The following is a 71,823-nucleotide window of genomic DNA, read 5'->3' on the forward strand; positions in this document are numbered from 1 at the left end:
TATTTTATTATCAAATTAGTTTACATATATTTAAATTTTTGTTTGTGTTATTGATAATTATTAAATAATTGTAATAATTTTTATACAATTTTATAAATATTTTTTAAAATATTATTTGAGCATTAATTATAAATATTTTTATATTATAAAATTTTTATATTTTTATTTTTCTCAATTTAATCTTACAAATTTATTAAATATTTTATTATTTTTTATGATAATTATATTTTGTTCGTATAAAGACATCTTATATTCAATAAATAAAATCACAGTAAACACATAAAATTTATAACAAAAAATAAAACTTACAAAATTTATTAAATCAGCTAAAAAAATTATTATATTTTAAAAAGTAAATAAATATCGTCATTATAAAAATTGTAAATAAAAAATATTTATATTATAAAATTCATAGATGCAGAAAAATAACATATGAACATAGAAAGAATTATTAAAATTTATATTTAAATTAAAATAACTTATATTTCTAAATTTTTATCTTAATTTAAAATAAGTGATAAAACTTAATAAAAAATTTAAACTTAAAGTACTATATATATATATATATGTGTGTGTATACATATATATATATATATATATATATATATAATGACAATAATAATAACTATTAAATTAAAAAAATAATTACAAAATAATTAAATTTATTTGTTTCATTAATTTGTTATTTTAAATTAACAAATAAATGTAAAATTAACTACACTATAACATTAATGAAATATATAAATTATTATTGATACAATAAATTAAAACACATACTTATATATTATATATAAATTGATAAATTAACTAATAATTTAATTAAAATACGTGCAAGTTACAAAAATATATATTATTATATAATTTATTTATAATTATATTATTTATATTATTTGCTTCATGATCTGATTATATATATATATATATATAAATATATATTATAATAAGTTTTTTATTTTATTTTGTTATCATTTTTTTATAATTTTTTTCTTTCAAATAAAATATAATTCAGATTTAAGTAATTTTTATTAATTATAAAAAAAAATTATAACATAATATATTAATATAGTAATTAAATAATTAAATTAATAATAATAAAATTAAGAGTATAAAAAATATGTTAATATAATTTTATTATTTTATTTTTAAATTTTATTTCATTTAATTTTGATTATGTCTTATTCCTGTCAAAGACTTAACTATTCTTTAAATTGTTTAAATTTAATAAATGTAATAATTTATTGTTAAATAAATTTATTATTTAAAAAGTGTAATCATGTATAAATATTTTTAATTTTTAATAGAATATAATTTCTGTTTATTATAATTATAAATAAATAAAATTATAACATAATATATTAATTTGATAATAACAGAATTAAGAATATAAAAAATATATTATTAAATAACTTAATTATTTTAATATATTTTGACAACTCTATTTTTAAATTATTATATATATATATATATATATATATATATTTATATTTATACAAGCCGCTCTGTCAGACTTAATAGGCTTTATAAACAGCTCAGGCTTGACTTATTTACTTAAACAGACCTTTAAAAAAGCTTAAGCCTGGTTTGTTTATTAAAAAGGTTAGGCCAAGTCAGGCCTAAACCAGGCCAGGCCACAGGCCCCTCAGGCAGCCTGACCTATTTCCATCCTTAGTCACTACCATTCCCTCTTCCCCGAGGTATTTCTACCGTTCTCATCTTCCACACCCCCAATGTATTGCTGAACCATTCACAACACATTATAATAGTGCTAACACGCCCATTCACACATATTCCATTCACGCATGCAATGATCATGCCTACATACAGCACACAACTCACATTGCATTCAAATACATGGCACTAGGCTCATATTCAGTTCATCTTACACGGCACATAGCCAATATTCATTTAAATTACATGGCCCTCTGGCTCACATTTATTTACAATATTCATTCTATCATGTAACATCTGGCATACAATTCACATTCATCCATTTCGAGTAAACACACATAATATTCACATCTAACGGCACATGACCCTCATCACATTTCTCAATTAACTTTCATTCTCTACACGTTTTTTGCCTTCTAACTTAGCCACAACTCCATATTCAATCAATTACACATAAAAAGAGTAGGGTAAAGTCTTCCCTTACCTTGAATTGAAAACCCACACGCTAAATCTACCAAGAGGTGTTCCCCCTCACGGATTTCATCCTAAACACATGGAGAAACTCCATGAGAACTCAGGGAAACCGTAAAAACAAAGAAAGAGAATGAAAACGGAAAACCTAATCATTAAACTCATCTCCAAGCGTTCTTCACATGAATTCAATCTTCAATCAAGCTCCTGAACGACTTTGGAGGCAATGTAATCGGTGAGATAGGGTTTTGGGTCGAGAAGATTGAAAAGACTTGGGAAGGAATTTGAGAAATGAATCTCAAATCTCTAAACCCTTTTAAAACCCCTCAGATCGCGACACTCTCGCTACAGCGACGCCTTCTGTCGCCACAACGAAAATCTCAGACGAAACTGTACCCTGATTTCTACAGAATCTCGCTATAGCATGACCCTATCGCTACAGCGAGACTGCACCCAGAAATGCACTTCAAACTGTCGTTCTATCGCTACAGCGAGAAGGCGATGGTTTCAGTCCGTCCTTCTAGGACCCTCTCGCTACAGTGAGAACAACCAAAAATTACACCCTGCACTTAGCCTATTTTCAGTCCAACCAGTCCAATTCAATCAATCATACTTCCACACACACATATAAATAACAATAATTACTATTACAAAATTTGAGCGTTACATCCATTTTTATCCTTATGCTAAACTAACCAAAACATTCATTTCGTAAATTGGAATAATATCTTCTATGAAATTTACAAAAAAAAAATATATAATAGATAAGTTATGAAATAGTACACTTTAAATCAATGTCACCGTCTACAATATATACCTTTCTTTCTACGTCCTCTAATAAATCATAAATCCTAAGTGTAATTATCATGAGGCCCTCTTATAATCTCAATACTCACTTCTACAATTGAATTACTTTTGCACAATTGATAATATTACAAAGTAAGAAATTTTTAACGTCAGTCCACTTACTAAACAATGCTCTCTATTTTGATTACTCCAACTAAAATAATTTAGTTGGAATTTTGTTACATACGAAATAACATGGAATCTTTATTTCTTACTTTGATTTTTTTGTCTTTCAATATTTACATTTTAATCAAATTGTTTGGACACTTGTAATAAAAATTATTGGGATTAGTTTCTTTATTTACCAAAATAGGGTAATAACACCCTAACATATGTTTTTATCTCTAAAAACTTACTGTTATTGATGTTATTACATATCTCTTAGTATAGTTGCAAATAAATTATATACTAACCTATGGATTAAAATTAGATACTTCAATAAAAGACAAAGGTATTTTCATTAATGTCAATTAGTTTTGTTTAATGTTCATTGTTCCATGTGACACACAATTAATGATATAACTTTTCTTAAAAAATTGTACTTGGACACTACATGCAAGTAATAGTTGTACAGAAGATTAATTGTGTATTTGGACGAGAAATAAATCAAAGAAAAATAGAAAATTTAAAATAGATTAGAAATTAAACGTGTTGTTAAATTAAATTAAGATAAAAAAATATAAAAATAATTAAATTATATTATAAATGATTATGAAAAATTAAATTAAATTTTTTATTATATAATTATTATATAAAATTTTAAATAAATAAAATAAAAGGTAGTCTTGTCCTCGTACCTCCCAAATTGGGAAAAATTTACTTTTTAGATGAGTTTTATTGGTATCTCACTTTACTGTCTCTATCTTCCAAACTCACTTTTACTTAGTATTTTTCTTTCTTCAATTTTCAAAATATTTTTTTTAAATAAGGTCTAAATATATTAAAGATTGTGTTTTATAGACACTTAAAATATATTAAAATTTGTATTGTTAGCATTTATCCAAATGACTTATATAAGATATTTCTTTAAAAATTATATTTCTCACAAATAAGTTATTATCGAACACATGTTTAGTACACTAAACTTTTTAAGTATTATAATCATTTAATTTTGTTCTCCAGAAAATGCTAAATTACTATAGCAATTTTTGTTTTACTATTTGCTAAACTTTATTGTTATTTATAAAATTATACGTGAGATTTGTATAATTTCGTAACTTTTATTAAAATTTAAATAATAATAAAGAAAAATATATAATTATATAATTTCAAATGTGATATTAAAATGTAAATAAAATAAAAATAGTAACATAAACTTTTAAATATTTAAAGATAATAAAATATTACTAATAGATGGATTAATTGAAGTAAATTATTTTATTTTAATTTATAAAATTAAGTTTGAGTCTTGAAAATTATTAATGATAAAATTTTATTATTTCATTAATTTTAATACAAAAAATTGAATTTAATCATTTAAAAATATTAAATTTTATGAAAAATAATTATTTGTAAAATTTAAATTTGAATTCAATAATTTAAAAATAATATTTACCATACATTTACGAATAATAGTAAAATATTTATTATATGTTTATAACTTTAAAATAATAATTGTATTTTTTAATAAAAAATATTTTAAATAATTAAAGCTTAATTTTAAAAATAAAGATTAAAAAAAATCCTTAAACTAACTTTAAGAGTAAAATGTGGAGAGCATTAATTGAAGGGTGACTAAAGAGTGTAAGAGTTTTTGAATTGATAAAAAATGGTAAAAATAATTTAACATTAAGACAAAGTCCCATTCAGTCAATACATGTCAAAACCAAAACCATGTAAGGTTACTGCTCGCCACTCACTACCATTCCTTCCTTCATTCCCTTTTCCCCCATTTCACTTCTTCGTTTTCTTTTTCTCTCAATTCTGAACCCTAATTTCTTCATTTCATTCCCCAATTCCCCCTTCTCACTTGCTCCTCCCTCGCTTCCAGGGTTCCTCTTCCCCTCTCGATTTCTCCGAATTCGCTCTTCTCCGTTTCGTTCTGCTTATTTGTTTGAATTGAAGCTTTTCCATAGCTCTCTAGGGTTCGAATTTTGATTATTGTGTGAAGATGAGCTCGCAGAAGAAGAGAGCTTTCCAGATAGAAGCGTTCAAGCACCGCGTGGTGGTGGATCCCAAGTACGCTGAGAAGACGTGGAAGGTTCTAGAACATGCTATTCACGAGATATATAACCATAATGCCAGTGGTCTTAGCTTTGAAGAGCTTTACAGGTTGTTTCATTCGTTTGACTAACACTTCATCGATTTCAATATTTTAACCTTGTTCTAAATTGTGTAATATGTTATTTAATTCCTTGTGTTTTTATTAATACTACTGATAATTTATTAGTGTGAATTTGTTGTGTTTTGTGTGATTTGGTGCGTCGTTTTTCTTTTTTTGAAGTTAATACGTGCTCTCAGTTAATTATAGTGAAATGTACTTTTGTTGTATTTTGTGTGGATTAAGAATTGTTGACGGATTATGTAACTAAATGTTGTGTTTTGGTTATGTGGAGCTGTTTGTCTGCAAATTTTGAAGGGTGAATTTAGGGGTTTCACTAATTGTACGAGCTCTCCTTTGGTTACTTGTTTCAGTTGCCTACCTGGAATGAATCCTCTAATATTACTTTTTTCACGTAACGTGTGATGAGAGATAGACACCACGTGACGCGAAGCTGAATAGGGCCAAATTTTCATAGGACCCCACGGGTGTAGTGTTGTATGTGTCTATCTCTTATAGTTCTGTTGTGAAAAACTAACACGACCGGATTTGTTTTTACCATTTTTGTTTTATCTTTTCCCATTTGAGTCTTCACTGAAATTATATGTTGAATTCAATCCATTTTTTTGTGAAGCATGTATCACGTGTCTAAATATTTTGGTGTTATTTTTTATTGGCTTATTCTTTCCCTTCAGTTGCCACTTGCCAATGATGATTTTCAACAATTATCTTTTAAGGTCAATGATCTTTCATGATGTCGTCATAGAATTACTTTTCAGTTTGTGAATTTTTGAGGAGTTTGAAGGTTTTTACCCTTAACATCAAATGGAGTTTAAGCCTATTTAGAAGAGCTTATGAATAGTTTATAGAAGAAGTGTATGACTTATTTCAATAAGTTTCATGGTATAGCTTATTAGGATAAGTAAACAACTTATTCTAATAATTTTATGGTTAAACTTATGACATAAGCTATCATTTAAAAAGTGAATTAGCACCTAATTAAGCTGTGTATCCAAGCACACCCTTAATGTTAGTTATGTATCCTGGGCCATTCATATGTTACAATGTGTGAATGTTCTTGTGTACAAGTTACACTGGCTGCTTCAGGTTGTTTTATTTTTAGGATGTCATTTGCTCTTATCCTGTTTTGGTTGGCTTGGGGGTTGCAACTTGTAAATGTTAGCTGGAATTTTCTTATGGAACACATGATATTGAAGCATTCACTGTGATGCCATTTTGCTGTCTTAGATTATCACTAGCTTTTGTTTATTCTTATTCAGATGGCCAAGAAAATTAAGACTTTTCCTAGCTTAGTTCATGACATTTAGTGTGAAGAAAAAGATCATGTTTCTAAGATATCAGTCTGTCTTTTCTCAAATGATGTCACAGAACTTGCCATTTATTTATAATTTAACATAAATCAGGAGTTTCATATGGTTAATAATTCAATTTTGTGCAAAAGGCCTGTAGTTTAGTTTCTTTAAATTAACTAAACTGCCCAAGCTTACTTTATGAATAATAACTACTATAGATCCAGCTACTAATCTTCATGTCTGGATATATATTTCTGCAATTTCTGATCATCATGATCTGCCTATTCAGGAATGCTTATAATATGGTGTTACACAAATTTGGGGAGAAACTTTACTCTGGACTTGTGACAACCATGACTTCTCATCTTAGAGAAATTTCTCAATCAATTGAATCTGCTCAAGGAGAAATTTTCTTGGAAGAGCTCAACAGGAAGTGGGTAGATCATAACAAGGCTTTGCAAATGATCCGAGACATACTAATGTACATGGATCGAACTTTTATACCAAGCAACCATAAAACTCCTGTTCATGAGCTTGGATTGAATCTTTGGAGAGATGTTGTGATCCATTCCAGCAAAACCCAGGCTAGGCTTCTAGATACACTTCTTGACCTTGTTCTTAGAGAAAGGAATGGTGAAGTAATAAACAGAGGCTTGATGAGAAATATAATTAAGATGCTAATGGATTTGGGTTTGCTTGTTTACCAGCAGGACTTTGAGAAGCATTTTCTGGATGTTTCAGCAAATTTTTACCGTCTTGAGTCTCAGAAATTCATTGAATCTTGTGATTGTGGAGATTATCTGAAGAAAGCCGAGAGACGTTTAAATGAAGAAATGGAGAGAGTATCTCACTACTTGGATCCTAGAAGCGAGTCAAAGATAACTAATGTGGTGGAGAAAGAGATGATTGAAAGTCATATGAACACTCTAGTTCATATGGAGAACTCAGGCCTAGTTAATATGCTTGTGGATGACAAATATGAGGACTTGGGAAGAATGTATAACTTGTTTCGCAGGGTGCCTGCTGGGCTTTCAATTGTTAAAGAAGTCATGACTTCTTTTATACGGGATACTGGTAAGCAGCTAATCATGGATCCTGAAAGGTTGAAAGATCCTGTGGATTTTGTGCAACGTCTCTTGGATTTGAAGGATAAATATGATAGGGTTATTACTATGGCATTTAACAATGACAAGACATTTCAGAATGCCTTGAATTCCTCTTTTGAATATTTCATCAATTTGAATGCCCGGTCTCCGGAGTTCATTTCATTGTTTGTCGATGACAAACTTCGCAGAGAATTGAAAGGGGTTGGTGAGGAGGATGTGGAGGTTGTACTAGACAAAGTCATGATGCTTTTCCGGTATCTACAAGAGAAGGATGTGTTTGAAAAGTATTACAAGCAACACTTGGCAAAAAGGCTTCTTTCGGGGAAGACTATATCTGATGATGCTGAAAGAAGTTTGATTGTTAAGCTCAAAACAGAGTGTGGATATCAATTCACTTCTAAGTTAGAGGGTATGTTTACCGATATGAAGACTTCTTATGATACGATGCAGGGTTTCTATGCATGCCATGGTGCTGAATTGGGGGATAGCCCTACCCTATCTGTCCAGGTGCTTACAACAGGATCATGGCCAACTCAACCTAGTCCTCAGTGCAATCTTCCATCAGAAATCCTGAGTGTATGTGATAAGTTTCGGACTTATTATCTTGGCACCCACAATGGTAGGAGATTGTCCTGGCAAACTAATATGGGGACAGCTGATTTAAAAGCAATATTTGGTAAGGGGCAGAAGCATGAGCTGAATGTTTCCACTTACCAGATGTGTGTACTCATGCTTTTCAACAATGCTGATAAGTTGAGTTGTAAGGAGATAGAGCAGGCAACAGCAATACCCATGTCAGATTTGAGGAGGTGCCTTCAGTCTCTGGCCTGTGTCAAAGGAAAGAATGTTCTACAAAAAGTTCCAATGAGCAAGGACATAGCTGAGGATGATGCATTCTTAGTTAATGACAAATTCACAAGCAAATTCTTCAAGGTAAAGATAGGGACTGTTGTTGCACAGAGGGAGTCTGAACCCGAAAATCTAGAAACTCGGCAAAGAGTGGAAGAAGATAGAAAGCCACAGATTGAAGCAGCAATTGTGAGGATAATGAAATCTAGGCGAACTCTAGATCATAATAATATCGTTGCTGAGGTCACAAAGCAGCTACAGTCACGATTTTTGCCTAATCCTGTTGTTATTAAAAAACGGATTGAATCCCTTATAGAGCGTGAGTTTTTGGAGAGGGATAAAGTGGACAGAAAACTGTACCGCTATCTTGCTTGAACAGTATGTGCTTTTGTCTTTTGTCTTGCTCTGTCAAAATGCTTTTGGCATGGCACCTATGTGATTCTGTCTGTCATAAGTTGTGCTCATCCCAAATTGCAGAAAGTAGTGTATCTCTTCATTTCATACTCAACACAAACTTAGGCTTGTTAGATCGCTTGAATCAACTTCTTTTAGGCTGCAAAACTTAGAATATCATTTTTAGCTTCTTACTTTTCTCGACAACAATAAACCGAATATCCTTTTTAGCATATTTCTCTCAAAAGTAATATACTTTTCAATCATTTTGGATGTGGAATTATTTCATCAACCACACTGCCTGAGGAAGAAAATTCATACAAAGGGGAAGCTCTTTTAATTTGGAAACTGTAAAGAAATTATTCTGATTTGCTGTTTATTATAATGGAGCATGGGATATATGGGTGATTGGGTCACAGTATGCTTATTAGTGGGTTAGAGATTTGTTTGAAACCAAAATGATTTGAGATCTATGCAGGATCTCGTGTTGCCTACTGGCTGAGTGTGATATGTTTTCTTGAGTGTATTTGACATTTTTTGAGCTACACTCTTGAGTGTTTATTTTTTTTTTTTTTAGGTTTTCTTTCTCTCCAATCTGGTAATAGGTTTTTTTTCCCCTCTTTACGATTGGTTCTAACTCTATGTTTTGGGTTTTATTTTCTTTCTTAAAAAGGGAGGTTGTTAAATGAAATTTTAAGGGAAATAACTTTTTAAATAATGATACATTAAAAATCAACTTCTGAAAAAAGCTAAGTTATGCATTATTTTTTACTAGAAATTTTTTGGTGTACTGAGCATTTATTGTTAAGTTAAAATGCATTTTTTTGAATAAAAATGTATTTTACCTTATGGTGAAAAAATCAAAATTATTTTTTCTTGAAGTGTGTTTTAGTTTATAGGATATTTATCATCTTACGTAAAATTTATTTCACATGCTCATGTGTCATGTAATTTGTGAAGTTAGTTGATAAATTAGTTAATTTGATACTTTTGTCTAAAGATTTCTTTCACTCATTCTTTATATATATTTTTTAGACTTTTAATTCTATATTGTTAACATGTCTCGTAATTTGTTTTTTTTTCCCTTTTTATCAATTTTTTTTTAAACAAACAAATTTAAGATATATGATATAATTATTTTAAATTAAAATATTTTTATTATTGATAATAAATATTTTATTATAACTAAATTTATCATTAATCTTTTTAATGTGTCTAAAAATACATAATAAAAAAATAATAAATAGTCTAAAATCTATAATATTTAATATTATTGTGATTTATAATACATTAAATTTTGTATCTTTTATATTATATATCTTTACAATGTGTTTTTTTAAAAATTTGTAAACACATAATATAAAAACTATAATTTGTAGCATTGAAATAAATGTGAATTCATAGACATTCAAATGTAAATATTTAAAAACAAATATGCTATAAATTACATATTAAAAGAAATAGATTTATAATATATAATTTTTATATGTTAAATAAATTATAATAAATAAATAATAAATAATACATAACATGATAAAAATAATTTTTTAAAATAATCTTATTTAATTTCATTAAAATACTCTTATCTAAAAAATAACTCAATACTATATATAGAAAAAAAAAATAAAAAATAGAAGAGCTATGCTATAACATATGATATGAAAAGAAGAAACCAATAAATTACACCTCCATTTGTGACGCTGACCAAGGTCTGAGGGAGCGGCCGAAGCGAGATCCTGCGCGGCCTCCTCCCTTCCAAAATCTCTCTTGAAAACCCAAAAAACCAACTCTATCTGTCTCACATTTCAGCAAACATGTCGTCGGCGAAGTGGCGCGCCCTCCAGCACCGCCACCGCTACACCTACACCGCCGTGGTCTTCCCCCCTTCCTTCCTCGACTCCCTCGGCCAACTCCTCTCCCACCCCCTCCTCTCTCCCTTCCACTCTTCCCTCCTCCACCTCACTTCCCTCTCCTCCACCTTCTCCCAACTCTCCCACACCAAACACCTCTCTTCCACCTTCTCCCTGCTCTTCTCCCTCCCCGAACCTCCCTCCCAACCTCAGCTTCGTCTCGCTTCCTCCCTTTATCTCGAACTTCTCTTCCTCGATAACTCCCTTCCCTTACACCGAACCCTACTCTCTTCACTCGCCAAAACCCGCGCGTTTCATTCCACCGTCGCCGCTTCCTTCAAAACCCTCTGTCAAGACTACACGCGCAAGGGGAAGCCCTTTGCTGTGTCACGCGCCGCGCTCTCCGTTCTCGGCTTTCCCAAGCTCGGCTTCCTCGTTGACGTTGTTGAAGATTGCGCCGTTTTGGTGGCTTGTGATGCGGTTCACGGTTTAAACGGCGTCGTTTCGGAAACCGGTGAATTGGCTCGTCCTTCTCCTATTGTGATGGAACAGAGCCAGGAGGCGTTGTCTTGTTTGTATTACTTGCTTCAGAAGTTTCCTTCGAAGTTTGGTTCAGAGAACGGTGCGGGTTGTTCGAGTGTTATGGAAGGGGTTGTGATTGTCGTTTTGAGCGTTTTGAGTTCGTATGCATTTTCTAGGGATTGTTTTGTGGCTGCTGGTGTGGCTTTCTGTGCGGCTCTTCAGGTTTGTCTCAGTTTGGAAGAGCTTGGGCTGGTTTTGATTCGCGGCCTGTTTGATTTGAATTCGGGTGGTGATTGTTGTGATAGTGAGTTTAGGAATGCAATTCGGAAGGTTCCTTGTGAAGGGGATGTGTATGAAGGGATATGTGGTCTTTCTGTGTTGAGTAGGCTTTGTCTTATTAGAGGGATTCTTACTGCGGTTTCTAGAGACTTGTTGAACACTCGTTTTGGTGATGTTAACGGCTGTGATGTTCCAAGAGTCGGTGGAAGTATGAGTTTTAAGACTGTGTTGTATGATGGGATTTTGCCTGAGCTGTGCAAGTACTGTGAAAATCCTGTTGATGGCCATTTCAATTTTCATGCGTTGACTGTGATGCAAATTTGTTTGCAGCAGATAAAGACGTCGTTATTGTCAAATCTGACTGATACGTCAGGAGGATATGATCCTCTTCCTGAGGAAATGGGAATGCGGATACTTAGGATTATTTGGAATAACTTGGAGGATCCATTGAGTCAGACGGTGAAACAAGTTCACCTCATTTTTGATCTTTTCTTGGATATTCAGTCTTCTCTCTGTTGGTCAGAGGGTGGTGAGAAAATAAACAAGTTTTTACAGAAGATTGGGTTGGATCTACTTTCCCTGGGGTCACGATGTAAGGGGAGATATGTTCCTCTAGCGTTGCTGACCAAGAGGTTGGGAGCAAAAAAAATGTTAGATATGAGGCCAGACCTGTTATTTGAGACAATACAGGCATATGTTGATGACGATGTCTGCTGTGCAGCCACATCATTTCTAAAGTGCTTCCTTGAGTATTTGCGTGATGAGTGCTGGGAGACTGATGGAATTGAAGGTGGGTACTCTCTGTACAGACGGCATTGTCTTCCCCCAATTCTGTATGGGCTAGCTTCTGGATTCTCAAAACTTCGCACTAATTTAAATACTTATGCTCTTCCAGTTTTACTGGAAATTGATGTGGATAGTATATTTCCCATGCTTAGTTTCATTTCAGTTGGGCCAAATGGGGATGAAAATGGACTGCATTATCCAGAACTTGTTAATGCAAACATGGAGGTGAATCTTGAACAGAGAATTGCAATTCTAGTTTCATTGCTAAAAGTATCTCGGTCACTTGCTTTGGTTGAAGGAGACATTGATTGGTCTGAAAATCCTTCAGCAAATGGAAAAGAGCCTGGTCTGGGAATAGAAAGCCATGCTCTTGTTTGCATAAAGGGAATAAATGTTAAGATCTGTGTTCAGTGGCTAGTAAATGCATTGACTCATGTGGACGAGTCACTACGTGTAGATGCTGCTGAGTCTCTTTTCTTAAACCCCAAGACATCTAGTCTGCCTTCTCATTTAGAGCTCACTCTAATGAAGGAAGCCGTGCCTCTGAATATGAGATGTTGCTCCTCAGCTTTCCAGATGAAGTGGTGCAGCTTGTTCCGTAAGTTCTTTTCTAGGGTTCGAACAGCCCTGGAGAGACAATTCAAGCAAGGAAGCTGGAACCCTCTCGAGAATAATAAAGGTAATGAAGTGTATCATTCAAAAGGGAATAGTGAATTGACAATTGAAAGGGCAGATGATCTTTTTCATTTTATGAGGTGGTTGAGTGGCTTTTTATTTTTTTCATGCTATCCTTCTGCTCCTTACAAAAGAAAAATAATGGCAATGGGTCTCATCTTGATTATGATAAATGTGTGGTCTATTAAGTCATCAAGTAGTGAGGAGTTTAATAGTTCTTTATCAGGAAATAATCTCTATCCTTACAGTAAGGGAATGACTTCATCTGATTCAACTCTATTGTTAGTTGGTTCAATTATTGATAGTTGGGACAGGTTGAGAGAGAGTTCATTTCACATATTACTCCATTTTCCAACCCCACTACCTGGTATTTCAAGTGAAGACACGCTAAAGAAGCTAATTGCTTCAGCTATGAAATTAGTTTGCAGTCCACGTGTAAGGGAAAGTGATGCTGGAGCTCTAACTTTACGGCTTATATTTAGAAAGTATGTTTTGGAGCTAGGTTGGTTGATTGAAGATTCTTTCAATGCTGTTCATTTAAGCTCAAAGTCTGAATTGGTAAATGAAGCTTATCAGTCTAGGAAATTCAGGAATCCTGTGATACTGTATTTGAAATCGATGATTGATTGGTTGGATGCTGCTGTGAGAGATGGAGAACAAGATCTTTCTAAAGCATGCAAGAACAGCTTTGTCCATGGTGTCTTACTTGCTTTACGTTATACTTTTGAGGAATTAGATTGGAATTCTGTTGTCATATCTTCTGGCATCTCAGAGCTGAGGTATTTGTTGGGAAGACTTTTAGAGCTTGTAGTGAGGATAACTTCATTGGCACTATGGGTGGTTTCTGCTGATGCTTGGTGTCTGCCTGAAGACATGGATGAGATGCTTGATGAGGATAATCTTTTGCTGGAGATACCTGATCATGAGCATATACCTTCATCTGAATATGAGAATAATAATTCAAAGCCTTCCCATGATGTCAGATCATCAGAGCAGATTGTCATGGTTGGTTGCTGGCTGGCTATGAAAGAGGTACTTAACTGAAACAATGTGTAAGAACTGTTAATTGTATTGGACTATAGTACAGTATTAAGCTTAGCTTTTTGAAAGGGGAAAACAGAAAGAATATATATGATTAATTATTTCTTTGATGATAATAATATTTTCCTTAAACTTGCTTATATTTATAAAAATGATACCAAGAAGAGATAATTACAATTATAGCTTATTGTTTGTTTATATCAAAAATTGAGTAAAAGTTGTTCAGAGTGTGATGTATAAGTGTGGATTTTCCCCCTAGTTGCTATTGTTTTTTCACTGTGTTTTCTTCTTCAGGTGAGCCTTCTTTTGGGTACTATTATAAGAAAGGTACCATTGCCAAGTAATGCTTCTTCAGATTTATCTGAGTTAGATGGGCCTTCTGTTGACACTGCTGGCTTCTCATCAGACTCTGTGCTTGATTTGGAACAACTTGAAACAATTGGGAATCACTTTTTAGAAGTCCTCTTGAAGATGAAGCATAATGGTGCAATTGATAAGACAAGGGCTGGGTTCACTGCTCTTTGCAATCGTTTACTTTGCTCAAATGACCTGAAGTATGAATTTTGTTAATTTTTTTTTCTATGCAATGCTTTATTGATTTTACATGTTAAGATAGTTTTTTATTGTTGAAATTATTGGGTGTAGTAGGATGAAGAGAGAGGAAAGGAATGCTCACTAAGAAGATTATGTAGATGTAGTGTGTAGTTATGTGATACAAATATACAATTACAAATTCAAAGCACTTACCCAGATGTAGCTGTGGGTGTGCCAGAAAATTCCAGGCTTCGCTGGAATGATGCTGGCAAGCTGTGGCACATAGGGTCAGATGTCAGAGTTCAAAACAGAGGTCAAGTTTTTGGTGTGAATGATTGAGGAAGAAGGGTTTCCAACCCTAAATTGTGTGAGAATTTAATTAATGATTGGAATTTGGAATTGGAAAATTTGTGGTGGTGTTAAAGATGGTTTTAACCTTGTTCATTGCAGCAATCTCAACTTTGCAGCCCAAAAGCACGACAAGAATGAACACCAGTAGTGGCCACCTGGCACGATGTAATGCTGTGTTATTACGTGCTATTGACTGCCTTGACTTGTACCATACTCCTAATCCTAATCAAATAAACTAACGAAACAAATCAGGAAACTTGAAGTAAATATTAGTATGGTTCTCTATGTTTGTGGTAATGTGCAATCTATGTTGCACTTTGCTGCAGTTGGAGTGTAACTCTTGTACAAAGAAGATTTCATTGGATCCACTCTTGACTGCATGCTAAGTCTAAGTTGTCGAAGTTTCCATGCTTGTGCTTTCAAAAGTGTTGTCAAATAGCAACTATTGTATTGCATTTTTGCGGAGCAGATTTTGAACTTGCCGCCATACAATGGTTATTGTGTTGCGTGTTTTGCCATTTCCAAAATGGTGGACGCAATTCATGTGGCGGATACTGTATATGAAGTGGAAATAGTGGATTGGATAGTTTTAGGGTTGTTTTTGTTTTTTTTTTTTTTTTAAATAAAGGAATAGTCACTACTTACTCCAGTGACTAATTTTGAAGAGGAACAGTCTCTCTGCCCTCCATTCACCTTCTATGTCTGCTGAAACGAAAAACAGAGCATAACATGAGCACAATATAGGCAATCATTTCTTACCACCCACTCAGTGCATGTCCTCTGCGTGTTATCTCTGGCAACCACTGTTGCTTTCAGTTAGTCTCTGGTGAGTACTGTTGTCTCCGGCTAGTTTCTCTTTCCTCATTAAGCTCCTCTGTTTAGAAAAACGAAAATAGAGTACAACATAGACACTTTTTTCTCATCACCTATGCAGTGCACCTCCTCCAGCAATCATTTCCAGCAACCACTGTTGCCTCCAGCCAGTCCCCAAGAAGCACTGTTGTCTCCTGCGAGTCATGTACTGCAGTTTTCTGCTGTTTTTTTTCCCCTTCTTTATTCTCCTCTTTGATCTTTCTCAGTTTCACTTCTCCCTTTTTTTTGTTACCTTTTGTTTCTTTCTTCATGTGTATCATCTTCGGACCTTCACTTTTATTTTTTAACACTCATCTCTCTTTTCCTCCTCTATTTCAACTTTATCCTCTTCAAGTTGAACTTTTGACTTGAGTAAATCCTATGTCACCTTTTTTATATAGCTTTTTTTTAATGTAGCTTATTTTATTCATATACTGCTTAATTTTTTATACATGTAACTTGCATATTTTAACCGTCATGTGATGTTTGCTATTTGCCCACCACACTATCCGCTGTATGACATTGCTGTATTTTGGTTTTTCACGATTTTCTGCAATCTGCTATTGACAATGCTATTTCAAATAGTAATTACTCAAGTAGGTGGTTTTCATTGCTTTTTTAGTATCTTTGCTTTGCTGATAAATATTAAAGCAATTAGGTTTTTAGATTCCAGTTTTCTTTGCTTATACCATACAATAAAAACTCTAATGCAAATGTATGTGATAAATGTGTTGTAAAAGTCTTATTTACGATCTTGTCAGACAATGCATTTGCAGCTGTAATGAAGATTCTTGACCTATGTCATGTACCCTCATATACATAATGAAAAGAGAATTATGTTTGTCTGACTTAAAATAAGGAAGGATATGTCATTATGATCAAATCATCATACCAGAAGTCTTTTGTTTTGCCACTTCTTAGTTGTGTATCTTCATTTTCAGACTTCATAGATTGACAGAGTCCTGGATGGAACAACTTATGCAAAGAACTGTCGCAAAAGGACAGGTAGTGGATGACTTGCTGAGAAGAAGTGCTGGAATACCTGCTGCATTTACTGCGCTGTTTCTCTCAGAGCCAGAAGGCACCCCAAAAAAGCTCCTCCCATGGGCACTGAGATGGCTTATAGATGTTGGTAATGGGTCTATGCTGCATCAGATTGAGAGCAATAGCTTGAATGGTGAGCCATGCAAGTCAAATGATTCAACTGAAGAAAATAATTTTACACAGACAGCTGAAAGAAATGCGCGACAGATGTTGTCAAAGATCAGAGATGAGGGTGTCATTCCTACAGTACATGCATTTAATGTTCTAAGAGCTGCATTCAATGACTCTAACTTGGGTACTGATACATCTGGTTTCTCTGCTGAAGCTTTGATTTTGTCTATTCGCTCTTTTTCTTCTCCATACTGGGAGATCAGAAACAGTGCTTGTCTGGCTTACACTGCTTTGGTTCGTCGTATGATTGGATTCCTCAATGTTCATAAGCGGGAATCAGCAAGGCGAGCACTAACTGGGCTTGAGTTTTTCCATAGGTATGTTTTGACCATTGGATCTGATTACTTTAGCTCTCCTTTATTATTGGAAACATTCTGTCTGATAAGGACATGTTCATATTTTTAATCTGAGAAATTTATTGGTAAAATTTTTTTCGTTGTTCCATGTAAGTATCCCTGGAGCTTTGATGGTCTTCAAATTTTGGTACTGCTTGCCATACCCACGAATAATGTTTTGAGGTAGATACTTGTGATTATAAACCTGTCTATCTGTTGACTATGAATGTTGGAAGCATTTATTGGACACATTCTAATTTCTAAAGAAGCCCAATATGCCAACTAATTCTACTTTTGTGCTCTGAATCATATATATTATGATGGAGAAATGCTAGTAACACACGCATTTTGACACATTTATTATTATTGGGTGGTCCTACTAAATAACTTGGGTCCGCTCTGTGTTTAGTGAGACTTAACATGAAATTCACCCAATTATTGGGATGCCCAAAAGGGTGTATTGAAAAGTATGTTGCTAACATTTCCTTACAATGATATCAAATTAAAATTTAAACATAAGAGGAATGAAAATTGGAATAAGATAGTTATTTAAAAATATATAAAAGAGGGTGTATCAAATTACAATAATATAGTACTAATTAATGGATTGGAGTAATATAAATTATATATTTTGCTATAAGAGAGTTAGTTTATTTATTCAGCATCTATAACATTCATTAGAAAAAACATTTGAATACCAAGTTTACATAATTTTTCTAATAATTGTCTTAATATGTCAAAATAACAATTTCATTTGATGATTGATAACTCATAAGTCATAAATTTAATTATTTGTTAGTCATTAATTCTTTCTAAAAATGCGTATATCTACTCTGTTAAGCACCAATCAAAGTTTGAATTTTAATATTATGTACTGGTATAACCATAGAGAATATATTCAATTAAGAAGGTTGATATTGAAATCACCAATGGAAGAAAATAAATGGCAGAAAACTTGATTGTATGGAATCAGGTTTTATTCCTTCAAAATCTTATGATCAAGCACATATTATAAGTAAATACACTGAGAAAATAATGAATTTGGGTGAAGGTTGTTGGTAAAAATACATCCTAATATTTTGAGTATAATTCATACATTGATCTGCTTTTGGAAATATTTTCCCGAAATCCTGGGTTATATGCAGCCTATGGCCTTAAGTTTATGTTTACTTTCAATAGTTATATATAGCAGTCTGTTATGAGACTATGGCACAGTTTGGGTGAGCTTGTTGATAAGTTCTTGTAAGAGAAGAAAAACAATATAAAAAGATGAATAAAGTTCATTCCATAAGTTAAAATTAACTTATACTTTTCTATTTTTTAGAAGCTACTCTTATTTACCTTTTCTAAAACTTGAAGAGATGAGTCATTTTTATATTATTTTTGTTTTCTTAAGGACTTATCCACAAACTCACCTAAACAGGGCCTATGTCAGAGATAATGCAAATAGTTAACAACTATTGACTTCTTTATATTCTTTTTGGACCCAGGTATCCGTCACTGCATTCATTTTTATTCAAGGAACTAGAAGTCGCAACAGAGTTTCTGGGTTGTGCATCTTCAGGAGACTTGGAATCCATCCGGGGAAATAATCTCCATCCTAGCTTGTACCCTATTCTAATTCTTTTATCTAGGCTCAGGCCTTCATCAATTGCTGGTGAGACAGGAGATGAGCTAGACCCTTTCCTTTTCATGCCATGGATTAGGAGGTGCTCAACCCAAAGTAATTTAAGAGTTCGTGTTCTTGCATCTAGAGCTCTAACAAGTCTGGTATCAAATGAGAAATTGTCATCAGTCCTTCTCAATATTGCATCTGACTTGCCCTGTGTTGATAAACTGGGCAAATCAACAAATTTTCCAGTGGTTGCATGTACAGCACATGGTTCTTACAGTATCTCCTTCAACTTTATTCATGGAATTCTCTTGCAGTTAACTTCTCTGCTAGATGTAAATTGTCGAAATCTTGCTGATAACTCTAAGAAAGACCATATCCTTGGTGAGCTTATCCAAATTCTTGTACTCCGATCATGGATTGCCAAGCCTACTCATTGCCCGTGCCCTATCCTCAATGAAACATTCTTAAGAGTTCTGGATCAGATGCTTAATATTGCAAGAAGATGCCAGATCACCAAACATTTCTATTCCATTCGCAACCTGCTTTTGGAGTTGTCAACAGAATGCTTGGATTTAGAATCATACGGCCTGCCATATTATGATCCAACTGTTGCTGAACTTCGTGAGCAAGCAGCCATTTCCTATTTTGGATGTTTTTTCCAAGCATCCAAGGATGAGGAAGAGATAATCCATTTGCCACCGAGACATTCTCTTCCAAGTTCAGAATCATTGCGTGAAAATGAAATGGCAAATGCATCTGTTGGTCTTTTGGATAGGTTGATTCGCTGCTTATCAGACTCATTATATGAAGTTCGATATGCAACACTGAAGTGGTTGCTGAAGTTCCTGAAAGTGGCTGAACCTTGTGATAAGCTCTACGATCTTTCCAGTAATGACATCAGGGCTGTTCAACTCTGGGCAAAAGCTAACCTAAATGGAACCTTGGTGAAGATTTTGGCATCAGAGAGGAACTACAGATGTACATATTACATTCTTAGGATCCTTGTAGCTTGGAATTTGCAGCAATTTGAAAACACTAGCTGTGACAAGTGCACTGGTAAAAATAGTTCTGTTGGTGAAATGGACTTCAACTCTGTGTTGCAATTTTGGAATGAATTGGTTTCGTTGTACAAGCAAACAAGACATGCAAAAACCCGAGAAACCCTTGTTCACTGTCTTGGAGTATGCATTAAGAGAATTACAATGTTGTTTGCTAGTTCTATCCTATCCAATGAAGGAATGGAACTTACAGCATGTGGTGGAATTAATCAGGAAATGTTGAGTTGGTTATTTGACTGCATTGTTTTTTTCTGTAACATGATTAAACGATGTAGTTCACCATCTGAACCGACAAGTATGCGTCAGGCAGCAGCTGAATCTTTGATAGCATCTGGTTTGCTTGAGCAGGCTAGGCTCCTGGGCTCGGTTGTTTTGAATAACCACATTCCCTTCGGCATTTCATCTTGTTTTGTGAAAGAAGAAGCTGTGAATTTGTATGCTCATCATGTACTAGATGCATGGTTCACAGGCATCAAGCTTTTGGAAGATGAAGATGACTTGGTTAGATTGAGGCTTTCTTCTGATGTTCAGAAGTGTTTTACTACAGAAAGAACTAGAAGCAACCTTACTCCTGGATTGGTTCCAATCCAAGTAGATAGAGTGATAAGATTTTGCTTTGACCATCTCTCTTCCATTTTTGGTCACTGGATCGATTACTTCAATTATCTTTGTCAGTGGGTATTATGTGCCGAAAGCTATGTAGCACCCCGAGGAGATCTTGTGAGACGGGTTTTTGACAAGGAAATTGACAATCATTATGAAGAGAAGCTGTTGATCAGCCAAATTTGTTGCTCCAATATGGAAAAGCTACCTATTTTGAAGTTCTGGGCTGACAAAGATGAATTCAGGAGCTATTTACATGGATGGAGAAATAGATTTTCCCATCAGTTGGTGTCATATGCTCAAGACCATATAGGGAAAGAGGAAGGAAATGAGTGGATCGGAGGCGTAGGTAACCATAAAGATGCATTTTTACCCTTATATGCAAATTTACTCGGTTTCTATGCTCTTTCAAACTGCATTTTTCTTGTATCTGGCAACAATGATGCCAAACTACTTCTATCAGATGTAGTTGTGCTTGGAAGAGCTATCAATCCATTTCTTAGAAACCCTTTAATTTCTAACCTGTATAATTTAGTCCTAAAATCACACGAGAAAATGGCCGGTGATGTTGCTAATGGCAAGTTACCGGAGATGGGAAATTACTTTCTCTGGGATAGTTTTCATCCTTATTTTCTTCTTGGCTAGAATTTGTATACTATTTGTAGTTTCACTTTGGAGCCGTTTATGGGAGGCTTAGGCAAATTTTGGAATTGCTATACAATTTTCCCCCGTGATGATTGTGCAGAGTAGTTGTAAACTAGAAAGTAATTTTGTAACAGAATACTTTGTCTTTGAGATTTTTCTTCAGGCTATTGGCAGTGTTTAGCAACTTATTGTCTTGCTAGTTTCCATGACCAAATCAACGCAAATAAAATGTTGCGTTTTGGTTCGTCGATTCATTGATTAATATATTTCTTCACCCTCTGAAATTATGTTTAAAACTGTTTTTAAGACCGGTTCAATTCCCATCCCCGATTGTGTTAAAGCGAGTATCAACTTAGTTGCTCAATGCAAGTGAAGACCTATTCATGTTAATCTTTCATTGACCCATCCAACAGTGGATCCATTGAATATAACTGTCCCTTGTGTTCCTTTCCGGAATGTTTGTAATTGCTATTTGTTAGGAGCTCAGCTATATCTTCCTTAAAGCTCTATTTGTATTCATGATATCAACATTTTGTCCAAATCATGCTGATCATTCGTACGCAATTGTTGGTCCAGTTGGCTAAGGGTTAGCTGGGTTGAGTAATGGTTGGGCCTTAAATATATGGGCTTAGGGACAGCTGTGTCTGATCCAGTTCGAAATTCAAATATTGGGCCGAGATAAATGTTCACACGTTTGTCCTAACATACATGAAAATAATGACTGACCCATTCAATTATTGTCAATCCGCTTAGATTAGAGATTCTTTATTTATCCTTTTTACACATCATAACCTTAAATCCATCTCAAAGCAATACTCATTCGTCATGATCTTCAATGTTTTACAGTGAACCCCAAGTGTGAAACACTTTAAAATCTAATTTCTCTAAGCGCTGACATAAATGAATATTATGCTTGTTAATAAAATAATAATAAAAGCTAAATAGCATGATAAAATCGTGAATCTTGTATGAAGGATTTTGGTTAGCAATTTCTATTTTTACTTTTTTACTTCATTGTGTAATGACATGTATTTGTTTTTCATAAAGCATTTTACCATGCTGAAATGTCTAAATAAAATCTCAGTATATTTTAAAGAAAAATACAGGTTTTTAGAGGAAAAATAATTTTTTTAAAATTTTACAAAAATGCTAAAGTCGGTGGATTTATTGACAGAATAACCTATTCCTTAGCAAAAGCTTGCTCAAGTCAGTGGATTTGGCAGAAAAAAGGATATTCAACTATATAGAAAAGAATGATGGAGCCTAAAACATTAAACCTTGTATTCAAGGTGTCGGCATATAATTCAACAAAATTTCAAGGCTACATTTGAATTGAGTACAAAACAGAATAGTTGCAACACCACAACAGTACCCCAATTTGGGTTATCTACTAAAACAAACAGGTTGCACAATGCCTGGTCCTAGTAGTAGGTTTTTCTTTCTATGGATGTTACTATTCTTCATTCCTAACGCGGTCTTTCCTATTTTTTGTCCATGCATTGCCAATGTGGTCTAATTCACACAACTTTGTACCTAGGGTTTGTTGATTATTACCTGCACACCAAAGATGAAACCATTATGGTTGTTGGAGGGAGCTAATTTACAGACGACAGGAATACTAATAGTAACGATTCATTGAAAAATGTAACTTACTATGTACCTAGGAAAAAAAAGTGAAACTTCAGATGTATTTGAGCCTATGTGGAAGAGCTGATGAACAATTTATGAAAACACTCAAGACTTCATAAGCTGTTTTCAGCTTATTTTAATAAGCTACTTGGTAAAGCTTACCAAAATAAACTATTTTCAACTTATTTCAATGTGTTTCTCATTAAAATTAGGACATAAGTCGTTATTTAAAAAGAGTTTATTGAATAAATGCTTAAATAAGGTGTATATTTAAGACGCTCCTATATTTGTTATCTGACTTTCCTACGTCACTAAACAGTAAGCTGTATATAAGCTAACTATTTATGCAACCTAGGAAATAAAAAACACAAATTTTAACATCAACCCTAGGACTGATTTTGAGGGTAGCTAAACCTCCAATAAAATAAGCTCAGACCACTTTGACTTGTAACAATGAGGGGACAACTGGAACCTAAGAAGACCATTTGGAAAAACTGAATATTAATTTCCATTGCTTAAAAGAGTACAGAAAATCACAAAGAAAGGATACATGCAAAATCTGATCACTGGGACAGAACAATTCCATTTATTTTAATTATGATAATTGTAGTATTATTGAGTATTGACATAATCAGAAAATTATTTTTTTTCTGATAACTTGCAAAAATCTCAAATGGTATATGACAGAAAAGATTGATTCAGAGATAAACAGTTGAACTTGCCACTGAAAATTCAACTTGACAAAGGAATCCCAATGTCACCACTCTAGGTTCTAGCAACAAAACTTTTCCTACAGGTTACTTTTTGGTTGTCTTCCTGGGCTTTGTTTATGTAAAAAGGACCATATTCAATCTAAAATTATTTAAAAATGAGAAGGCCCCGTTGAAGTAGAAAGTAAGAGCAACTTTTCATATCAATTTCATGAACTATATGATTAAACTTAGGTATATGTTCATTTGGCAGTTCGTTTTCTGCAAGAGTTAAAATGAGAATAATATATTAGGAGAACTACCTCCAAACTCATCAATCATATTATGCAGCTATTTCCTTTGACCGATCAAGCTGTAAGGAATCTTCACACCGTTTCCTGAATAACAAAAAATATTTCCTAGTTAGGAATGAAAGATATAAGCATTAGACATCATTTTATTAACTAAGATCATGACATAAACAGAAGACAGAAAAAAGGAATACTAGATCACATAAACCAATATGAATCTAGAAGACAAGTAAAATTCAAAAAAGTAGAGGTCAAGGGAGGAACAAAGGGCCAGTAATTTTATTTACTTTTAATTGACTTGATATTTTATTATTTTCCCCTAATTATAAGTTATAGACATAACAAACAGCTTTGCTCATGTGTACTTCAAAACCATTGTTCAATTAATCAAAACCATGTTTAGTTTTACCAAAGACCTTTCAAACTTCATATCAATTTTAATGCCCAGCTGAATCTTGAAACCATAATATTTACAAATAAATCAAGGAAACACTTTCTCTACCATGTTTAATCTTTACAAATAAATCAGATTGCAGGGTTTTTTTTTTCCTTCATATAAATTGACAGCTCTGGAACTATAAAGCAACCCAAAAAACCAAGTAAAATTCTCAAACATGTCCTACAGACCCCAAAGAAATTGTGAGATTGAAAATTTCTTCTGGAAGGCCTAATCTGATTATAATTTGTTCTCTCATTTAATTAAGTACATAATATAATAATTTTAAATTAACAGGATCCGCACCAAAATGTATTTTGTGGTCTTAAAGCATATTGTAATTTAGCCCTGAGACACTCGTAAGTTAAACCAACTACTTAATCTTATAATTATGAATGAAAATTATAGGTGTCCTAACTACATGCATTGTAAATAATTACACAGCAGCATGAATTTATGAGGTGAGCGTTCTAGAAGTAACTAAGACCATGAAGAATAAAAAGGGCAACTACTTAATCATTCACAAATCACAATATTAGAGCACATTTGGTATGCAAAATGGTGATCATATTCCACTTATGTAGGAAAGGAGGTTTCTTAGTTTGGTATCTAAAGAACATACAGATCGATAATTACGTTTCAACCCTTGAATCCATAGAGCCATAAATGACCAATCATAGGCCTAAAAAGCATTAAAAACAAAGCATCTAACTTATTTGTAGATTTCTAAATTATTCTTAACTGAAGTCTAATAAATCATAAACTTCAGACTTCCAAAGCAATTATTTCTTTATCCAAACTCCAGACTTCCAATTCGGTGATCACCTGTACAACTACGCTTCAAATTAACAGCAGTGTTCACCTCACCTTCTCAACAATGCTAGCAACATATACTTTAATGCATTCTCTATTGTTGGTCCAGTCTTTGAAATTTAAAAAGTGTCCCATTTACAAGATATGTAACCATAATAGTCAATAGTGTCCATAGTGGCTGCTATCGTGAAGGTGTGGAGAGGCAGGGTGCTGCTATCCCATTGTCGCCACATTTCAATGTAGCGGCTCTCACACCGCAAATCGCGGCCAAGAACAAAGCAAATCATGGCCATCTTGGCTGCTATTTCATTTTCTAGGTCAAACCCTACTTTATCTTCCCTTTCTAAATGTTGGGAGACTTTTAAGGGGGGCAATCTTGGATTTCATCCCCTATATCTTCTTCTCCCTTGTGGAACCCTAACATTTCCTCCCTTTCTGCTTCTCCTGCTTTTTTGGTGCGACATTCTTTCAGTTCCTCTTGCTTCTCTGGTGTGACATCAAGAGTTACCATCTCCAACCAACTTCTTGCCATCTTCTTCATATTCAGTTGTCTTTTTCATATCTGGCGACATGTTTTGACGTGACCTAGACATTTTTGGTCATCTTCATCTCTGGGGAAGTTTTCGACATGACCAAAAGGTTTTTGGTAGTCTTCTTCATCTACGACGAAGTTTCTGATGCAACCCAAACATTTTCCAAAAACTAAACACTCTTTTTCCTCTTTTCCTTCGCTGTTTATTATTTCTTTCTTTCTCTGTTTTGTTCCAAATTTAAAGGCCTAATACAGAAGCAGTGATTGCTCCTCCCAATTAGTCCCAAAGAACTACCTATAGTTGAATCCTTTATTTTGTTGTTACTGACATGCGTTATGTTTTGTTCCAAACTAAACACTTTTGATCATTAATTATGCACATATATTTAATGTGTACTAATTTTATATTTTTCAACATATATATATATATATATATATGTGTGTGTGTGTGTGTGTGTGTGTGTGTGTGTGTAGCTTAATTTATATTAGGTATGTTTTAAGCTTCAGAATAGTGGTCATCCCACTATCTGCTATCCCGATATAGCGTTTTTGGGATCAGTTGTTCAGTGTTGCTATCTAGGATTAACTACTATGTATGTAACTAAATTGACTATTTAGAAAACAAACCAATGATAGAGTGTGTTACAAGAAAACCCTCCACAATACACCCTCCCCCAGTCCCCAGTCCCCAGTCCCCAGTCCCCAGTCCCCACCCCCCAAAAATAAAATAAAATCCAGAAGGCCAAAAATACAGTAAAAGGGCAACAGAAAATATTTCCCATGAAAACACTACCTTCATTAATAGAATTGTACTCCCTAATGGTTTCAGTAGCCACAATCTATATGCCCCAACAACAAGCCAATGGAATTACAGAATAACACACTACCATAACCATCCAAGGGCCTTCTACTTAGATAAAGAAGGCATATGCTTAGATGGTAAAAACAGTTTGCTAGAAAAGGAGACATGTTTGCATTCAACACATAATGAAATTAAATTAACACTTAGATGAAAAAGGTATAAATACATGAATACTTACTTCTCATATAATTTTATAAGAGACTGCGGCCTCCTGTGGCCTTTTTCCTTTTTTTCAGTTTGCAATACAACTTCACCCCTTGATTCTGATTGCCCTTCACTTTTTTCAGTTTTTGGTTTCCCTTTATTCCTTGACACTGGTTTCCAATTAGCTTTCACGAGGGATTGACCCAGTAAGTCAGCAATGTCTGAAGCCATTGCCTCAGCTTTTTTAAAATATGGAAATGTTTCCTCATCAAAGTGATTTGACAACCACAAATACATAGATAACACCTGATGCCTAGTCTCAAGGTCTAGGAGTTCTGCATCATTCCGGGCAGAACATTTCGGCATGCCCATAGCTACATTTACAGGGAGCTTCTGACCAAATGATGTAGCAAATCTAAGTAAATGGTACATAGCTTTTGGGTCTCTGACATTAACAGGAGCAAAACAAAAGTTAAAACGGTCTTCTAGAGATAATCCCTGAACGTTCTCTAACATATTAGCAATTTTCTTTATGTGATCATGTTGACACAAGAAGTATGATCCATCCAAACGGCAATTTTCACCAAATTTTTCTAAAATCTGGTTGAATGTCATATTAGGAAGTTGCCCAGCAAACAATTCAACCTGCTCGTAAAACGGAAAAAGGCCTACCCTTTGAATATCATCAAAAGGCTGTTTTAAACACTCTATCAAGTAATTCAAATCATCTAAATGCAAGGTTGTGGTAAGTCCATCAGGATAAAGGCATCCTCTCCGACCAGCTCTTCCTGCAATTTGCTTAACCTGTGATGCTGGCACAGGAACCATTTTGTCACCATTATACTTTGAAAGGCTATTAAAAATCACCCTTCTAATGTTAAGGTTGAGGCCCATTCCCACTGCATCACTAGCTACCAGAACATCGTATTCATTACTTTGATCATTGAATAAACTAGCTTGCTGTCTGCGAGTTTCTGGTGGCAGAGCACCGTATATCACACAACAACGGTGCTTAGTCAGCTTCTCAATGAGCAACTTAACCTCAAATATCTCTCTCCTTGAGAATGCAACTACACAATCCCCAGATCGGATATTTTGAAGATTTCCAAGCAGGGTCTTTGCTTCAACCACCAATGGTTTGAACCTGTCATAATGCTGCTCATACAATTCATCTCCTGTGTCTTGACAGATCTTCTTGACAATATCCAAAACACTAGGATCACCGCACAAATGTATCTCATCAGCCTTCAACCCAAGGAGCGCCCTTGTCCATGCATACCCTCTATGCCGATCTGCCATCATCTGAATCTCATCAATAATGGCCACATCATACAACTCCTGCGTTGAGACCATTTCCACAGTACATGCTACATGATTTGAAAATGGCACACGCTTCTTTTCTTGCCCAGTTAGCAGACTGCAATAAACGCCTTTTGCATTAACCTTGTCAAAAACTTCCATAGCCAACAACCTGAGTGGACTACAATAAACCCCCTTTTTTGCCTCCATAAACCGCTGTAAAGCATTATAAGTTTTACCACTATTGGTCGGTCCACAATGATAAACTATCTTCCGTTTCATTGCCCTTGCAAATGGAAACCAAGTGTGAGGTTTCGTGAGGTCAGCCGACTCCACCATACCCCTGAACCTCTTGATCTCATCAGGAAAATTCTCCAAACAATACTCAACAAATATAGGAAACAAAAACTTATTAGACGCATCACTCGGCCTGAGTGACACCAAGTACTTAGCAACATCATCAGTACATTTACGCCGGAGAAAGTTCTGGAACTTGTGCGCCGCAGTGGGAAAAAACGACAAACTGATGTAAATAGCAAGGGCCTGGTTGGATGCCCAACCTGATTTGGCAAACCAATTGCACACTTCCTGCAGTATCTCCACCTCTAATCTGACAAGCTTTGGACCCTTTTCCACACTCCGAAGCTCACGGTACAACTCGACAGGATCACGTGATGCCACGTGCACATATTGCTCACTCTTGTTCCTTACCTCATCCTCGCCACTACTACCACATTCTACACAATCATCACTCTCCAAATTGCATTCATTACTACAATCATTTGCAACAACCATGCGTTCAGAAAAAGCATGAACACCATCACTAACCTCATTTCGAAGCTCAAAATCAACACTCTTACCAGAATCTGCGTCGAACTCGCATTCCTTTGCCTCCACGCTGCCTCCCTCGTCCCCAGCGGTGGAAAAGGGCCTCGTGGGTCGGATTCTGTCGCCGGATAGACTCGAACGTTGGAAGAAATTGGGGAGAAAAACCGGGTTGGGGAAACGGGTCGAAATAGGGCGAAGCGGGTTTTGAAAAGTGCGAAATTGGGAGTGGTTGAAGAGAAGAGAATGGAGTTTAGAGAGGGTTCTCTTACGTGTGCACAAGTTCAAGAGAGAGGAGGCAGGGCCTCTAGTCATTGGAATGGAGAACGAGGAAAATAATCAATTCAATTGATGAAATGAAAGAGGGCACAAAAGAGGAGCATTTGAATTAATTAGGGCTTTGTGTGTGTTTTTTAAATACTAGAAAAAATTTACAAATTAGAGGAAGAATAATGGGTGTTATTTGAATTGAAATTGTTGATATTCGGAATTCGGGTGGGTTTGAGAGAAGGAGAGTAAATGGAGGGAAAGGTCTGGTAAGGGTTAAGGGTTAACAATGGCTGGTTGATAATGACAGTGAAGTGCCGCCATGAAAATGTGGTTCATGGGCCAGGCTTTGGGGAAGGTGGATCTTCTCATGTTTGGCCTTCAAAACAAAAATGCATAATAAAAATAATGTGGATTTTTTTTACTAATTAAAATTAAAATTATATTTTAATAAAATTTTTACATTTAATGTGTGTAATAAATTATAAATTTTGTTATGAGAAGATAAAAATTTAGTTAATACGAAAAGATAAAAATTTAGTTAAAATCGTAATCAATGTTTTAATTAGTGCTGTTAAAGTTAGTAATCAACTTAATATTAATTAGTGCAACAAATTTAATTCATGAATCAAACAAGTGAAATTTATGCTAAAATTTAAGTTTGTTTTTGTTTATCTGTGTTAAATAAATAAGTTGAATTTAAGAATAAAATATATTTTTTAATAAAAAAATTGAGTATATTTTTTTTTTATCGAAAATTAAACAAGTTCAATTTTATGCTGAACTTCGGTGGGCCTAAAAAGCAAGTAAGCCCAAGTATGTAAAATAAAATATAGAATAAAAATATACTATTTCCAATTATACAAAATAAAACAAGTTTTTATCAAGTATGTTTTGTTTTTTAAAGTAGTTTTTTATCTATATTTTTTTTCTCTAATCAAAGGTATAAGAAACAAACAATTTTTTATTCTATCAAAAAATATTTAAACCATCAATTAACAAATTTATTTTATTTAATTCCAATTCACTTCATCATATTTTACATCTTCTAAATATCCAAGCAAAGATTCTGTTTAGACATCGCATGAATATCTCAAATTCAAAACAACATAAATAGAACCACCCTTATCTCTCTCCCTCTGTCTCCCCCAAATTCAGCTTCCAAGTTTGCAAAATTTCACTCAGTTTTACATATTCAAATCCACCCCACCATTTTTTTCCTTCTTTTTTGTGGGATAGAAGATGCAATTATTATCAGTATGCAATTTATGGTCACTGAGAGTACCAATCCACAGAAACATTGTTCTTAGCCGCCGTGAGATCTGCTTTGATGGAATGTCCTCTGTTTGCTCTCACTCCCAACACTTGCCAAACGACGCCGTTCCTCCCCAACCCTTAATTTCAAGGTCTCCCCCCATTACATTATGTGGCTCCATTGTTCTTCCTAGCTAAGATTTCAATAACAGAGTGCAAGTAGGTGTTTGTTTTTGTGGTTACATTGCTCAAAGTTTTAATCTTTGTGCCTGACATTGATCATTAGAGTGTGCTTTCATTGTTGGTTGTGACTTATATTGATGTATGCATGTTTGATTAGTGATTACACATGTAGTACTACTTTTCAAGATGAAACTCTTGATTTTGGCCAAAGTTTGAATCTGTGTGATCATGAGAGTGCATTTTAATTGGTGGTGTTGTTTATTCTTATGCGGGGTTGTGACTTTTGTTGATGTATGTATGTCTGATTACTCATGTAGCACTGTTGAAGATGAAACTCAGGATTTTGGTGCAATGCTGAGGAATATTGTTGTGTCTCCAACACGACGTGTGCTAATGGCAAGTTTGACCATGTATTCATGTTTCTGTTCTTCAAGGTACTTGGCAGGTCCGCACGGTTCTGCTTCTGTGTTCAACTTGTTTGATTGGTTGTGTATTGGAAAGTTCATAATTTTTCAGCTGTGATTTCAATGGTCAATGTCTTCTATTTCTTTTTTACAACTGGTTGAAGCATTTATGGATATAGCTAAGAATTTATATTTTTCCAAATGCTCATGAGGTAGATCACCTTTGGTTTGGTGTATTGGGCTTTGATTCTTATTTTGTTAAATGGAACCATGAGTAGCCAATAACATTAATTGTACTATGGCATCAATTGTAAATATGGAATTGATGGAGTGCAGTATTAGAATTCTTGCAGCTGTGTTCTTTCATAATAAACATATTGTTGTATTCTTTTGTACAATTGTCTATTAAGTATTTACTAGAAAAGTTTATCATTATGCAATAAATTATAAATATACAGCCCTAGCATTGGGAGATCCATCAGTGACGCTTGAAGAGGTCACCCCTCCTGTGTTTTCTTCTGGGCCACTCTTTCCCATAGAGGTCAGTTTTCAACTATAGCCCCTCTTTTGTCTGTTGTGGTTGTATGGCACATTTTTTTAACCTTTATGTAATTGTAGTTTATTCCAATTTGTTGCGATTGACAGGATCGATTTGTCCAATTGTTTGAAAGGAACACATATTCTGTTGTTAACATCTTTGATGTGACATTACGTCCTCAGCTTAATGTAACTGGTGTGGTTGAGGTAATTTAGTCTTTAAACTATAATATCTGATGTTAAATCTTGTTAAGGTCATATCAATGACTATCTAATTTTTAATTATTATATCAACTTTAGCTTATAAGCATGATCAGGTCTTTATCGTTCTACATGAGTAGAATATCGAACAATGTAATTAATTTTTGTATCTATACTGGCAGATTCCTGAAGGAAATGGTTCTGGAGTAGTTTGGGATGAGGAGGGACACATTGTGACAAATTATCACGGTGAGAATCAGCGGAGAAAATAGAATTTTTGTGTTTTGTCTGAATTCTGTCTCTAAAACAATACGCACACACAATTAGCTTTGGTTCTCTTCAGTAAGATTTTAGTGAGTGAATGAGCATAAGGTTTCTCTTATGTGGATTGGGCCTTTCTCCTGTATTGACGGCCTTCTTGATTTGGGTATGTATTCTCAATTAAATAAGGATTTGTTGAAGTTTTTTTGCTTTTAAATATCTCTCTCCCCCCCTCCCCCCCCAAGGCTTTCCTTGTTCTTCTTTGGAATTTTTAGCTCCATTTTGCTGCTTGCCTAATTTCCTGGCTGTGCTCTGATGGAGTGCTATGTACTTTAATTTGTATATATATTTTCTCAATCTTAGTTTATTCAGAAGGCTTTCTGGACCAGGTGCTGACTTCTGATTATTACTTTCTTGTACACTTAGTAATTGGCAATGCCCTGTCAAGAAACCCAAGCTCTGGTGAGGTTGTTGCCCGAGTTAATATTCTAGCATCAGAAGGGTGAGGCTTATGGAGTTTTTTGCTGTTCCAAACTTAATAATTAATATATGTAATTCTGACACCTTCTATTATAAAGGATACAAAAGAATTTTGAAGGTAGACTCATTGGAGCTGACCGATTAAAGGATCTCGCTGTCTTGAAGGCATGATTTCTTTTTTATTTTCTGAATTTATTTCTTTTGTAAATCACCTGTCTGGTTTTCATCAGCAATCTACTTTACAACATCTCGGTTTCACCTTACAACATGCTAACATCCTAGGAGAATATTTTGCTTCCAAGTTGGATTTCTTTCTGTTGCTGTTGTGTTTTCTAGTGGCATATAATGTCTTCTATTTGTTTGTTTCTGCTTTACTTCTATAATCTATTCCATTTAATGTTTAATTCATTATTCAAATTTTAATTTTGTTTTGTTTTTCTCTTTAGTTCATTCTTGTTACTTGTGCATTAAAATAATGATGGTTAAAAGTTGCTTTCTTTGTCAATTAAAATATTAATAACGATGAGTTGGTCTACATACATTTGTATAATATTGTTGAAAACTTGAAATGAAGCATTTCGTATTAGGATAAATTAAACAAGACGCATATATGATTCACCTCCTTGTGATCACATTGAAGCAATCAAGCCCCGAAATTAATAACTGTATAAATCACATCTTTTATTACTATTGCGTTTAGTTAGTTAATAAAATTGTGCATGTGTCATACACTTGATGAGATATTAATACTTTACAAATACAGGTGGAAGCACCTAAAGATATTTTAAGGCCCATCAAGGTGGGGCAGTCATTGTCTCTAAAAGTTGGGCAGCAATGTTTGGCAATTGGAAATCCATTTGGCTTTGATCACACCCTCACAGTTGGGGTTATTAGTGGACTTAACCGAGACATCTCGAGTCAAACTGGTGTAACAATTGGTGGTGGTATTCAAACTGATGCAGCCATAAATCCTGGGAACAGGTTACACTAAGCTCCTTTCCTTTCCATATATGAACTAGGAATAGTCCCCTTCCATTTTTCTTTACCTTTTTTATCCCTTAAGTTTCATGCAATTTCACTTGGTAAAAAAGTTGTTCCTTTCATGATTGGTATTAAGTGTTAACTACTGGCTGTCATTTTGTGTTCGGCCTTTCTTACTTTTCTTGTGATTCTGACAGCGGAGGTCCCCTTCTGAATTCTAAAGGAAGCTTAATTGGAATTAATACTGCAATATTTACTCGGACAGGCAAGTTTCTTCGTCTATGCTACCATCTCAATGACTATTACTGAACATTGATGTATTTCTGAATATGATAGCTGAGGAAATCTTTTTGGTCCACTTGTCAACAATTTTCAACCATTTTTTCGTTCATTATATTGTTGATCTATTCACTTTCCTTTGCACGGGGAATTAATTGCATAAGCCACAAGTTCTAGTTTCTCTTATTTTACTTTTTTATGCTTCATGTTTATTGCCATTTTTCTCGGTATTGCAGGAACATCAGCTGGCGTAGGATTTGCCATTCCATCGTCAACTGTACTGCGAATTGTTCCTCAGCTGATTCAATTTGGAAAAGTAAGTGCTTTGTTGAACCACACATATACACACAAACAATCTAGGCAAATCTTCAGCTTTTCTCTGTGAAAATTTTAATGTACATATAAATCTTGCTTTTTGATGTTAGATATTAACTCATTGTGTTCTTGATAAGGCTTTATGGTTGGTGGCCCTTTTGTGTTTTATATAAGAAAAGTGTATTATTTTACTAGATTTTAAAGAGAAAATAAATGCTTCATTGTTAGTGTGAAGAAAAATTATGGAAAAACTGTTTTTATTCTTATCTTTTCTCTATTATGATTTTTATATATGGTTTTTCTAATGCGGGTCTAAAGATATACAATAAGAACCTATACATGATAAGTTTTCATTAGAAAATGCAGGATATAGCAAGATTCAAAATGCATTAATAACATTAAATGTTACAATGTCCAATATAGACTTACTACTTATTGGTTTCTTACATTGTGTCCTTGGACACATTAAAAAAAACCGTTTTATATATAATATTTGTTTTCAACTGCAGATTTTTTAAGGTCTATATACCCTATGACTATATTTGATTTCATGGTTGATTAAATTTAGGTTGCTAGAGCTGGTTTGAATGTGGATATTGCTCCGGACCTAATTGCAAATCAACTTAATGTTCGAAATGGAGCTCTTGTTCTTCAGGTATGTCCACAATATATATTTTTTTATGTCTTCAACTAAACTTCGCATCCAAATCATTCTTTAACTCCCAAGAACTTATGTTCCTCAGGTTCCTGGGAATAGTCTTGCGGCCAAGGCTGGCCTAAATCCCACTACAAGGGGCTTTGCTGGTAACATAGTCCTTGGAGATATCATTGTTGCAGTTGACAATAAGCCTGTGAGCTTTCTTTTGTTGAAACTGCTTAAATCATGCACTTTTAAAGGATAAACTGTTCATTTTATATTGTTAACCTTTATTTTATCTTTCCTATGCCTTTTATGTGTTTGGTCAATAAAATACAAATACTGTTCCTACACACACCACACTACATGATTAAGGTTGTGTTCGGACACAACTTATTTAAGTGCTTATTTAGTATGCTTTTTTTAAACTACTACTTTTGTCATAATTTAACGATAAAGTTTGTTTGTATAAACTAAAAACAACTTATGTGAAAAAGTTATACCAAAAAGTTTATTAAAATGAGTGGAAAATTGTTTATGAAAGTAATAAATTGTTTTCGTAAGCTGTCCATAAATTCTTCCAAACAGGTCCTAAGTAGACAAGGAATGCATTAATTTGATAACTTTGGCACATCCTTGTCAGGTAAAGAGCAAAGCAGATTTGTTGAAAGCATTGGATGACTATAATGTAGGTGATAAAGTAGTCTTGATGATTCAGAGAGGAAATGAGAAGTTGGAGCTGCCTGTGGTACTTGAGGAGCAAAGTTCTTGAAATGGTCTATAATATAATATGCTTTGATCTGATAATCCACCAATGTATCAAGTTGACAAGAGGAATACTGACAAGACACATTCTAATACACTCTTAATTGTTTATTAAAATTTATTGAAAACTACAAAATAATGAATTTCACTCTTTTTTATTCCTAATTTAATTTTTTTTTCTTCATATTTTTGTAGTTTTTAATAAATTTTAGACAATGGTTGAGAGTGTATTAAAAATAATGTATTAAAGAGTGCATTTTAGCATTTCTCACGTTGACAATTATGTATTATTTTTGCCGTAAACAAAAAAAAAATGAAAAAAAAAAAGTTATTACTGCAATCTGGGTCTTATGTAGGGAAATATGATACAAATAATTTACCTGTTTTTTAAAATACTGGACATTTGAATTCGAGCTCTTACATTATTAGTTTTAGAAAGATGTTAGATGAAATCCGGAGAACAAAGTTTTATGACATAAAAGAGTAGACTAAGTTTTATTTATTCACTTTACAAACGTATGTATTTAAAGGCAGGCTTATTTTTTTTTTGGTGGTAGTGGTGCACTTGTCGTTCAGATTTTTGTAAATAATATTCACAATATTTTTTATTCATTCTCATCTAATTTTTTTTTAAATAATATTATGGTTTTGTTAGCTTTCTCTCTGAATAGTCTATGCACATAATTCATATAATTTGTGTGGGTATATATGAGAAAAAAATATATACTATTGAAAATTTTACTAGTTTTTACACTTTTTAATAAATTTTATTGAATAATTTAATTTTAAAACTAATTGTTATATTAAAAGTTTTATTTCCATAGATTATATATGCGAAATTTAAGATATGTTTAAAACTATTTGATACTTTATTCACACACATTAAATTTGATATAGTATATATATTTGAAATATATAAAATAGTACCTTTTTATTTCATTCTTTTAGTTTAGTTCAATTGTAAAACTGTAATTTGATTCTTCTATATATTTATTCTTATATTTTCAATAACTTAATATAATTTTTTTATTAAATTTAATTGTTGAATTATAATTATATATCACTTAAATTGTTTGTATTAAATTTTATTAAAATTAAACATTTATGAAATTGTTATCAAATAGTTCTTATTTTTTTAAATTTTAAAAATATTTATTATGTTAATTTTTATAAAATATCGAACAATTAATCTCAAATTTACCATACATGATATATATATATCTTTGCGTGAACTACCTTTGCTCTTTGTTCAATATAGTATTTTGATTCTAATAAAAATGAACTTAAGCAGCAGAATAAAACCATTTTATAAGTCTTAATACAGTTTGAGTGAAGTATAAGATAATAATATATTTCTTAAATTTAATAATAGAACTTATTAAGATAAGCTGAAAATAATTTATTTTGATAAAATAAGTAAAAATAACTTATATATATATATAATTGTGTTCTTTCAACATGTTGGCAGGAGTTATGTGTAGGATAAAACAAAATATTAGGAGAGATAAAATTTATTTTGATGATTTTTATGTTTTGTAGGAAATCCTCTCTGATAATCAACTTAGGGATATCCTTCGTATCTAAATTTATTGGATAGCAAATCTATCATTTAAACGACTGTGAAATGTGAACATGGAATTCTGATTTCGGGCCAAAGAATATGCTTAAGTTCATCTCTTTACGTAATGCTCCTCATTCTTATTATATATATATATATATATATATATATATATATATATTGGCACTTAGTAAGATATCTTAAGGTAATGACTAAACTAACCACAATTTAAATTTGTCAATTAAATGTGTCATATATTATCAATAAAGAAGTTTACCCTGTTATTTGATTAAAAATTATTTTAAAAATTGATAATTTTAATTAGATGATAATTTATTATCAAACAGAAGTGTAGAATTTTTTCATACCTAAAAAAACTATCCAAAAAATTTCATGAGAAATAGCACAATTTTTATATTATGAAATGAAATACAAAAATTTTATAGTTGACCCTTTAGCACTTAAACAATCATAAAGGTAGTAGTTAAATTTCCCAACAAGCAAGAAATTGATTGGAAATTTGCTATATGTTTCCATGTTCTTCCTTCCTCAATCAATTCAAGAAATATTTATTTATTTATTTAAAGTTAAAAAAGTAGATTATTAGAATGCAAGCGGAGAAGGAAACTATGATTGAAACTTTATTTTACACGCTAATTAACATTAGAGTGCTCAAAGCTTTATGGCGCTGTCAAATTTGCTTTACAGTGATTCTTTCTGTAACAGATAAGGGTTGAATTTGCGGCAGTAACTTATCAAATAAGCAAACAGTATCAGAATCAGAATATTATATGGAAATTGTGCTTCTTGAATAATATAAAAAACCTTGAAAATGTTGCTAAATAATGGACCAAATATCTAAGTTGTGAGAGGCTATTAAAGCTAAAAAAACTCCAACATTTTAATTTCCAGTTTGTTTCTATTAAGAATTTATTTATTTTTTATTGAGGAGTTGCTGTTACTTTTAGACTAAGAGTTAAATAACTATTTTTAATTTTGATAAAATTGATGGTTTGAAATATTAATTTCGGCAGCTAATTATTTGATTCAGCTTTCAATATACAACTTAATGAGTTTTTTTTTCCTTTCCCACTGTCAAGTTTCACTTTGAGATCAGCTTTCCCTGAACATATGTTCCCTAATTTTCCCATCTTTGCATATATTATTGAAATGTTAATCTCAAATTTTAAGGTTGAGTTTAAATTAATAATAGTAATTTTTCCATAAAAAGTATTTATTATTTTTAAAAATTTATTGTAGTAAATGAATTTTTTATAATAAAAAATTTACCACAGTTAAATTTTTAAACTCAAGCTAAGATTAACAAAATTGTATGTTATTTGATTTGTGTGGAAGAAGAAACAGAAATGTATCTAATAAATGAAAATAGTTAATCACACTCACACACATTTAACTCCTCTAAGATAAGTGAGAGTATTTTTAAAGATAAAATGTAACTATAATTGTTAGTTACTCTTTTTAATTTTACTTATAAGATTCTTTTGATTAAATTATACAAATTAAAAAATGTTAAATTAATGCATTAGTGAAAGGGTAATTTAGTTGACGACACCATATAAAAAAATTAGAAAGAATACAATATGTTAAACTCTATTATCATATTAATTATTGATGGAAAAAAAAGTTCAATATTTATGAAGGATAAAATAATAATAATAATAATAATAATAAATCTTTTTTTTAAACTTCGTAAAAGATTCAATACTAAGGATCGTATAAAAAAACTTATTTTATAAAAAGTAATTAATATTTAAAATTTTAATGATTTCATACTTTGTTATAAACATGAGTATGAATGTATATTTATCAAAATCTTAATAAATTAAAGATTATAACTTTATTTTATATTGGAAATGTCATTTTAAAAGAAAAGATTAGAGAGAAGAGTATTCTTTGTTCTTTTGTTTATCAATTATCACATTTAATTTATGCCAATGCATTATTTTACTGTTTTATTTTTTTAAAATTATAAAATTAAAGAATATTTATTAGAAATAAAAAATTATTTTTCTCTTAACATTTAATTCCTCAACGTAACTTAAAGTGCGTTTATTTACTATAAGAATGGCAAATATTAAAAATATACATGGTTTGTTGAATATTCTCACTTTTGAAAAGAGTGTAAAAAAATTATAATATTTAGATTTGTTAAAATACTTTTAAAAGTGTACCTTGTAATAATATATTCCTTCTAAAAATTTAAGTATATTATAACTCGCAAAGCATTGTTAGTATACTCTTACTTTGAAAAAATTATAAAAATCTATCATAATTTTTTGAGTTATGTTAATTAGTGTCTTTAAGTACTAGTTCAAAAATTAATAAATATTTTTATAAGTAAGAATGGAATTGAAGATACATTGTAAATTATAAAAAAATATAATGTCACACTTTTTGATAAAACAATATTTATACTTTTTCAAACAGTATCTTAACAATTGCCTAATTTTTTTTACAGTTAAAACTTTCTTATCGAGTTAATGCTAATTTAGGAAACAAGAAAAAGATTGAACCTCATTGCATGGTATTGACTTAAATATTACAATATTGATTTGAGTCATAATTATGTTTAGGGACTGATGTCCACAGACAGAGACTTCGATTGCAGAAATTTGACCAGTTTTCCAACTTTGGTTGTAAAAACCCTTAGACACGAAACAGACAACAAGGGATTCAAACGAGGCCTAAGTTCTGCTACATTCAACATGTTTGGATTCTGCAGTCTCACCCATTCATTTTTCGAATTTTGTAGAAACTCTTAAATTACTTGCTGCTTAGCTATATAATGGACATGGTTAGCAAGTTTATGTCATGTTATTTGAGCACATCATCATGTTTATATTCATTTAAATAAGTATAAATTCATTATTAAGTATAATGTTTTATTTTAATATAAAAACATTTTAAATTAACATGTGATTTCAAATTTAAATTTTAATAAAATATAGCCATCTTAAATATTTAAAAAACTTTATTAAATATTAAAGAATGCCTCAGTACCTTACTTAAATCTTACCATTATTATCCCTTGGGTCAACTTGATATTTACTCAAATACTCAGTTTCCAGGCAGGTTAATTAACCTATTGGAAGACTTTTCTTTTATATATATATAAGAATATAATTTAAAAATTGACACTATTATCTAATTACAAATTATCATTTAAATACGAATTTTTGATTGCATTAACAGTTATCATAAAATTATATTTACAATGTATTCTAATTGGTTAATAGTGTAAAAAATATTTTATAGTGATAATGCTTCAAAATTAAACTCTATTTTAAAATGATTTTATTATCCGGTATTTTTAAAGTATTTATTAAAGAATTAATAAATGATAAATTTTTTTATTACAAATCACATAGAAATACATTAAAATTATGAGAATGAATATATTATTACATTTTTAAATATTTTTGTTTTATTTTTATTACTTAACTAAGTAACTCAAGGACTCTTATTAACTTTCTGTTTTTAAAAATACCTAAACTGATGAGAGGTAGCTTGTTCTTATTTGTCACGGAACATGATGAATACAAGGACCTGAGAAGATTGGTATAAAAAAGGGAATGTTGGAATCCCAAAGGGCCCTCAGAAGAATTAAGTAGGGAATTAATCAGATTGAAAGGAACATTAAGAGTATTATATTGAGAATTGGGTCCTTCCTACTTTTCATAAAAGAACAATTCACAATAAATACTATTTAAGAATAGAAAATGAAAGAATAATTACGTTGGAAGCTTGCCTTGTCATTTTGTGCTTGTCTTTGATTTGTTGAAGATTAAAGGAAATGTTTATGAGCATCAGCAAGTGTGAAAATGAAATAATCTCACATTCACAATATAAAAACCCCATAATGCTTCTAATTCTGTAGTCTCTTCTGATCCATTTTTATAAGTCATTCACACAACAAATATATTAGGCCAAGTGGGAAAGTGAGAGAGATCCACTGAAAGTGGTTTACTTTTTGCTTGACTTCAGTGACATCTTCCTTGGCATATAAGTACCTTAAATACCTTATAATCACAATCTCTTCTCAACACCAAAGTCATTTTATTTTCATCCAAATTTACACACTCTCCATTGGAGCCATCCTAAAAGGGAGGCAGAAGCTTTGGAAACAGACCCCTTCTTGGGAGGCATATTATAATACAGCCTTGGACTAAGCAAATTTGCACACACTGTGAGTTAGCACAACTTCAAATTGCTTATGTACTTTTAACTTCTACTGTGCCATTATTTATTTATATTTGAGAACACCACATTAATAATGGGTGTTGTTTGGTTTTCCAAAATTTGCAAACTACAACATGCTTGTATTTCCATCTATGCAAATATCATGAACATGTGTATAATAAATAATAACACTCTTGCTAACTCTTAACTCATTTTTTGTTGTTGTGGAATGCTAATTCTTGTTCTTAAGTCACTAGTTAAGAAATTAATAAATAAAAGTTTTTTTTTTTTATCAGAAATCATGTTAAAAGTAAATCAAAAATTATAAAGAGAATGCACAATTACAATTTTTAATATATATATATTAGTATAAGTTTAAAAACTTTGATCAAATCTTTCATTTAATTTATGTCTAACTGATTATAATTTATTATTTCACTAATTCTTAAATATAATCATATACTTAATTATTACTTAAGAGGCATATTATAATTTTTAGCATTTGTCTGGTAATAATATCATATACTTAATTATTACTTGGGTCAAGTTTCTTACAGATACCATTATACCAGAGAATTCTTGACATCTTGAAGTCTCTATATATCTTTGCATTTGGTTCTTGGATAAGAAATTCAGAGAGAGAAAGAGGACATGGAGGAAAGGAATGAAATGGATAGGATTGATGATATGCCCGGTTTTCGTTTTCACCCCACAGATGAGGAGCTTGTAGAATTTTACCTGAAGAGAAAAATTCAGCAGAAGTCTCTTCCTATTGAACTCATTAAGCAAGTGGATATTTACAAATATGATCCATGGGACCTTCCAAGTAAGAACTCTCAAGATTCACACTCATTGTTTTCTTGCTTTCTCTAATGTTGTAGTTTTGCTTTTAGGCCACATAGACAAATCTTACATATAATATAGGGACAGATCAATTTGCAACCCAGTTTTCATTTTTCATTTGTTTATTACTTTGGTCTAAAGGGAAATCAAACCACATTTGTGTTTCTTTTTCTAGAGTTAGTATTAAAGGTTCTATTGTTCAAAACTTCAACTCCTTTTTCTAATGACCAAAAAATATCTTATCTTAATTTTTTTCTTTTATTTTTATACACAAGAAGAGCTGGCTGGTACTGGAGAGAAAGAGTGGTATTTCTACTGTCCAAGGGATAGAAAATACAGGAACAGTGCACGTCCTAATAGAGTCACAAGAGCTGGGTTTTGGAAGGCCACTGGAACTGATAGGCCTATATACTCCTCTGAAGGAAGGTGCATTGGTTTGAAGAAATCCCTTGTGTTCTACAGAGGTAGAGCTGCCAAAGGGATGAAAACTGATTGGATGATGCATGAGTTTAGGCTACCTTGCATTTCAGGCTCAGCCTCTCCCAAAAAAGTCCCGGACAAAAGCCTCCCTTCAAGTGTATGTATTTCAGCAATTCCTTGAACATTTGTACAAAGTAACACATATGCATGTGCATGGCTGTGTAGGGGATGTATCTAGTGAGAATGCAACGGAGGTGTTAATCTTAGTTATATAATCATATGTAAATAGTTAAAGTTTTTTCACTTAAATTTAATCTTAACCATCCATTCTAACTGTTTTTACTTTTATAAAATAGCTTGTGACTCTCATAAACTCTTTTTAGTTAATTTTAATAAGTTCTTTTTAATATAACTTACTAAAATAAGCTGTTTTTACTTTATTTGAATAATTTTTTTAATTAAATTTATGATATAAGCTATCATTTAAAAAAAAACTTATTGTATAAGTGTTTAATTAATTTATGTATCCAAATGCACCTTTAATTATACATAAATGGTCAATATTAGCTTTAAATAAAATCAACCATGACCATGCATATATAGTATCTCAAAATTAGTTCCTTTAACCTCTTGCTTACATATTTATTCTTCTGCTTTTATAAGTTGTAATTCCGATTAGTCATGTAGTGAACTAAGTGCTTTTATGTGTTTACAGGATTCATGGGCAATCTGTAGGATATTCAAGAAGACCAACTCCTTGTCCATGGCACAGAAAGCATTATCTCACCCTTGGATTTCTCAGTTACCTGGAAGCATGGTATCTGACATACTCACACATGGTGCAAACTGCCACCAGCTAGGATCATCAGCCATTCAATTTTGCGGTGACAAGCAAGAGTTACACCAAGTCTCCAATGCCAACACCACCAACAACTTCTCAGCTTCAGATATTCCCTCTTACAAACCAATCAGTATCAGCACAGTTTGCAAGCCATCACAAATTCCTGTCTCAGATGGAGACCTTGCTGACAACTTTATATTCTACGCATTAGAAGCAACTGGCCCCACCAAAAGCACACTTGATGCTAGTTCCATGCTTTCTTCCAACCCTGACTATATAGGATTTGAAGAGCCAAACCAACAATATAGTAGTGGCTTCTCAATTAGTCTACCTCATGATATGCAACCAAACATGAACATAGAGACAGGAACAGAAGAACAAGATTGGAGGAAAAACCAAGTTCAAGAACAGCTTAATCAGTGGGAAACAGCTAGTAGAACAATTGGATTTCCCTTCAACGTGCCTCCTACTGTGGCATGGGACTCACCCCTTTGCCCCAGTGAGATTTCCACTACCTATTCCACTAATAAATGTTACACTTAATTAACTAAATTGGGGAATTGGGTCATTCAATGTTTGTTAATAGTTACCATTTTTACAATTAGTATATTTACCACTAAAATCAATACCATTAGGTACTGATTTTACTTGTAAATGTACAAGTGTTATTATAGTTTCCTTGTTCATATTTATATGTACCTAAAAGCATGGCCACCCTGAAACACAGGAAAAAAGAGCCACAAATTTCATAAACCATGTGTTGTGGAAATAGATCCTCTCTTGTCATCATGTTGGTTTTTCCATATTAAGAAAAATATATATATGTAGATACAAAGATTTCAAGGACTTACTAAAATTTGTGGGATCTTATACTCTCTGTATGTCTCTATCTTTTTTATTCAGATAATTCTGTCATTTGAAAAACTATCTTGGACTGATTCATTTTTGGAGCGAGGAGTCACTTTCTTGTTTCGAGGAGGTTTGCATATATGTTTCATGTGATTGATATATTTACCTAGCTGTAACAATTTTAATTAAAATTTATCTATTTTTCCTATTCCTTGTTCTGATATTAGTATCTAATAGAACTATCTAGGTAGAAACAATGATTGGAAAAAAGAAAAGTAAAAAAAAAAGAAAAGAAAAGATCTTGTGATCGAGAAATTAAAAATATAATTTTTTTTTATAATTTTATCATATAGAGATATATTGATAATCATAGAAGAAGAAACATTAATAATATTTTTGTGACAAATTTTGCCTAGCTTAGTATCTCTCAAAAAGCATCTAACAAATTGGAGAGAGGTTCTTGGAATCTTCTTGGTTATTTGGGGTATAGCTAAAAAGGGTTGAAGTTAAAACAAAGCATAATAAGATTGTTATTCAGAGAATATATTCTATTTTGGCTACATGAAACAACTGATGATAAAAAATGAGTAAAATTGAACTTTGACTGTTTTAGATAAGGAATACTATTAGCACATATATATGAACATCACGAGATCATAGTTGCCGTGCAAGAATGAATTTAACACTGCAGAGAAATCAAATGCAAATTCTTTTGTTGGGGTCTAGTGAATGTGAAATTCATAGATAAGACATTCTGCATGCGGGGACGTGAAAAAACAGTATTTGATCATTCGAAGAGGCACGGGTGAAATAGATTACACGTACAGAAAAATATATAATATACTCAATATTCATAGATAATTAGATATACTCACCAAAAATGAAAATAAAATATTCTTTTCAAGAAGAGAAGCCAATTCAGGTCCCCGCGTACTGAAAGATTGTTTTTTAAAAAATAAATACTTTAGGATAAGTTTTTTTTTTTTAAATATAAATCTATAATAGGCCAAAATTTCTATATAATTATTGGCCATAATTTTTTAAATGAGCTATAAATATGTAATCACAAAAAATTATAGTAAAAAATATCACAACAATCATAATCATAGCCCACTTTATTAGGAATAGTTAAAATATTTGATATTTTAATGAATTTTTAAAAATGTCTTAATCTAATTTATTTAATAAAAAGGGTGGACCTAATTTAGTCTTAATGTGAATTAAGTCATAAATTTTTATGAATAATTTAATTTATTTTCATCTTTAAAATTAAGTTCAATAGTTTCTATTTTGATAATTCTTGGTCTACTTGCTTTCTTTTTTATTTAAGGTAAGATGACTTATATAATTATGGATCAAACTATAATGTAAATAATTTGTTAAACTATTTAATTGTAACAATATTAGCTTTGAAAAGATACAAATTGTTTTATATTTCTCTTTTAATTTGTTAAAAAATAAAATTAGGTACATGTATTGTGATCATTAGCATCCTTCGTAGTTTTTTTTTTCCATATATTGAATTGACGTGAAAAAATAGAAAATTATTCTTTATTTAATATATATTTAATAAAAAGATAATCATTGAACTCATTAAATGATACTAAGAATCTCTCTTGAGTATTAAAAAGTTAAAAAAGTCTAATAATAATATATTTATCAATTTGTCATCATACAAACTTAAATGATATTATAATTAATATTAATAATATATATATTAAATAATTTATTAATCATAATTTATAATAAAATAAAATATTAGTATTAATAAAAATTATCAATAATATAATATAATTTTTACACTTGAATTTGTTTTGATTTATAGTATATAGTTTTAAAAGTTTATATAATAATTAAAAATACTTGGTGTTTTAGTTAAAAAAAAGACGATAATGTTAAAAAAATTAAAATTTAAATGATAATTTAAAACTCATCTTAGGTCAATTTTTTTAAATTTATTTATAAAAAAGAAAATATGAAATAAAATAACTAAAGTTCTCCTAAATTAAAATCAATTTATGCACGTTATATTTTGAAAAAAATTAATTAAAAAGCTTCTAAAGAAAGTAAAAGAATACAAGTTTATTTTAATTTATAAAATAATTCAATTTATTTTACTTCTTTATTTTTTCTCTAATAAATCCTTATTGAGAAGGTAATTCAAACTGACCTTAAGTATTTTTATATGATTTTTTTTATTAAAACTAGAATTTTATTTTAATAATTTATGCAATAAAAGTCAATACTCATTGGCACAGTAAAATTTTAATTTTAGTTAAAGAAAAATAAAATAAATCTAAATCTGCACTTAAATTTTTCCTCATAAAAACTCCTGCATTCTATCACTTTTTATTCTTCTCACTTAACATTCAATGAATCAAGCTATTTAACTAATTTATATTCTCCCACATTTAATATAATAACGAGTTCAACAGGGTTGGCTCGATCAATCAAACTAATAAACTTCAACGATTTATTGAATCCCTGATATATGATTTTACACTTTGATAATTGAGACTTGACTATTGAATTCAAGTGGTAGAGATTAAATCAACAACTTCATAGTTGAAATAAAAAAGATTCTTCAATTGTATTCTAAATATGAAGCAACATATGCACAAAACTAGCAAATGCTATTAACAAGGAAATAGCAAAAAAGATGGTTCTATATTTATCTTTCTATTTATAAAACTGATACTGTTCAGTTTATTATGACACCATACTAGTTGATCCCTTGATATTTTTGACATTTTCAACACTCTCCATACAAGTTTCATGATCACTAGAGAGGAAAAGTAAAGGAAGTGATCTCTTCCATCTTTCTCATGCTTTAGGAACTTCTTCAGTATGCTACTTCTACTCTTCGAAAATTCACTTAGTTTCTTTTCCTTCTGCACATCAAAATTTGAAAAAGAATAATTTATCAAAAGAAGAAACATTATAAAACCCTTTTCCCTTAATCAAAGAAGAATTAATTTAGAAGCCTTAATCACCTTTTGAAGCTCTGCTTGAATCTCCATAAGAAATTCTGAATCTGCAGGGTCTTGGAGCTCTAATTGAGTTTCTCTTGGACCTTTATGTGTCAAACTAGATGCATCTTTATCAGCTCTAATGAAAAGCCAAATTATCCTGATTGATTCTTCCAAAATCTCTATTAGCATGTCACTTGTGATTTCATCTTTATCTTCATCTCTTGTTTTGGATTTCTTTTCTTCCTTGGTGCTGTCTTCTGTAGCCAAATTTATTCTAAATCCATAAGATAGTGTTTGTATAATGCATGATGTTTTATATGGTCATCCACATATCTCAAAAGGACCCTATGAAAAGTGAGGCTAATTAAAGTAACGACCTAATAGCGTGCTTGGTTTCATGTTAAAATAAATATGGATTCACGTTTACTTCAATGCTACTAATTGTAGCTTCAACGTTGGATCCATGTTTATAGGCTTTCTAACATGCTTCAAACACACTAAATTTCATTTACAAGTAGATGTGACCAAATTTACAGTATATTGAAAGTTCTCACCTCTTATGACTGGAATTTGAAGAAGATTGCGCATGACACATCGATTCCTGACATAGTACTCAACCCGTGGACCTTGGAAAGGTTCATTCTCTATAAATCTTTGCAGCAACACTTGAAATTGTTGGAATTCCTCTGCTACTTCATTGTAACTTTGCAATCTGTATTGGTCAGATTCACATAACTCCAAAGCCTTCTCATACTCCCACTGAAGGAACTCCCAAGAAAGGCACAACTGTCCAACATAAACTTCTTCCAAGTCACCGTAAAATTCCCTCATGAACTTCAATGGACCAGGTTCAGATTTTTTATTCCTACAATGGTGAAAGATATGTGGAAGGAAGGATGTGATAGCTGAAAAAGTGTTCTCATGGCTTGAAAATGATTGCAGCAGGTCCTCGCTCTTGAAGGAACCTAAAATTTGCCATAAAAATTAGAAAATGATATTCTGATTGGATTCTTAATCAGTAAACTAAGCATAAATGCATAATGCAATGTCCACTTAGATGATGAATCATAAATTTATACAAGAACATATTTTCTGACTTGTCTTGCATAGCAAGAGTAATTTATAGAAGATAAGGTCATAAAAAATATTATCATCAGTGCTAAATTGTAAGAGCTGGTTTCTTTTGGAAATTATGAAAAGTTCAACCACAGCTTGAAAATGTTCTAATGTTAGAACTTAGAACTACTGACCAATGGCATACAGCTTTTGGTAATTTAAGATATCAAAATTTCGCATTCTTTCTGTATAACTCTTGTACAATTTTGGAAGCTCATTTGTGGTACTACTATGCTGGAATTTTTCATCAATTTTCCATGACTTCAAGTCTTCCATTATCCTTGGTGACTCACAATTCTCAATGATAGTAGGAAGACCAATGGCTCGGACCTTGTTCAGCTCCATTTTAAGCTGTTCTATTAGATCTTGATGTTCCCATTGTGCATCAAACTTGTGGGAATCCTCAATATCTGAACCTTTCGAGCCATGTAAAGTGATCCTATGCTTATCTTGAAAACAATAACCCTTTGACTTCTCCATCTCTAAAGTCTGCATTCTAGTCTCTTCTAATTTTCTTATCTCATTCATTGTATCTCTATCGACATCATACAAATTCTCTGTGTTTTTCTCGCTCCCAAAGTCCAAATTTTCTTTTGTTAAAGCTGCATTTTCTTCATCATGGTTTCCCAAAGTGTCAAGCTCAATAGTGGTTCCAAAGTCTGTTTCTAACAAAACCTCATCTCCTATAGAACTGATAGAGTCAAATTCAAAACTTAAACAAATAAGATCATCTTCATAAAGGAAATTATGAGAAGCTGAAATTTCTCCCACAAGCATGGTTTTATTCAGATTCTCCACTTGATGCTTATAAGGTTGTTCTATTATAGAAGGCACATTATTGGGCTTCTCTGCTGCATCGACACACTTTCACAACTTTCTGGTTCAAAGATTCTTTCAGATAGGAAATCAGAATAATTTTCAAAATGAAAATCTTTTGAACCAACACATGGTTCCTTGAAAGTAAAAATTGGAGGTTCTTGTTCATCCAAGAGGCTGGAAGACTTATCACTATCAATATTCACAGAATCAAAATTTTCACTGTAACATGCCTTGAATTCTTCACTACAGTTCCAAGTCTGATATTGAAATTTGAAAACCAACTTTGTTGTCTCCTCTACTTGAAGGCCAAGAATTCCAGCATAGTTAGTAACATTTTCAGAACCATTTGAATCATTTTGATGACGACATTCTAGTTGAAATTGAATAGTATCATTACTTTCCTCAAATATTTCACATTTCAACTCTGCATCTATATAACATTTAGAACAACCTGCTTCCGCTTCAGTTTTTGTCCCAGAATTGTTAGATTCAGTTTGGTAGTTTTCATGGCAAAGATTTGAAGAACAACCTGAATTAAGTGCTTCATGGCTACAATATCTGCATAAAAAATAAACAGAAATAAAGGTGAATGAGATGAAAGAAGTGCTAATAGCTTAAAGTAAAAGTTCAATACCTCATGATGATTCTAGGAAAAGGCCAGAACAGAGTTTGCACAAGCTTTGAGAGGAAAATCCAAATATATCCAGAAAAAGGGTCCATCCTTTGGTTCAAAAACTACCCATTATCATAAAAAATGAAGTGGGTTTTTCATGGAAATCTTATTTATTCAGTAGTTTGAATAAACAAGCCATGAATCAGTTCATTCCATTTTAAGCAAAACAGAGGAGGTCATGCAAACTCTTGATTATGTATAGTACCATTAACTTTTCATGATAAGATTCATTGTGAAAAAAACAATGATATTTAAACGTGATTGGAAGAATGAATTAAAGGGTAGAAAAGGTTGAGGGGATATATCAACCGGTAGGAATCACGAAATGATGAATTGGGGTTGAATTGAATGTTTTGTCCTTTTTACTTTATGCTTGCCCAAATTTTCTGCACATAAAATTAGGAATAAACATGTAATTTGGTTGCTCAAAGAAATTACTTTACTCGATCCAATTTGATGTTTAAAGAAATAAAAAAGTCAGCAATTAATTTATCGAGATTATAAACTTGAGACAGTTCAGTCTTTCAACCAATTTTTTAAAAGTAAATTACATTCATAAAAAAATTAATAAAATTTCAATTAAAAATTCTAACTTTTTATATATTACTTTGATTTTTTCTTCATTCATATAACAACATAAAAAATAGAAAAAGTTTGTGTTATCAAGAAGAATATGCCATATTATGTTATCATATGAATTAAGGAAATTTGTATACGGTAAAAAAAAGAGAATATTAAGTAAAATTTTAATAAAATTTATGAGATGTGAGTGTAATTTACTTCTTCTTTCTTAAGTTTTAAATATATTATTAGTTTCTAAAAAGGTAAATGCGTATCAATTTAATTCCTTTGAATTGATTATTAACTCAATTTGATCCTAAAAAATATTAATTAAAATAGATGAAAGGATAAAAATATTTGATATTTACAGTTTTAAAACTCTGTTTCTAACCGTTTTTTCCCCCCTTCAACAATTAACTAGGTTATATATTTTTCTAAAGGATAGATTTGAATATTAACTATAGAAACAAATATCGCATGTTACGTACATTTGTAAGGACTGACATGGATTAGAGTCATGCTAATTCCACTGTTTTTACTTTTGAATTTATAATCTAAAAATCTATTATCATTAAGGCCAATTACCCTTTTCTTTTTGCTTTGAGCTTTATAGTGTTAACCATAATTCTTACCTTGAATGAAATTTAAATCATTAATCATCGCTAAAATAAGTGTTATGGTGTGCATTTATTTATCTATCTAGCTATTTTTATATAAAAGATATTTTTACAGACAAATTTTTGTAATTAATTCTTAGTCAACTTTGATAAGGATTTATTATATTAGCATTTATTATATTATAATTAAAAAATTAATATAGTTTTGCTGTACACAATCTCCCTCTTAAAAAGGGATTGTACTTATGATTTTTTCAAGAAAATAATATAGAGATAATTTTGTTTCACATATCTCTCTCTGTGTGAAAGTTCTTTCCCTAACCTCCTCTTACATGATCTCTCTAAAGAAGATGAGGCAAAAGGCATTGTCAATCTTGAATTTGAGAATTATGAACAACAAGACTGTCTTCTCAAATCTTGGCTACTCGCGTCGATGGAGCCTCAATTCAAAGTTCGCGTGGTAGGTTACGTTTGGTAGTATGAAATTTGGCAGACTTTAAAGGTATATTTCTCCTCGTAGACGCGGGCACGGGTAAAACAACTGAAAACTCAGCTTCGTTCAATATAAAAACAAGGTTCTTTGACTGAATTTCTGGTTCAAATTAAAAAATTTGTTAAAACTCTAACTGCAATTGGATCGCCGTTGACCTCAGAGGAACATATCGATGCAATTTTTGACGAATTATCGGAGGAGTATGATGGATTTATCACCTCCTGTATCACAAGGGTTGAACTCTATTCTGTCTCAAAAATAGAAGCTCTCTTGATGCATCAAGAAGAGCGTTTGGAGAAGAGGAAATAACGTGACACCACTCCTTTTCAAGCTAATGTGACAGAAAAATAACCTTACAAGAAAGGTTATACCACTTCAAATCGAGGTCGTGGTCAAGGCAAAACTTCTAATCGCGGTAGAAATCGCGGGGAAAGAACAAATAATAATAATTCTAGTCAAGAAAAAGGAGAGAGTGTTCAGTGCCAGCTCTGTGGAAGACTTGGTCACATTGCATATCATTGCTCGTATCGTTTTGATGAGTGGCTCGAAGAACCTTCACTTATAAACAATCCTTTATATTCCAACAATCAACAACCTCAAGCCATGGTTGCATCCTTTGCTGCTTACGCCAATCTTGATGAAATCTGGTACCTAGATACAGAAGCAACGAACCATTTGACCCATGATCTTAATAACCTGATGATCAAATCTGATTATAATGCTCAGGAACGAGTTCACATGGGCAACGGTAACAGTCTAAGCATTTTACATGCTGGCCACACCTCTTTTCTCTCTAAACACTCCACTTTCAAATTCAATTTGAACAGTTTACTGCATGTTCCTAATATCACAAAGAATTTTATCAGTGTAAATCAATTTGTTCGTGATAACAATGTTATTTTTGAATTTGGTGCTAATGATTTATGTATTAAATGTCAGAACACAAGAAAAGTTCTTCTTAAAGGACCAGCAAGACAAGGATTATATGCTCTAGAAGACTTGAAGTTGTTGCTCCCAACTAGTTCTAGTTTAAATTTTTCTGTTTTTCATAGTACTGTTTCCTTAAATAATGCTGACCTATGGCGTGCTAGATTAGGTCACTCTTCACACAAAGTTGTATCACATGTGATGAGACTTTATAATATTCTTGTTCATAATATTAATAAAACATTTGTTTGTTCTGCATGTTCTTTGGAAAAATTTTACAAATTGCCTTCCTATGATTCTGACACTGTTTACACTAAGCCTCTTGAACTAATATACATTAATATCTGGGGTCCTTCTCCAAAAACTTCTAAAAAGGGTTATAGATATTATATACTATTTTTAGATGCGCACAGTAAATTTACATGGATTTTCTTTTTACATAACAGGTTTGAGGTAATGACAACCTTTTTACAGTTTAAATCTATGACTGAGTTACAGTTTGATAGTAAACTAAAGATTCTTTAGTCTGATGCTGGAAAAGAATACATTGCAATGACAAAATACCTTACTGCAAATGGCATGGAACTGCTGAAAGGAAGCACAAGCATGTCACAGAAACAAGATTGACTTTACTTGCAGCCTCTTCATTACCTACAAAGTATTGGGCTGATGCTTTTGGTACTACTACATTCATCATCAACCGTCTACTAACTCTGGTTCTCAATAGTATATCTCCGTATGGAACTTTATTCTCTAAAGCACCAGAATACTCTAGGTTTAAACCTTTTGGCTGCTTATGTTTTTCCTACCTAAGGCCTTACAATCGGCACAAGATGGATCTTCAGTAACAACCTTGTGTCTTCCTAGGCTATAGTTCCAAACATAAAGGTTATAACTGCTATACTTACCCGCTACAAATCAATCCCAAGTTCTTCATCACCAATTCTTAAACCCCAAAAGTTACTTTCACCTATCCTCCCACTATACCCACCATCCAGCTCCCAGTACATATTATCCTTCCTCAAACCTCAACACAATCTACTAACACCCCTGACAATCCTGAACCGCCCATATCTCAAGTACTACAACCTTATGAACCCACTTCTCCACCTATTGACACAAATCACCAACAAAATCAACCTCCTGTCAACACTCATTCTATGGTGACTCGGGCTAAAGCAAGAATTTACAAACCAAAGGCACTTCTAGCAGAAACTACTCCTGCTAATGCCCATGAAGCACTCAAGAGTAAAAAATGGCTCAATGCCATGACCGAAAAATATAATGCTTTTCTCAAAAATCAAACTTGGGAACTAGTTCCATTGCCACTTTACTGAAAAGTAATTGATTCAAAGAGGATATAGAAAGTGAAGTATAAACCAGATGGTACCATTGCCAAATACAAAGCAAGACTTGTGGCTCAAGTATTTTCTCAACAAGCAGGACTCGACTACAACGATACTTTTAGTCCTGTAATAAAGTCAGTAACCATCAGGACTGTTTTAAGCATTGCAGTAACCAATGGCTAGAAAATCAAACAAATTGACATTAACAGTACTTTCTTGAATGGTCCTCTTCAAGAAGTAGTGTATATGAAGCAACCTGCTGGTTTTACGAGCAACGATCAGAATCTAGTTTGCAGACTTAAAAAAGCCATTTATGGCTTAAAGCAAGCTCCACGTGCATGGTTTACGAAACTTAAGAGCACTCTCATTCAACTCAGCTTCCACTCAGCACAGTGTGATCCCTCTTTATTCATACGTACCACTTCCAAAACTCTTACATATGTTTTAGTGTATGTTGATGACATACTCATCACTGACAACTCTTCTACCTTCATTCAACATTTTATACACAAGCTACATATGTTTTACCCTCTCAAAGACCTAGGGGATCTACACTACTTCCTTGGATTGGAGATAAAACCCTTGGCAGACAACAAATTGATGTTATGTCAAACAAAGTACATAAGTGATCTCTTCGATAGATTTCATATGAGTAATGCAAAACCAATCAAAACACTCCTTCCATCTGGATGTAAATTTCAAGATGATGACGCCAATCTTTTTGAGGATGCAACCCTCTATAGATCTGTAGCAGGAGCCTTACAATATGTCTCCATCACTAGGCCTGATGTAGCCTTCTCTATCAACAAGATATGCCTGTATATGTATAGACCCCTTGAATCACACTAGAAGTTTGTTAAAAGAGTGCTCATTTATCTAAAGGGGACTATCACTCATGGTTTGGTGTTCAATCCCTCTGAAAATCTGCACTTAACTAGGTATTGTTATTCCAATTGAGCCTCAGACTCTACTAATATGAGATCTACATCTGGCCATTGTGTTTTCCTAGGCAACAACATTATCTCCTAGGTAGCTAAGAAATAGAGTGTGGTTTCATGAAGCAGTACTGAAGCTGATTTAGAAGTATGGCCTCCCTTATAGCAGAAATATGTTGGCTAAAGTCTTTACTCACTAAACTCAGAATCAAAGTCACTAGACCACTATTGATTTGGTGTGACAACTTAAATGTAATAATACTTAATGCAAATCCAGTTTTACACTCAAAGTCTAAACACTTTGAACTAGATCTCTGGTTTGTCAGAGAAAAAGCTGCTCAAGGCACAATCATAGTCAAGCACATTCTTTCTCAATTTTAGGTTGCAGATTTATTGACCAAGGTACCAGCTAGTCTACTATTTCTTAATTTGAGATCCAAACTTAATGTTCACTCTCCAACCACATTGACTTTGAGGGGATGATAAGGATAACCATAGTTACTGCTAGTTAGTATTCTGTTGTGATAAATCTTGCGTAATATTAGCATTTATTATATTGTAATTAGAAAATTAATATGGCATCATTAAGATACAACTATACACAATCTTCCTATTAAAAAGAAATTGTACTTGTGATTGTTTTTTAGAAAATAATATAGAGATAATTTTGTTTCACAACTCTCTCTAAAAATTCTTTCCTTAATCTCCTCTTACAAACTTAAATATTATTGATGAGAATTTTTTTTGTGAAAGACAATTTCAAAATTTAAACATGAGACGCATTAGGTAAAATTTGCCTGAAATCATTGTAAGTAATCGCTATCGGATATATATCTAAATAATTTAAATATGTTGTTAGTCTTCATACACAAAGTAAGTTTTAATTTTAATTCCTATATTCATTACTATGTGCTGCTGTGTTTGCTTCAAGTCCACGTATTAATTGTGAGCATGGTAAAAGTCAAGATATAATAGTCATTCTTTGATGATTTAGTCAATCACAAAAATTGTGCATGTAACTAATCCGAGTACAAAGCTATCCAAGTACAAAATATTTTGAAGTGATACCTTGAAAGTAGCATATTTGTCACCTAAATTTCACCTCATTATGTCTCCTTCAAGTTCCAATTTGATCTAATTATTCTACAAAACGTTAAAACTAGATCAACATCTTGACCGGCCAAGATAATTAAAAATAGAGGAACGTTAGCAAAGATCATATTTCTTAACATAATTATCATTATTGGTTTATTTTATATATATGTGTAAAAATTAATATAACCCCTGAAAAATTAATTTATTTTTCTTAAAGTAATACAGACGCAGCCCAACTTGAAACATTTTTTTGTCGTGACTTCTGGTTGGCTCCACATATGAATGTTCCAATGGAAAAAACAGTGCATATCACGTCAAAGCCAATTATAGAACTTCCCCACCAAGAAAATTTGATAAAGTTGGAGCTTTCATATTATCATAATAAACAAAAACAAATTACTTTGATGTGTGTATGTATATGTATGCGTGTGTCTTACGGGTCAACCTTTCCCACCTTTAAGCTTAAGAAGACTCTGCTATTCACATTCCTCATTATCACGAGTTTATACAACTACTTGAAGGCTGAATTTTCATTTCTCTTTCTATTTCTTGGGTGCAAAATTTTCGTGTGATCTTAGTACGGTAACTTTTACACCAACTAATGCATAACACCACCATGCATCTCCACCAATTTGATACAAGTCATGTTTCCTAGTTTTGGTTTATCTGCATTACATTTTAAAGTCAATTGCTTATGACATATCACTCACAAGTATCATCTGTCCAACGTTTGGAGCAAAATGGTGCCTATAACATATCTGATCACCAAAAAGACTTTACAAGATGTGAGCAATACTGAATCTTTAGCAAGTTTTTCATCTCTTTTAATAGAATGATACATTATCTGATATGCAATTGGCTTACTTGATACTTCATTTGGATCTGAATTTGTATAAGTATAATTATATATAAATAGAGAAAATAATTTTGGGCTAATGTTTTCATGGGCTCATTTAATTTATACACAATGGACTGATTGATTAAAATCACAAACAGACGAAACGTTCTCTAAATAATTGGGCTTATTAATTACGCTGCCCAGTTTGATTAATCCACCCAATTAACGTCATTACCCAAAATGTTGTGTAGTAACGATGAGACGTTACATTAACTTCTACAAAATATAACTTATGTTTTGGTGAAATTATAAAGAAGTCTTTATAAATAAACTTAATATAAATAATAAATATATTTTTATCTTTATATATATAAAAGTAGATGAGTTTTTGAAGAAAATTTGTTTTCACAACTGTATTAATATTAACATATTAATGCATTTATTTTTATATCTCCAATTTACAGTTTTGATATATTCAAAAGTGCAATGTTTAAGATGGAGAAGATTTGTTTTCACAACTGCATTAGTATTAACATATTAATATATTTATTCTTTCAATAATAACAATGATATATTATAATAAATATTTAATAGTTTCTTTAAAAAGTAAAAAAATATATATTTTTTTTTAGTTTATAAAAGAAGTTTTATTCATTTTTTACACTGATTTTTCTCTTATAAATTTTTTTAAAAAGTTTACTCAAACAGGACCATAATAATATTTATTTAAATAAATTAAATTATCAATAAAAATATTAAACATATATATAACAATATAATATATTATATTAATATATAATTTAGTTAGTAAAATAATTAATATATCAAATATTACTATAATATATCATACTGTGAATATGTACTATAATATTTATAGTAACACAGTTCATTTTTCATTTAACAAAAGCATATTTTGAGAAATTATTTTAACAACTAATTTTTTTATCTGTTTGAAAATACCAAATTTTGGTTGTATATTGTGCCAAAGCTAATAAAAACACACTTACAAACAAGACTAACAAATTCTCCATGTATTACACCAATAACCTATAATAAATTAATATCAATAATTTAAATTTTGTTAGAGTTTTAAAAGTTATACTAAGGATATTTGAAGTTGTTGAACCATTAATTTAATTTAATTTTCCCTAAAAAAAGGTAGTGTACGTTGGCAGACAAGTTGAAAGACTCTTAATATGGCGAGAGTGAGGTGAAGGTGACAGAAGGAGAAATAAAGGAGTAAGCACCAAAAATGTCTTGAAATATGCTAACTGGATCGACCCTTAATTAATTCTTCTCACTGTTGGTGTGACAAAACATGATTGTCATAAAGTCAAACCCACAGTGTATGTCATCAAGTTTGCTTCTACTAATTGTGGTTTATGTTAATTGCAGAATAATTGTGGGTTAAAAGTTCCATCTATGAACAATTAAGTTACAGATTCATTTATCAAGTAAATGAAATTTCAAACTCTAATATTTATGGATAGACCACCATATACTAATTAATTGTTGGGTTTTGATACTTATGCTATTGCATATAATATATGTCTAATTTCTGACCATGAAGTATTACATTCTTAACTTCTAATAATGGAATGTATAGATACAACTTGAAACAATTCAAATATCAGGTTTTATAATTAATTACATTCTTTATACTTTTGTCAAACTAAAAAAATTCTATGCAAAAAGGTTTATAAGTTTAATTACAAAATAATAAAATTCTATTATGAATTTATAGATATAGACAATACGTTGAACTATATCAAAATTATCTCAAATTTTTGTTTTTTATTTATATACAATTTCTTCAAGCGTATCCATTAAAAACTTTTATGTGATTATAGCAGTGTCTTTGACATATTCTAGTTTGTCAAATTGAGCTTCATTTATGGATGTACATGAGACAAATTTATCTATGTTTAATTTGACTTGATCAAGACCATTCAATAATATTGGAATATGACTGAGTCGATCCGATTCATAAACAAAATGTATTAATTTTATTATTATGTATAACTAAATTATAAAATTAATGAAGTATAAAATTAAAATTTGGGCATACTTTATATTGTATATTTAAAAACAAATATCAATATAAAAATAATATCATAATATGAAAAATATTATTTATTAAAAATTGAAATATTATTACTTGATACATGATTGCTTAAAAGTATAAATAATAATAATAATAATAAAAACACTGGAACTTAGATTGAAACAACTCAATTCTATCCTCAAAATATACTGAGTTTAATTTTGAAAATCTAATAGGTTAGACCTTATAAACACCTAACTTCAATAATAACTTTTTTAACCTTATCAAATAATCCTTCAATGACACATTTGCTAAACCTTCAACATTTTCAAATTTCAACTAAAAAATGTGCCATGCCCAATCATAGATCTTCTGGAATCTTCTGAAAATGAAAGGAAGGAGAGAATTAAATATTATTTCATTTTTCTTTTATTTTGACCAGAAGTTTTTTTTTTATGTTTTTTTAAATATCCCTCCAAGTTTTCTTCATTACATTAAAAATTCTTATTTTTCTATGTCTTGTAATGATTACTTCCATTTTTTTTTACATAACCAATCAAAAGATTTCCATTCTTTCATCTCTTTTCAATTCCCAATATCTTACTGTGGTTGTTTTCTTTTTTATCTCCATTTCTTCTACCTTTCTTTTTCTATTCCTATCCATTATTAAAGGTTTGACGCACCAAGCAAATTTGAAAAAGTAAAATTTAGACATAATAGATTTTTTTATGTTTTTATTTTTTATAAAAAAAACTATAATAAAATATGTTATGTATGCTCGCAGTGATTCTTATATCATCGAACTCATTTAGATTGTTAACTTTTAATAAATGGAAGTAGGAATAGAATTTGGAACAATTTAAATATCACTTCCAATAATCAATTGTGTTATAAAACTTCGCCAGTAGTCTTTAATATTTGTTCAACTAATACTCGAACATTTGACTTCTATCAATCTTGAATATATGACATAATCTTGCATAGTACATCTTTAATTATTACTCAAAGACTTCAGCTTAATCCTTTAATTCTATTGCTTTCTTTCAACCTTCTCTAGCTTCCCTAAAAAACCTATGTATCTACTCCAATCTTGGTCACATCTTAGTTTATCAAATTGATCTTCGTTGATGATTTTCTTAACCTTGCTGAAGAATCCCTCAAAGACAAAACTGATAAACCTTAATTATATTTAATTGAAATTTTTGTTCCATATAAGCCAAAATAACCTATAAAATTATCCCTACCTATAAACACAAACATATATGCAGACACACTATATATATCTCTCACTTAATTTACATGGGTAATATTTTAGCAAATTATAATTTTAAAAACTTAAGTTTAGTATAGTATAGTCTCTCACTTAGAAGCATATATGCACCAACATAATTTTTAAAAACCCTACATTAACGATTACAAATATTAACTATATATGTGATCGACAAGAAAGGGAAGCCACCTTAAAATGCATCAACATTAGCATTTCCTTTGTTGAATTGACAATATAGGCTTTAAATTAGTTTAAAATAAAAAATATTAAGCGCAAAATCTAAACTCAATCAAGCTGAACATGTTTTAATTACTTCACACTAAATTTGATAGGCGTTTGACTCATAATTAGTAATTGCCCGAACATAATTGTCAAAACTTAAATCAAAAGCTTGTAACAAAAAATTTGATCCTCTAGTAGAAAGACTATACTATGCTAAACTTACTTTTTTTTAACTTTGTCATAAAATTACAAAACAAACAAAAAAAATACAAAAAATTGAAATTGGATTATCCTTGATGAGTTACACTCCATCATAATTGGTCTCTTTTCATAATAATCAAATATAACTTAAGTAATTAAATTCTTCTTTTGTAAAAGATATATGTGATTAAAAAAATAACTCTCGACTCTAAATTTGCATAGATTTGAGCTATTGCTTCCATAGCTGGAAACCATGACCATTGTTCAACATCAATATTTCTATGGGAACCAACCCAACCTCTGGTCACACTTAAGCACACGAACCTCTTTGTCCAACCAGACTCAAACTGTGACCTTCGAAATTGTTCGACCTCATCTCATTAATTAGGATGAGATTTGTTAGATTAGTGATTACTATTAGAATACTCCTTTATTAACGGTTCTCATTAAACATTGCTAATAGAGGAGTAACCCATTATTATTAGTTTTTATAAGAACTATGGTAAATTTATTTTTAAATGCACTCCTTTATTAGCAATTTATTTAAATTAAAAGAATATATATGTATATGTATATATATATATATATATATATATATATAATATTCTTTATTAGTGATTCTCCGGAAAAGTGTTTATAAAAAGTATCGTACTAAATATACTTTAGCGATTATGGTATACTTGCCAATATTAGTATGCTAAAAAAAAATTTTGTGCAGTCGTACATATATAATTGCTTCTTTCAATATGGAAGGAAAAGTCGCCTTCAAATTTATGACATGCATTTTATTTCACTACTTGTTCCACTTAGTGGATAATGATATTAAATACATTAGTTTTCGACTATCAATTTTGACATTGAACTCCAACTTGTTGACAAGTGTTGTGCAAATATCTCTACACCAAGAAAAATTCCAAATTTCTATCAGTTAGAGAGATTAATAATTTGTGAGTTTTCTGATAACCATAAGACTTTTCTATGGAATTTTATAGGCCAAAAGTAATATCATACTCATAATCTGTTGACCTTTAACCTTAAATTTATTTAGTATTTCATATTAAGTCGATGTCATATTTATTGTACATCAACGTTTTCATGAGCATTACTATCAATCTTCTTGTAAAAATCTAATGTTTTTAAAGCCTTAATATTTATAAATAGTAAATAATATTGTTGCCATCGAGCATTGTTTTTAGGTTGTTGATATTTCTTGTCACTCGTTCTCTAAATTCTTAATCAACTAATTAATGTCATGTCCTAACAAATAGACAATTTTCTTAATTTTTCTTTGCCCCGTAGACAGTATACACAAGTTGTGAACAACTAATAAACGTTAAAATACAAGCTTTTTTAGTTATAATTTAATTATTTATGACAAAGATTGTATTGCGTTAGCATCAATATAAAGCAATGATATATCTATTATTTATTAACTTAATTTATGCCTTTTGTTTTTGGCTTGATATCTACAAGTATAGCCATCAGACGCTACTTGAGTAGCCTATTTATACTATAATATCTTAGACTATATGATTTAAGTTATAATAAAATTTAATCTATCAGACCTTTGGTTTATTTGATTCTTAACTACAGGTGGTAACGAGTAAATTACTTGATTGGTACTTCCAAATTTACCTTCAAACAGATACAAGTATGGGTACATGTAAATATTCACAAATTTTTATAGAGATGAGTGCAAGTATGGGTATCTAAGTATTCACCTCATCCTATATCTGCATATATTAATATATATATATATATATATTATTAATTATGCTACTTATGGGAAAGAAGTCTTAGCCCAAAAGTCCATGATGGAAAAGAATTAAGATTAATACTTAATACTTTATATATTCAGCTAAATTCTCTTTATAATTATTGACAATTATGTAATTATATAAGTTAACTCCATAACTTACCCTGTTGAAAGTTGTGTTTTAAGGGTATGACTTACAAAAAAATATCTAACTTATTACTTTTCGTAGAATTTAGAAATTAAATACAACTTTCATATAAAGGTAAGTCTTCAACAAGTAAACCTAAAATTCTATTATAATTATTATTGATATTTTTAATTATCTTTGTTCTAATTTCATATAATAATATTATTTGAATAATTTTTTACGTAAAATGGATCATCTAAGAATTTAAGAAAATAAAATAAATAAGAATCTAATCTACTTTTAGTTTTTAGTAAGTTTTTGTAAATGCATTTGCAAAATTTTGGTTAAAATAAAAATTTTACTATTTATTTTGTGTAATTTCATATCTTATATTTTTTACTCAGTTTAGAAATTTTTTTATAGGTATAATTATTTTACGTAAATTCTGTTGTATCCTTAAAAATTTTCAGGATATCATATAAGAAAATTTTTAACTAATAACATATATTTAAATAATAATTATTATATTTGTTATATTTGAACAAGTTTAAGAGCAGTTGAGTCTTCAGATAAGATCAGGACGCAATCAAAACTAAACAAATTAAAATTTAAAAATAAAATAATAATATTATAATATATTTTTGATATTCTTAATTCTATTATTATTATTATTAATTATTTAATTATTATATTAATATATTATGATATAATTATTTTTATTTATAATAAATAAAAATTGCTTAAATATAAATTATATTTTATTCAAAATTTAAAATCTATAAAAAAATGATAGAAAAATAAAGTAAAAAATTTAATATACAATATATATATATATATATATATATATATATAAAATAAGACCATATAACAAATAATATAAATAATATAATTTTAAATAAATTATTGTTTTTTTTAACTTATCATGTATTTTATTTTTATTGATATAAATTTATTGGATACCGTGCCCATAAAAAAATTATATGGTATCATAGCATACATTATTATTTTATTTTTTTGAATAGACAAATTTTTTATTTTAAATTTTTGAGTATTATCTTTCAATTTATAATTATTTATTTTAAAAATTTTTCTTATGCAAAATAGAAGGTTGAAAAATTGTGTTACTCAAAGAAAAGAATGCATATTTAAAGATATAAAAATCTATCTAATTAAATTTATTTATAAGATTAACATAAAAATATATTTACCAATAAAGTAAACCATAAAAATAATTTTTTTAATAAAAAATTTATTTACTATTTTATATCATTTAATTAGGCTAATATAATTTAATTATTACATAGTTAATATAAAACTTAATTATTGTTATGTACCTATATGTTTTAGATTTTATTGATATTGCTTGACAAAAGTAATATGTAAACTTAAAAGATAAGCATTCATTTGAAGAATTTGATTTTGACAAAGAGGTAAAATAGCCTAATTATATCTATTATTTTAGCTTTATAGTAAATAATTAACTAATATTCTTTTTTCTTTAGGTATTTGAGAGTGACAATACATGATTCTCAAGTTTATGAGTTGGTTCTTTTTGACATCTTGAAAATTATGTGTGAAATTTTACTTATAATTTTTAAGTACTGTAGTTTAAAAAGTTGATGTATTAAAATATACTTAATAATTGTGATTTTTGAATACTTATTTTTTATCTATGCATGAATTTTCTTCGAAAGATACATATCAAACTTTTATATTATTATGCTATTTATGTAAAATTATATAAACATAATTTTTTATAAGTGTTTTTTTTTCTTAAACAAGCACGGATAATAGGAACGAGTATAGATATGTGGGTACTCGGAATATATGGGTATGAAAATTAAAATTACTACTCACACATAGGGATGAAAATAGGTCAAGCCGCCTGACCTGATCAGGGGCCTGTGAACTGGCTGGCCTGACCTGATCTTTTTAATAAACAAACCAGGCTTAAGCTTTTTTTAAGGTCTGTTTAAGTAAATCTGTTTATAAAGTCTGTTAAGCCTAACAGGCTGGCCTGTATAAATAAATAAATATATATATATATATATATTATATAATTTAAAAATAAAATTGTCAAAATATATTTAAATAATTAAGTTATTTAATAATATATTTTTTATATTCTTAATTCTGTTATTATTAAATTAATATATGATGTTATAATTTTATTTATTTATAATTATAATAAACAGAAATTATATTCTATTAAAAACTAAAAATATTTATACATGATTACACTTTTTAAATAATAAATTTACTTAATAATAAATTATTATATTTATTATATTTAAACAATTTAAAGAATAGTTAAGTCTTTCAATAGGAATAAGATGTAATCAAAACTAAACAAAATAAAATTTAAAAATAAAATAATAAAATTATATTAACATATTTTTTATACTCTTAATTTTATTATTTAAAAATTATATTAATATATTATGTTATAATTTTTATTTATTTATAATAAATAAAAATTGCTTAAATATGAATTATATTTTATTTAAAAGTAAAAATTTATAAAAAAAATGATAACAAAAAAATAATAAAAAACTTATTATAATATATATATATATATATATATATATATAATCAGACCATGTAGCAAATAATATAAATAATATAATTATAAATAAATTATATAATAATATATATTTTTGTAACTTGTACGTGTTTTAATTAAATTATTAGTTAATTTATTGTATCAGTAATAATGTTTATATTACATTAATGTTATAGTGTAGTTAATTTTATATTTATTTGCTAATTTAAAATAACAAATTAATAAAACAAATAGAATTAAATATTTTATAATTATTTTTTTAATTTAATAGTTATTATTGTTTTCATTATATATATATATATATATATATATATATATATATATATATGTAGATAGATAGTACATTGAGTTTAAATTTTTATATTAAGTTTTATCACATATTTTTTAATTAAGATAAAAATTTAGAAATATAAGTTATTTTAATTTAAATATAAATTTTAATAATATTTTCTATGCTCATATGTTATTTTCCTACATCTATGAATTTTATAATATAAATATTTTTTATTTACAATTTTTATAATGATGATATTTATTTAATTTTTAAAATATAATAATTTTTTTAACTGATTCAATAAGTTTTGTAAGTGTTATTTTTTGTTATCAATTTTATGTGTTTATTGTAATTTTATTTATTAAATATAAGACGTCTTTATACAAATAAAATATAATTATCATAAAAAAAATTAAAATATTTAATAATTTTATAAATTTAAATTGAGAAAATAAAAATATAAAAAATTTATAATATGAAAATATTTATGATTAATGCTCAGATAATATTTTAAAAATTATTTATAAAATTGTATAAAAATTATTATAATTATTTAATAATTATCAATAACACAAATAAACATTTGAATATATGTAAAGTAATTTGATAATAAAGTAATTATATTTTTATTAATATTATTCAATAACAACAATCTTGATAAATTTTTAATATTATACAAATTTTATTTTATTTTTTTATCTTTTCTTAAGCAATTTTATTGGTATAAAATTATAATAAAAATTTTCATTGATTGTATTCACTACATCATAATAAATCACAAACCTAGCACAACCACATAGTCACAGCAACTATCGCACTTATTTTTTATTCTTATTTTATTATTATTAATATTTAATTATTATATTAATATATTATGTTATAATTTTTTATTTATAATAAATAAAAATTATATTATATTTGAAACTAAAAATATATATATACAATTACAAGTGTTTAAAAAATAAATTTATTTAATTATAAAATTATATTTGTTATATTTAAACAAGCTGAAGAAGAATAAGATACGATCAAAACTAAACAAATTAAAATTTAAAAATAAAATATTAATATTTTTTTAATAAATTTTTCATATTTTAAATTTTATTATTTTTAATATTTAATTATTATATTAATATATTATGTTATAATTTTTTATATTTATAATAAATAGAAATTGCTTAAATATAAATTATATTTTATTTGAAAGAAAAAATTTATAAAGAATGATAAGAAAATAAAATAAAAATTTTATTATAATATATATATATATATATATATATATAATCAGATCATGTAGCAAATAATATAAATAATATAATTATAAATAAATTATATAATAATATATATTTTTGTAACTTTTACGTATTTTAATTTAATTATTAGTTAATTTATTAATTCATATATAATATATAAGTATATATTTTAATTTATTGTATGAGTAATATTTTCTATATTACATTAATGTTATAATGTAGTTAATTTTATATTTATTTATTAATTTAAAATAACAAATTAATGAAACAAATGAAATTAAATATTTTGTAATTATTTTTTTAATTTAATAATAATTATTATTGTCATTATATATATATATATATATATATATATGTATATATTGCATTAACTTTAAATTTATGTATTTTTTAAAATATAATAATTTTTTGTAATTGATTCAAGAAATTGTGTGAATGTTATTTTTTTTTATCAATTTTATGTGTTTAATGTAACTTTATTTGTTGAATATAAGATGTCTTTAAACAAACAAAATATGTTTCTAAAATAAAAGTAAAATATTTATTATTTATATAATTTTAAAAAATAAAGTAAGAAAAATATAAATATAAATTTTATTAATATAAAATATTTATAATTAATACTTAAATAATATTTTAAAAATTATTTATCAAATTAGATTAATATTATTATAATTATTTAATAATTATTAATAACAGATAAAAATTAGAAAAATATATAAGCTAATTTAATAATAAAATATTTATATTTTTATTAATATTTTTTTTGTAACAGACTTTGTTAACAGGCTTTAACCCAGGTTAGACCAGACCTAAAATAAAACTTTTAACAAATAACAGGTCAGGTTCAGGCCTAATAATTATATTACAGGTCAGGCCTGTTTAGAGTAAAGTCTGGCCTGTTTCCATCTCTACTCACGCAGAGATGAGACTAAATATAAATATTTTTTTAAAATACAAATACAAGAATAAATATTATATTACGCTATCTATTCTCTACTTGTTGTCATCTCTATTTTTAACTTTTGTTAATTTTAAATTTTGATGTATATTAGTTAATTTAGTTTTTAATGTAAAAAACTAAATTAAAGATATTGGTCAAAATTTTCAAACTAAACTAACTGATTTGATAGTATATAAAAATGACAGTGACTATTACTAAAGTCAATAACTAAATTTATATTAATATTGACTGGGTGTGTGTGTGTTTAATATAAAGTAATATTTTGGAATAGCTTCTAGAATAATAGGTATTTTTAGAGATTATAATTTTTTTCCCCCGAAAGCTGCGCATCCAGCAGATTGTTGAGCCCTTCAATATAAATATGTACATTTACTTTTTAAATTACGAAATTTTTATGTTAATATTTTAAATGTTAACTTTCAGAGTAAATATATTTTTGTTCAATATAAATATTGATTAAAAAAATAAAATCAAAAGCTAGAAAAACTATAAGAATACAAACATTTAAAGTGCATGCATACGTAGACGTACAAGCACAATGTTTTAATATTATTCAACAATTTAAATAAAACATAGTTTTTATTAATTTAACTGTTAAAATTATAAATACTTATTATCTTATTTAATTGTATCAAATTTTATAAATAATAATAAATATATTATATTTTAACTAAAGATTTTGTGATAAAATTACGTAATAAAATATACTCAATGATGCAAAAATTATTTTGACTTACATCAGCAAAAATAAATTTTGTTGTTGAGATTAGAGACGTGCTTTAAGAGAACTTGGACTTATGTTTGCTATCATAAGTTTATAGAGAGACCTTAAACTTGATTAGTCCAATACGATCACAAATAATTGTTATTGTTAGACATTGATTTAAGAGCATGGACTCAAGGTTGTCATCATAGGGGGCACATGCCTAACCTCTTTAATATTCTGATAACCCTTTGGAGTTTAAAGTCAAAATCAGCAGCTTGATTAGGATCTATGGATCCATGGAAGAACCCAATCAAAGTAAAAGTTCTTTTCTGCTGTTTACCCACTACTACTAGTTAAATTGATTAACCTAGGTTGACCGTTGACATCAAGGTTACTCTATACCAAGATATATGACAGATTAAACAAAGTATAAAGTTTATGTACAGTATTATTAGTGTGTTTAATTATATTGTTCTTTGATTATTAAGATTAAAATTTTATCTTGATAATGTATATTGATATTTTAATGTTAGCTTTTATTAATATTTAGATTGTTTAAGTAAAATTGAAATTAATAAACGAAAGGTACATTTTTTATATCATTCCTAAATTTTATACTTTTATAAATTAATGTACAAAAAAACTAGTTAAAATTAGAGTGAACTCATTTCAACAGCTTTACTTTAATGAATAAGGTAGATGTTCTGCTCTAAATTAAATATTGGAATCGAATTAAGGAGTGTTAAAAGAATTCTGACAAGACAATTCTTATTTGTTTCTCTCTGGTTTTTAATTTTTAATTTTTCTTAAAAAAAATTTAGAAAACTGTTTTTTAAAAAATTTATGTTAACAAACAACTTTTATGATTTTTTATTTTTAAAAAGAAAAAAATATTTTTAAAAACAGAAAACAAACCAGCTCTATTAGTAAGAAAAATTTAACATTTTTTTCTCGCTTAACACATCAAATTAGCACACGTCTTTTCTTTATTTATTTTTTGCCCGATCACATTTTACTTTTCATTAACTAGACATGAGAGAAAGGAAGTGAAATAAATAAAATTTTATTTAATCAAAAGTTGAATTAAGTATCATAACTACAACTGATCTGAGGGCATGACTATTTCCTAATTGATCACTTAACCCTAGCAATTAATGTGGTACTGTGTGACCTAAACCAAACAGTGATTTTCACTTGCTACTTGACCCTTGCCGACTGAATTTCACAGCGAAGAAAGCAAGAAAAAATTTGAATTTTCTTCTTTGTTAGTCTTATCAAGGTCCCAAGGAAGCATTATTAGCATGTTCATTAAAATTAATTCTATACGTCGTCAAAATTATCATGGCATGTCTTAAGCAGCTTCGTTAATGAATCCCGCGAGTAGTTAAATGTCCTTTGACATATTCATGGTCAATCCAATCTAGTAAACAAAGACAAACATTAAATAATTTACTATTTCTAAGCACATTTTTTTTTTTTTGTCATTAGTTTGTTCTTTAGGAAAACAAAACGGTAATACTAAATTGATTTTTTTTTAAATAATCAATGATAAAGAATATTGAAAGTGTGTTATTAACGTTTCTAATTTTTAATCCCAAAAAGTATACATTACTAATTTACTAATTAATTAAGTAGAACTAGAATACTACCAACACATTATTTTAATATATTTTAAGATTATTTATTTTTAAACAAATATTGATTTATGAAACAAATGTTTTAATATTTAAAAATTAATTAATCATAAAAGTAAAACATATTAAAAATAATGTCTCTAGCATGTCTATATTTAAGTACAAACGAGTGTAAGTTATGACACATTCAAAGGCCATGGGCCTAAGTATGGTTGCCAACTCTTTGAAACGCCATTCACAAAATTTATTATGATTGTCAAAGTAAAAATAGTTTGGGGTGGATTTGGTTTTCCATCACGAAATTGCTTGAACCAATTGTTTAGCATCGCCATTTATGATCATACATTATATTCATGGTCTGGATCCACGAAGGTCAGAGCGGTCACTTGATTAGCCAAGCACCAACTCGATCTTGACTCTTGAGTCCCCTTATATACGAAGATATCGATCATATTGATTCATTATGAACATATATTTAATATTTATCACACCAATCACAATAAATGAACTTACAGGCTTTGCCATTTGAAAGTTGTGCACACATAAAATTTCTTAATATAAATGAATTAATTTTATGAACAAGGTAAACGCACGTACACCACCTAGTAAACAACACAAATGGGTTATTGTCCACACAAAATCACCCCTTTTAATAACCATCCCACAAGATAAAGCAAACTCACATTAGGCACGTAATATCATATGAAACTTACTTATCTCTCTCTATCGATGAATTATTTAAGTAAAATTATTTAGTTCGTAAGAGAAATAATTATGAATAATAAGTATAATTATTATATATATATATATATATATATATATATATATATTTTAAAATAGTTAAGACTACAAATAATTGTGGTATCCAAATTTGTAAATTTAATATTCATAAAATGAGAAGTGTTTTTATTATATATGTTCTTCAACTATATATGTATGTGTGTGGTTAATAATAATAATAATAAAGAATCAAATGGTAACGTATCATACAATTAATTAATGAACTTATGGATAAGTAGTTGTCTAATTGAAAGAGAAAGGGGTGATTCAATGAGAAGGATGACAATCCACAACTATTCACAAGCATAGAGAGAAGGACACAATAGTAGTAATATATGTGAAAGCTTTGGGTTTTCTAGCTAGCTAGAGTCACCAGCTTAATGTAATTAACATTGATGGTGTTGGGGGTTTAATTAGAGGCTTTAAAAAGTGAGTAGATAATAGAGGGTTCCCAGTGCAGCCACATTGAATGCCCCCACGCGGTTTTGAGAGGCACAACAAAGAGAGAAGAGGCATTGCTCCAATGCTCATGAGCTGACTTTTGCCGTCTTACTCCTTAAGAGTTAATGCTTTTGCTGTCAACTTTTGACTATTTGGCTCTCTCTTTTGTTTCAGTCAGCGTCCCTTCACACACTCATCACAATCCCCTTTTTTTGCACTATTTATACACCCTTGCTTTTGACTCTTGCATTAGCATCTAGCAAGTAAGAGGAAAAGAAAACCACAAAGTGAAGAACTAGAGATCTAGGATATATATATATATATATATATATATATATATATATAGCTAACTATATAGGAAAGGTACAAAGGAAGATGGGAAGGCCACCATGTTGTGATAAAGAGGGTGTGAAGAAAGGACCTTGGACTCCAGAAGAAGATATCATATTGGTTTCTTATATACAAGAACATGGTCCTGGAAATTGGAAGGCTGTTCCCACCAATACAGGTTGGTTGGTTATAAATAAATCTTAAGCTTCTACCCTTTTATCTGAATTTGGTGATTTTGTGATGAAGTTGGATATTTAATTTCTTTGTCTTGTTTTTAATTTGGGGATATTATGTGATTCGTTCAGCCATGTGATCTGAAATAGTACTCTCTCTTGATTTTGGGTTTAATTTTCTTTCAGGGTTGTCAAGGTGCAGTAAGAGTTGTAGACTTAGATGGACTAATTACTTGAGGCCAGGAATCAAACGGGGTAACTTCACTGAGCAAGAAGAGAAGATGATAATCCATCTTCAAGCTCTTTTAGGGAACAGGTAAATTCATCTTATTATGGCTTCAAGCTCTCTTTGCCTTAAGGACCTAGTTACATGGAACTAATTAGTAGCAGATAAATATTTAATAACATATCTTAATATAAAATTTTACTACTTTTTATTTGTAAGTTCTTTGAGAAGGTAGCTAATTCCTTAATCCTTCCTTTGGGCTCACATGTTAGTTAAACTGAAGCACATTGATTACGATGCAGATGGGCAGCAATAGCTGCTTACCTACCACAGAGAACAGATAATGACATAAAGAACTACTGGAACACTTATTTGAAAAAGAAGC

At 30.2% G+C, this 71,823-nt stretch overlaps 7 protein-coding genes across 12 annotated transcripts in view; 5 read left to right on the forward strand and 2 right to left on the reverse strand.

Annotated features, from left to right (window-relative positions):
- The first annotated feature begins 4,803 nt into the window (after positions 1 to 4,803).
- Positions 4,804 to 9,439, forward strand: LOC113867191 (cullin-3A-like). 2 transcript variants are annotated; one of them, XM_027502309.1, is made up of 3 exons: positions 4,845 to 5,256; positions 6,848 to 7,142; positions 7,269 to 9,439. In XM_027502309.1, the coding sequence occupies exons 1-3, from the start codon at positions 5,096 to 5,098 to the stop codon at positions 8,886 to 8,888; spliced, it is 2,076 nt and encodes a 691-aa protein (XP_027358110.1). In that variant the 5' UTR covers positions 4,845 to 5,095; the 3' UTR covers positions 8,889 to 9,439. The 2 variants fall into 2 exon arrangements, with proteins under 2 accessions (XP_027358109.1, XP_027358110.1); XM_027502308.1 differs by having other exon boundaries at positions 4,804 to 5,256; positions 6,848 to 9,439.
- Positions 9,440 to 10,712: 1,273 nt separating this feature from the next.
- LOC113867358 (thyroid adenoma-associated protein homolog) lies at positions 10,713 to 21,471 on the forward strand. Its single transcript, XM_027502637.1, has 5 exons — positions 10,713 to 14,050; positions 14,354 to 14,613; positions 16,738 to 17,328; positions 18,837 to 19,171; positions 19,223 to 21,471. The coding sequence occupies exons 1-5, from the start codon at positions 10,721 to 10,723 to the stop codon at positions 21,265 to 21,267; spliced, it is 6,561 nt and encodes a 2,186-aa protein (XP_027358438.1). The 5' UTR covers positions 10,713 to 10,720; the 3' UTR covers positions 21,268 to 21,471.
- Positions 21,472 to 22,486: 1,015 nt separating this feature from the next.
- Positions 22,487 to 29,450, reverse strand: LOC113867205 (DExH-box ATP-dependent RNA helicase DExH18, mitochondrial). 3 transcript variants are annotated; one of them, XM_027502340.1, is made up of 4 exons: positions 28,843 to 29,450; positions 26,718 to 28,754; positions 23,909 to 23,983; positions 22,488 to 22,821 (listed from the first exon to the last, which is right to left on the reverse strand). In XM_027502340.1, the coding sequence occupies exons 1-3, from the start codon at positions 28,863 to 28,865 to the stop codon at positions 23,929 to 23,931; spliced, it is 2,115 nt and encodes a 704-aa protein (XP_027358141.1). In that variant the 5' UTR covers positions 28,866 to 29,450; the 3' UTR covers positions 22,488 to 22,821; positions 23,909 to 23,928. The 3 variants fall into 3 exon arrangements, with proteins under 3 accessions (XP_027358139.1, XP_027358141.1, XP_027358140.1); XM_027502338.1 differs by having other exon boundaries at positions 22,487 to 22,821; positions 26,718 to 29,434; XM_027502339.1 differs by lacking the exon at positions 22,488 to 22,821 and having other exon boundaries at positions 23,866 to 23,983; positions 28,843 to 29,432.
- Positions 29,451 to 30,169: 719 nt separating this feature from the next.
- Positions 30,170 to 35,436, forward strand: LOC113867718 (protease Do-like 8, chloroplastic). 3 transcript variants are annotated; one of them, XM_027503153.1, is made up of 13 exons: positions 30,170 to 30,480; positions 30,829 to 30,956; positions 31,374 to 31,456; positions 31,561 to 31,659; positions 31,836 to 31,902; positions 32,341 to 32,416; positions 32,493 to 32,559; positions 33,158 to 33,375; positions 33,573 to 33,640; positions 33,891 to 33,970; positions 34,538 to 34,624; positions 34,713 to 34,820; positions 35,250 to 35,436. In XM_027503153.1, the coding sequence occupies exons 1-13, from the start codon at positions 30,317 to 30,319 to the stop codon at positions 35,376 to 35,378; spliced, it is 1,374 nt and encodes a 457-aa protein (XP_027358954.1). In that variant the 5' UTR covers positions 30,170 to 30,316; the 3' UTR covers positions 35,379 to 35,436. The 3 variants fall into 3 exon arrangements, with proteins under 3 accessions (XP_027358954.1, XP_027358956.1, XP_027358955.1); XM_027503155.1 differs by having other exon boundaries at positions 34,713 to 34,773; positions 35,250 to 35,420; XM_027503154.1 differs by lacking the exon at positions 34,713 to 34,820.
- Positions 35,437 to 41,780: 6,344 nt separating this feature from the next.
- On the forward strand, positions 41,781 to 43,776 carry LOC113868028 (protein FEZ). Its single transcript, XM_027503581.1, has 3 exons — positions 41,781 to 41,955; positions 42,251 to 42,549; positions 43,108 to 43,776. The coding sequence occupies exons 1-3, from the start codon at positions 41,781 to 41,783 to the stop codon at positions 43,774 to 43,776; spliced, it is 1,143 nt and encodes a 380-aa protein (XP_027359382.1).
- Positions 43,777 to 46,718: 2,942 nt separating this feature from the next.
- Positions 46,719 to 49,722, reverse strand: LOC113867624. The gene is made up of 6 exons (XM_027503029.1): positions 49,624 to 49,722; positions 49,005 to 49,547; positions 48,305 to 48,861; positions 47,609 to 48,019; positions 47,076 to 47,311; positions 46,719 to 46,973 (listed from the first exon to the last, which is right to left on the reverse strand). Exons 1-6 carry the CDS (start codon positions 49,707 to 49,709, stop codon positions 46,719 to 46,721), a joined length of 2,088 nt encoding a protein of 695 aa, XP_027358830.1. The 5' UTR covers positions 49,710 to 49,722.
- A 21,358-nt stretch (positions 49,723 to 71,080) lies between these two features.
- Positions 71,081 to 71,823, forward strand: part of LOC113867753 (myb-related protein 306-like) — a 1,611-nt gene continuing 868 nt past the window's right edge. The window contains exons 1-3 of the mRNA XM_027503205.1: positions 71,081 to 71,217; positions 71,399 to 71,528; positions 71,741 to 71,823. The exon at positions 71,741 to 71,823 is cut by the window's right edge and continues 868 nt beyond it. Coding sequence (XP_027359006.1) covers positions 71,085 to 71,217; positions 71,399 to 71,528; positions 71,741 to 71,823 — 346 coding nt within the window. The 5' untranslated portion in view covers positions 71,081 to 71,084. The remainder of the gene's footprint in view (positions 71,218 to 71,398; positions 71,529 to 71,740) is intronic.

This window comes from Abrus precatorius, unplaced genomic scaffold (genome assembly GCF_003935025.1).
Source record: "Abrus precatorius isolate BTA unplaced genomic scaffold, Abrus_2018 Scaffold5, whole genome shotgun sequence".
Classification (NCBI taxonomy): domain Eukaryota; kingdom Viridiplantae; phylum Streptophyta; class Magnoliopsida; order Fabales; family Fabaceae; genus Abrus; species Abrus precatorius.

What these genes read in the sequence shown, in the direction of transcription:
- LOC113867191 (XM_027502308.1), top strand. Translation starts at nt 5,096, where the DNA reads ATGAGCTCGCAGAAGAAGAGAGCTTTCCAGATAGAAGCGTTCAAGCAC. An exon ending in AGCTTTGAAGAGCTTTACAG is followed by an intron (nt 5,257 to 6,847) that starts GTTGTTTCATTC and finishes CTGCCTATTCAG; the next exon opens with GAATGCTTATAATATGGTGT.
- LOC113867358 (XM_027502637.1), top strand. Translation starts at nt 10,721, where the DNA reads ATGTCGTCGGCGAAGTGGCGCGCCCTCCAGCACCGCCACCGCTACACC. An exon ending in CTTTGCTCAAATGACCTGAA is followed by an intron (nt 14,614 to 16,737) that starts GTATGAATTTTG and finishes CTTCATTTTCAG; the next exon opens with ACTTCATAGATTGACAGAGT. An exon ending in GGGCTTGAGTTTTTCCATAG is followed by an intron (nt 17,329 to 18,836) that starts GTATGTTTTGAC and finishes TTTTGGACCCAG; the next exon opens with GTATCCGTCACTGCATTCAT.
- LOC113867205 (XM_027502338.1), bottom strand. Translation starts at nt 29,122, where the DNA reads ATGACTAGAGGCCCTGCCTCCTCTCTCTTGAACTTGTGCACACGTAAG. An exon ending in CTTATAAAATTATATGAGAA is followed by an intron (nt 23,984 to 26,717) that starts GTAAGTATTCAT and finishes TTTGTTATTCAG; the next exon opens with GAAACGGTGTGAAGATTCCT.
- LOC113867718 (XM_027503153.1), top strand. Translation starts at nt 30,317, where the DNA reads ATGCAATTATTATCAGTATGCAATTTATGGTCACTGAGAGTACCAATC. An exon ending in GCCATAAATCCTGGGAACAG is followed by an intron (nt 33,376 to 33,572) that starts GTTACACTAAGC and finishes TGATTCTGACAG; the next exon opens with CGGAGGTCCCCTTCTGAATT. An exon ending in ATGGAGCTCTTGTTCTTCAG is followed by an intron (nt 34,625 to 34,712) that starts GTATGTCCACAA and finishes TATGTTCCTCAG; the next exon opens with GTTCCTGGGAATAGTCTTGC.
- LOC113868028 (XM_027503581.1), top strand. Translation starts at nt 41,781, where the DNA reads ATGGAGGAAAGGAATGAAATGGATAGGATTGATGATATGCCCGGTTTT. An exon ending in TGATCCATGGGACCTTCCAA is followed by an intron (nt 41,956 to 42,250) that starts GTAAGAACTCTC and finishes ATACACAAGAAG; the next exon opens with AGCTGGCTGGTACTGGAGAG. An exon ending in ACAAAAGCCTCCCTTCAAGT is followed by an intron (nt 42,550 to 43,107) that starts GTATGTATTTCA and finishes ATGTGTTTACAG; the next exon opens with GATTCATGGGCAATCTGTAG.
- LOC113867624 (XM_027503029.1), bottom strand. Translation starts at nt 49,709, where the DNA reads ATGGACCCTTTTTCTGGATATATTTGGATTTTCCTCTCAAAGCTTGTG. An exon ending in CCAAAAGCTGTATGCCATTG is followed by an intron (nt 48,020 to 48,304) that starts GTCAGTAGTTCT and finishes GGCAAATTTTAG; the next exon opens with GTTCCTTCAAGAGCGAGGAC. An exon ending in TCAAATTCCAGTCATAAGAG is followed by an intron (nt 47,312 to 47,608) that starts GTGAGAACTTTC and finishes ATTTGGCTACAG; the next exon opens with AAGACAGCACCAAGGAAGAA.